The following is a 72,089-nucleotide window of genomic DNA, read 5'->3' as shown; positions in this document are numbered from 1 at the left end:
GGATGTAGGTGCACTCTTAAATGCTCAAAATTTCATTCTGAGTAAGCGACTTCCTCTCTGGTGCATCGATGGTACTGGAAGGCCGTGCAATGGACGTTAAGCCTAACGGTCCCCGTACACCACTCACGTATGAGGCCTCGGCTCCGCTTAACGTTGTGCAACTAAACTCTTCAGCCGTCGCAAAACGCAAACGATCGCAGGAGTCTGGCCTGACCCGGCAAAAACTTTGGCCATGGCGAACTTCTCAAGACCAAAAGACAAGAAGGGCGTGCGAGGATTTCTCGGACTGTGCGCATACTACCGTGCTTAGTCACAAACATCGCACGCATTGCAGAGCCACTCACGCGCTTGAAGAAAGATTGCCCCCCTTGTCGCGGAAAGCGAAAGAGAAAGGAGCCAAGCATCCGATCGCCCGATTCCTGGCGCAGAACACGAGCCACTGCCATGAGCGCGAGGAGCGAGCTATGCCCGTGCCCCTGTGCCCGTGCGAGCCGCCTGTTTATTATCATCCCGCCGCCGCCAAGATGCGAAGGTCCAGCATGAGGAAGCAGCTAGTAGGCAGTTCACAACCACGGTACATGCGTTCATGTAGTTTAGACGAGACGGGTGGTCCGGCGCAGCATACGACGTTCAGGAAGAGAAGACGGCGGTGACAGTGTAACAGTCAAACGAAATAACAGTACTTGTGGAGCTGGAAGACACATGAACATCTCGTCGCGCACCCCGAGTTCGCCCACATAGTTGAGGATTTCTAGGTACAGAAGCTGGGCACTACATTTATCAGGTTTCAGGACATCTAGAACGACCAAACCGTCATTTTGCTCAACTTTCTGCGGTAAGCTTCCTTCGCGGCTGTGGGCTCCTATTCGCCATCCTCATTGAACAAGTTGGTGTGGGTGATGCTGTAGTCGAGGTGGTCGGTAAGCAATGCATCCTGGTCCAAGCCAGCGTGAGCGCTATTGGCGGTGAGATCTTTGAGTGGCGCCCCCTGGCTCTGACGTCGGCTTAGGGATTCGCGCCGCTGTCGTCTGCTACACTCCGCTTGAGAGGGGCAACAGTGCCTGGGCTAGAAATCGCCCGCTTCGTTGCTGTGGTGCGTTAAAAAGCGTATTTCTAGCGACTCAGTTATTTTGCCAGCTTCTGACGCATCTGAATAATTTGAAGCTGTATCCCCCACAAGTTTGCAACACACGAAGAGATAGAGAACAACTTTCTTCAGAGTATCGGTCAGAAGATCGTGCGTAACTCGTCCTTTCTTTCTTATTCGCGAGGATCAGCGATCAGAGCTTCTCGATAAGTATTCAAAATGCGTAGGCTTCCCTGCAGTATTTTTGAGATGCTCCTATAAAGACTCAACAGTCCAAGCAGCGGCCTCTACACGCGCATCGCACAGCAGGAAATAAAGCGGCTTTCTTCTGTTTCTTTCGTTGTTGTCTTGTATCGGAATAATGTTTCTTGCTTTTTTTTTCTGCCCAACGCAATTTTTCTGCGCCGTCCCCAACTTCTTATTAGGAGGCTTCGGGGTGTTTGGGAGCCTCAAAAAGGTCGTGTGGATATTTCCTTCATCTTGTATGGCATACATTCCCTTCTTCACAAATTGGCTTTCATTACGGCTGCGTGCAAGAAGGTGCATATCCGCAGCGTGCTTTGTTTATTCACATGCAAATACAATGAGAAGGTTTGTGGTGCGCCACCGCGATCGCGCCCTAAACAACGTGATCCACAGAACTCGAAGGCGGCTTTTGTGCTCCGAATTTCTATCGTAATTATATCGTTATCATAACGAACTGACTCTCAACTCGAACAATGATGACATGATTACGGTGTTGAAGGCATGATATACTCGCTAACTAACGTAATAAATAGTATACCTGCATATATTACAAGACTCAAAACCGAAGAAGAATTCCAAGTAGCTCTTTATTGCTTTTCAACCCTTCCAGGCGCGAAGAACAAATCCTATTCTACTCGGGATGGCGTTCTATGATTTGAAGAAAATTACTTTTACTCTCTTGTCCTGGACTGAGGACCTGGCCCACTAACCAGATCGATTTAATTGTTAAACAAAGTTTTCCCCTCCGCCCCTTACTCCTCCCCCTCCTCTTGACTGCAGTTTTCTGTGCAAAATGTTCCGAACTATCCCTCCAGGTCTTAACAAACAATATGTGTTACTATAAATTTAACGAAGACGTGACCCGTTTTGCTCAATAAACCTCCATACTGGTTAGATGCCTGGTATAGAATCAGCACGCGCGTATATACACACTGGGTTATTTGGAACTCAACCTACAGTTTTTGCAGTCTATAGTGCATGTCGGCAAACTTTCATGCCTTGACAACGTAAAGTGATGTGACAAAACGTGTTCGAGCGTTCGGCAAGGTTGCAAAAACTGTTTTACCTTACATATGATTACCGGGAATCGTGATGCCTTCTGCCAAAGCCGACAGCCCTGAATGCCTAGAATTTGTTTTGGTCTTCCATTTTCGCTGTTGTCGGTTATTAGCAGCTGACTGTTCCTTTTGTTCGAATGCTTACATGAGAAGCTGACGCCTAGCTCCGACTCTTCGCGCTCCGCACAGGACCGGCTTCGCAAGGAATGGGGTGGCGCCGGCAATGTTTCTCCCGTAGCGGTATTCAAAACTATACTTTAATTGACACCATGAGCTAGTGTATGCGATTTTAAGCCTATTATTATGATAAAAAGTTACCCACACGCCAATTCTGGTGCCGACAGGCATCAGACGTTGACCGAGCGCAAAGAAACAGCAGGGAGAGCGATCAGACGACAAATGCGAGAGTCCCTAAGCTGACGTCACGGAGGCGCGCTTCGCAGCGCCGCCTGTGTTCGCGCTCACCGCCAATAGGGAGGCGAAGCTAAAGTTTGCCGGGCGAGGGAAGCGCTGCCCTCTCCCCTCCGGGGGAGTACGCGGGGCCGGCGGCCTATTCGGCACGTGCTTTTTTCGCTGCGCGCGTGCTGCATTTCTCGCGCTAGGAAGAGGGCTGGGTAAAATTTTCTTTCGACTTATGAAAGCATATACATTAGCACGTGTCCAGCAAGTCCGGTTTACACGTAGAGTAGTTACTGAGTTCATTTTTGTCGACGTTTGTCTTGTCGTCTGCTACAGACGCGCCGCCTGCTTCCCGCCGCTCGACCGGCAGACTTTAAGGGGGGAAACGCGTTGTTCGGCGGTCGTCGGTTGCTCTTTTCTTCTGCAAGGCGACAGCTGTTCAGCTGGTCACAGCGTACTTTTCTCTCGTTTGTTACTCCCTTCGCGTGCTCGCGCTTCTGACATCCGGACTTTCTGGACTGCATAAACACTGACGCTTGCAAGAAATGTAAGATAAACGTGATTGATTATGGTTAATAGGTTATTTCTTACTCTTGAAACAATCAGCTGCATCTTATAAAAACGCATCAGAAAGGCATACGCTAATAAGGGGTGCGCTGACAGCGCCGCATTTCCATTTTGCTTGTCCTTGAAGAAATTTTTGTTTGCAATGTTTGTCACCCGCTTGGAGTACAAGTATGGGTTAGCGTGACAGTTCGCGTAAACAACAGAACAGCTTGTGGCGTATAACTTTTAATTACTATAATATACAGAATTTGATGTATACCTCTTCTAATTACCAGTATTGCTAAATGTGGGAAAAAAGCGAACAACGCAGCAATCCCGTCCAGAACACAAGTCACAATGACAAGACGGACCAGAGCTACTAAACCCAGGTAAATCGCTAGAAACTATTTTTTTTTACCCATGCAAAATGTCAACCTATTGTGTTATATATGGACGATATCGAAAGGCACCAGCTAAACAACTCCGAAGTTCATTTATTATAGCGGAAAACAATCATTGGCAGCATGCATTAAAAAAGTGTAGAGGGGAGGACTCGTTAGAACACTAGATTGCATTTTCAAAGCCGGGTAATGTAAACTGAAAGCACACAGATACAAACAAAAATGTGTCAACTTATTTCACCTTTCGAACCGCAGTGATCCATGCTTACCGTCTATCCTTTTGGTGCGCTTTCGCGGGAAATATGCAGAATTTAACGAATGGATTCTCTTCTTTCGCCTTGTTACTGTCGTGGCAGCTGACCACGCAACAATATGGGGGGTTTGCTTCACTTTCAGTTAATCTTTTCCTTTCGGGCGAGTGAGGAATGTTCCCGCCGCCCTTTGTACGTGCTGGCTTAAGTGGCTCGCGCAGCAGGCGGTCGCTTTCTTCGCATTCGTGAGTAGGGGGCTGGATGCCTCAGGCGGTGCGGGAGACAGCGCGAGCTGCGCGTGCACTTGCCAGACGCAGAGGAGCGGACCGGGAGGCGTCTGCTTCACAAGAGCACTCTTTATCCTGTGAAACCGCCGGGGCGCTCGGCCGTTCGAGCGGCGCGTAGCAGACGACGCGTCTCTAGCAGACGACAAGACATGCACCGGCAAAAATGGACCCAGTAGCTACTCTACGTGTAAACCGAACTTGCTGGACACGTGCTAATGTGTATGCTTTCATAAGTCGAAAGAAAATTTTACCCAGCCCTCTTCCTAGCGCGAGAAATGCAGCACGCGCGCAGCGAAAAAAAGCACGTGCCGAATAGGCCACCGGCCCGGCGTACTCGCCCTCCGGGGAGAGTGCAGCGCCACCCGGCGATCGTTCCGGAGCCTAAGGCCGATGCCTTGATCGCCGCCCTGGTCGCCTCGTGTAGCGCCGTAACCACTGGGGTCACAGGGGAATTCCCCTTCCACTGGCAGCTCTCTCCGATTGCCGCGCTTCCCCAGGTGCCCCTGGCTACCCTCTCTTTTTTTGTTCTTTTTTTCTCATTTTCGTAACGCCTGACTGTATTTGTCCATGTTTCTCTTCTCACATTTTTTTCGCTGCCCACCAACCATGATCCCATTGTACAAACTATCCCTTCCCTAACCCTGCCGTCTCCCTGGCTATATTATCTCTGAAGCCAACTTATTCTGTACTATGAAGAAAGGGCGTCCTCTTCCTAAGACGTCAGTAAACTTTTATTTTTTGAATGTTTTTTCTCGTGTATCTCTGTCGCTACTTACCTTAAATATATGTATATACAATGGAACCCCGCTGATACGTCGCCGTGACTTACGACGACCCGCTTCTAACGACGTATAACTGCAGTCCCTGCAAACGTCCCCTAGAAACAATGTAATAAAAACCCCGGTAATATGACGCTGTGGTGAACGCGGTCCGCTTTATACTACGGACTCTGGCGCGGATAAACCGGCATTTTACCACATTTTACAACGCTTCGCCGCCTCGTCCCGACCTTTATTCTTAACCCCCCTTTGACGCTGCTTGATGTGCACAGGTCTGCAGGTGCGCCAGACCACTTTCTGAACAGATGCAAGCAAGCAGACGGGTACTTGCGAGCGCGAGTTAACCCGCGATGGCCCCACGCGGCAGGAGTATGCCAGCGCGCCAACCGGGAGAAGTCGAAGTTCAGGTGGTAGGCGGACTGTGAATTTAAAGCTCCCGTCGAGCCACCGCTGAACGCCACAACACACGGCGCAAACCCACGGCGATGACCGAGCAACCACTTTCCCCATCCGCTCGAGCCACGTTTCTTCCTTTCACGGCGCTCTCTGTCCCTATATCTCTGCTGTTTGCTTATCAGTGTATTTTAAAGCAGGGTTGTTACTCCGCGCCTTTCTTTGCTAGAATGCCCCAATTCGCGAGCGTTTGCACCAAGGATGGCAACGCGTATACGTTGGGTCCGACATTTTGGGTCACTCTCTGGGCGCCGCAGCAAGTTATTGTAGCACGACCGCGGTAGAAGTTTCACCGCAACATCGTCTACTCGCGAAGTTTGAATCATCTTATCTATTTTGGCGTTGCTGGGTTCTTCTGGAAAACGAAAACAGCTATGTGTTGAGTTTTCGATACAATAGCGACGGCACGGCACCGTTCAATGCATGTCTCCACCAGGTCCGCCAACGCAGGCTTTTTTTTCATCTCTCTCTTTTACTATCGTTCGTTTCGCTTGGCCTTGGCAGTTTCACACTTGGCTTTTCCGCTCGCAATTCGCTCGACCACGTTGGCCTTTTTTCGCGCAAGCCAGGCGTGTGGTAGGCGGGGCGGACGGCGTGGGACCACGCCGTGCTTGGCTGGCGGGCTAGCTGCACGCCATGGAGGGGAGGGGGGCACAACATTGGCGTTGTTTTTTTTTAAATTTGGCATTTTAGGGAAATATTCGCAAATCACGCGAGAAAGTGCTAAATATACCAGTTAAAATAGATTGTTAGCCTACCTGTCACGTGAGACCGTCTACTAGCCCAGCATTTACCCGCACCTCGGTCGTCAGGCACCCCGGTCATACGACGCTTTCTCGTGGTACGTTGAAAGTCGTGTTATTGGGGTTCTACTCTCTGTCTCTTTCTCTCTCTCTCTCTCTCTCTCTCTTTATATATAAATATTATACATATATATATGTACACGGCGTCGCGACACGACGCGACGCCGTGTACAAAGGGAGGCGTAGGCGGGGAAGGGGACGCCTCAAATGGGCTCCCCCATTGGCTTTTGTGAGACCCTCCAAAGTCGCGGAGGCTGCCTGCGCTTCAGATACAGTAATGGGCGCCGCTTGCATTCTTGACCATGCCGCTGAAGACGGTCGGTAGTTATTCCTTGTTACCGGTGACGCGCATGTAAACTCACTGCTCGTGGCGGCGTGTGCTTTGTAGTTTTTCCCTCTCGGAGACACCGGATGTTTTTGGGCCTTTCGCCACCCGTGAATTCGTCGCATTTCCTGTTATCCCCATACTCGCGTTCATGCAGTGTGTTCCTCCTTGCCTCTTTCTTGCCTCCTCCTTGCCACCTTGTTCCTCCCTCTTCCTTTCCTCCTTTTTTTTGTGAGGCTCTTTTTTCGCCTGCCTATGGCAGAATAAGCTCTGTACGGTGTGTGTGGTCGTTTGTGTGTTTGTTTCCCATGTGGCTTGTGTTTCGGGGCGCCGCCCCCACTCTGAGTCCGTACGATTTTACCCAAAGCTTTCATTCCTGAGGAAGACCTGTCCCAGGTCGAAACGTTGGAAATAAAGTCTCTGAAGAGCGTACTTCTACTTTGTGCGTATATATATATATATATATATATATATATATATATATATATATATATATATATATATATATATATATATATATTTATATATATATATATATATATATATATATATATATATATATATATATATATATATATATATATATATATATATATATATATATATATATATTGTCACGAGAAGACGATGAAGTGGGCAATGCAGCGTGGCTCGGTAATCCCACCAGCCTACGACGACGAAGAAGATCTGTCTATGCGCTCTGCCTGCGCGGGCTCTGGCTTGGCCGCCATGTACATAATCTGTATATAGATCGTTCGACTGTCTCATCGTTCATGTCATCTGTCCTGCCGCCGCGTTACAATATATATATATATCCGCTGCCCGAGAGCAGCCGCTCGGGACGCAACGCTGCAGCCCCGATCCAGCCTACCCTTACTATCTCCAGCCCCCAGCGTGACCCGCCATCTTTCGCTGGCCTCCGCGTTGACGACGTCGAAGAGTGGCTCGACTCCTACAACGGCGTGAGTGCTTTCAATCGAAGGGATGACTCTTACAAGCTACTGCAGGTGTCCTTCCATCAGACCAAGGTGGCTAAAACTTCGTTGTTTAATCACCGCGAAGATTTCATCGATTGGGACAAACTTACCACTGACTTCTGTCGAATTTTCGGCACATCCTCCACGTGCGCTGAAGCTGCCAAGAAAAAACTGAATGAGCGCGTGCAATATCCCATGGAGACCTATGCGTTCTACATCGAGGATGTCTTGGCTCTGCGTCGACGAGAGGACGGCAGCATGTCGGAAGAAGACCGGGTTCGGCATATTCTGAAGGAAATTGCCCCGTTTGCTTTTCAGTCACTTACCCTGCAGAACCATTCACGCGTGCAGGACGTCATAGCCACATGCAAACGACTCGAAGACCTGCAATCTATGAGGGTGCAGCTAGCCATGTGTCGCGACGGCTTCTCCAGGGACTTCGACTTGCGCGCCATGATCCGGCTGGTCATTCGCAAAGAGCTTGAAGGACACGTCTCGCACAATCTCCCAGACAATCGCCACCAGCCTCCGGGTACTACAGTGCACGCAGCGCCACAAGAAAGCTTGGTTCCCGGCCTGCGTGATCTCAGAAGGGATGTGCTGGCCGCTATTAAATTCGATCCTCCGTACAAGGCTGAGCACTCCTGCACAAGTCCTGCGGCTTCTGCTTCCACACCGCCACAGGTCATGCAAACGTCGACGCCGCTAACGCACGTTGGGCCATCCTGCGCGCACGTGGCTCCCATTTCTGCGGTCTCTTCAACTCAGCAGTCTTATTCCGTCTGGCGCCCTTCACGGCCAATTTGTTACAACTCTGGCATCCGGGGCCATATTTCACGTTTTTATCGACCGCGCCCGCAGGACGAGCGATACAGTTACACTATGAACGCATGCCGTGATAACAGCCCACGCCGTTATGGACAACCCTTGTTTCCACCAGCTACCCGTCGCTCCTCGCCCCCTCCTCATTCCTATGACCCGCCCCGCACACAACACTCTCCCCGACATCGGTCACCTTCGCCTTACCGCCGGTAGTCGTCGTCTCCTCTTCGCCCTGCCTCTCACGTTGCCGACCGGCTCTCGAAAAACTGAAAGCAGCAGTTTTCTGGGGGGCGACTGCGTCACAGGAAAAGTCTTCAAGTACCCCTAAGTCCCCACCAAATACATTGACTGTTTTTCTAGAAGGACTTTGGGCCAAAGCTTTAGTCAATACAGGTGCCAGTGTTTCTGTTATTTATGCAGATTTGTGCTTTAGGTTGCGCACAGTTACAACACCCTATGACGGTCCGACTCTCCGTAGAGCGAACGGTGTTATAATTCGACCATCCGGATTCTGCACAGCTCATGTCTTCATCAATTCCATACGTCATCACATACAGTTCGCGGTGTTCTCCTCATGTGCACATCAACTCATTTTGGGTTGGGATTTTCTGTCGTCGGCCTCAGCGGTCATCATCTGTCGCCAACCCACCATTCATATCGCCGATACCTCCATTGCCAGTGTTTCCAAAAAACCGAAGCAACGCCGCTTAGTAGCGAGGGCCGATTCTATTTGGTCCCGAGGAGAAAAAACAGTTTTGTCCGTCTCCTCGACCACAGTCACTGCAGGTGATGCGTTGATTGAACCAGCTGGGAATTTTATTTTGAAAGGCGTAGTCATACCTTCCTGCCTCGTCCGTTTTTCGTCTGGTTCAGCTCTCCTTGCTGCAGTGAATACGTCTGCCGAAACAATTTTGCTACCGCAAGGTGCCCCGGTCGCCTCAGTTTATGACGATGAGGCAGGGTCTGTGCTCCCACCGTCTACACTTTCGACAGATAAACACGCCTCCAAGTCGCCAACCACAGCCTCTGCTTTCGGCCCGGCAATAAGTTGTGATCTCACACCAGACCAGAAGCAAGCATTACAAGTATTGCTATCGAAACACCAGCGTTCCTTCGACGTTTTTTTGGTCTGTTCTGGGAAAGACATCTGCTGCGGAACATCGCATCGATACAGATGCATCGGCTATTGTTCGCCGCCGCCCATGCCGCGTTTCTCCATCCGAGCGGAGGGTTATACAAGATAGCGTCGACGATATGCTCAAGCGGAATATCATTCCTCCTTCATCTAGTCCCTGGTCTTCGCCTGTTGTGTTAGTGCAAAAAATTAAGGTTACGTGCGCTTTTGCGTCGACTATCAGGCGCTGAACAAAATAACTCTTAAAGACGTCTACCCCATGCCCGCATTGATGATGCCCTGGACACTTTGCAAGGTGCTGAGTACTTTACGAGCCTCGATTTTCGCTCTGGATACTGGCAGGTTCCCAGGCACGAAGCCGATAAAGCGAAAAAGCTTTGGCCATGCCCGATGGTCTTTACGAATTCAAAGTGATGCCATTCGGTCTGTGCAACGCTCCAGCCACATTTCAGAGAATGATTGACACTGTTCTTCGTGGCCTTAAATGCAGAACCTGCCTATGTTATCTCAGATGACGGTGTTGTTTTTTCTCTACTTCTGCTGACCACCTACCCCGCCTAGATGAAGTCCTTACGTGCCTTGCCAACGCCGGACTTCAACTGAACTCGAAAAAATGCCGATTCGCGAGACATCTATCAAGGTGCTCGGACACGTGGTGAGCAAAGACGGAATTCGCCCGGACCCCGACAAAAGTAATGCCGTACAACACTTTTTCCGGCCGACCCGTGTCAAAGACCTCCGCAGTTTCCTTGGCTTCGCTTCGTATTTCCGGCGTTTCATACGAAACTCTGCGTCACTTGCTTCGCCCCTCCACAAACGTCTCGCATCTGGCACCTCTTACACATGGTATGATGACTGCGAAGCAGCGTTCGAAAATCTAAAGCACGCTCTCACTTCTGCGCCGGTGCTCCACTATTTTGACCAAACGGCGGCGACTATCCTACACACATACGCCAGTGGGCATGGTCTCGGTGCCGTGCTGTTTCAGCGCACCGCATCTTTAGTGGAAAACGTTGCGGCCTACGCAAGCCGTGCCCTGCCACCAGCTGAACGAAATTTTACAATCACGGAACAAGAGTTTCTAGCAGTTGTCTGGGCAGTAAAAAAGTTTGCCCATACCTTTACAAACGTCAATTTACGGTGGCCATTGACCACCATGCTTTATGTTGCTCTCGTCGCTCAAGAACCTGAACGGACGGCTTAGCCGCTGGGCCTTGCGGCTGCATGAGTATGATTTCACTATGACCTACAAACCTGGCAAAAAGCATATGGCTGCGGCCGCCCTTTCGCGTTGCCCTGTCTCGTCACAAAGTGATTCATCAGCTCCTACGGCTCAAGTCACTCTGCCAATAGCGCCTTTTGGCGTCGTGATGCTCGACTGTCCCGAAGACTCGGTTGCACTTCAGCGGGCAGACCATTACTGTCGGAAACTCATGGATCAACCTAACTGTTTGCCAGAGCCGTCGAACCACAGCTTACGTCGTCAGCTGCAGAAGTTACGTCTCTTTAATGGTATCCTGCATCGTTATAATTACGACCCCACCGGTGACAAGTGGGTTCCCGTCGTTCCGCGTGCTCTTCAACAGCAGATACTGAGCGTTTTTCACGATGACGCTACGGCCGCACATTTAGGATTTTAAAAGACCTACCACCGGATCAAAAGTTGTTTCTTGTGGCCTGGGCTTTCTACCAGTGTTACCAATTGTGTCGCTTTCTCCGCGCCCTGCCAGCACCGTAAAGGCCAACCACAGCACCTGCAGTACTACTGCAACCACTACCTTGTCCGTCAGCACCATTCGATGTTGTGGGCATCGACTTATGCGGCCCGTTGCCTGTGACCCAAGCTCGTCATCGGTGGGTAGTAACTGCGGTTGACCGCTGTTACGAATCGGCCAGCGACGCCGTACTTTCCCGCATCACTCCTCGGCTGTGCGGCGAAGCCACTGCGTGCGCCTTTCAGCCGTCAGGCGCCACCATGTCGGTGACTCATCATTCAAGTTTCGACAAGCCGGGCCAGGCGCCTCGCTTTCAACGCGCTTCGAACTCCGGCGGTTGCCAGAGGCGCGCCGAGACTTGTTCAAGGACACAGAGGCCCCGCGATCTCAACGGAGTCCTCCTCTCTCCCCTCTCTCGGACTTAATGTGCGCCGAGGCTACCGACTGCTTACGAACTCGGGAAAGAGCGTTGTGTGTGTCTGTGAACTGCGCAGCGTGCGCAAAATGTAAAGGGAAGGCTGTTTTGACCGTTACAGCTTTTGGGTATAAATAGACGCCGCCCAAGCGCTGTAACAATCCTCCCTGTTCTGTGCTGTAACCCAATCACTGTTTGAGCAGCGAATTCATGCTGTCACTCTGCTCGAGTCCTGTATTGTAACCTCGCCCGTCGGGGCATTGTTCTTTGGCTTCAGCTCACCTCTCACTCTGAAGTAAACAGTTACGTTAGCCTACGGCTTCTGGACATCTTCCCGGCTGCAGGCGGCCTTCACGGTCGCAACAACTGGTTGGCAGCGGTCGGATGGCAACTTCGTAACACCTGGAGCCAGCGGTGCGAGATCCACCACCACGGACGTCAAGGCGGCTTCGGACTTCGCAGAATTCATGGCCGTCAATGGTGAGTGCGGGACCTGTCTTCACTGAGTTTTACCAGGCTTCTGGGGATAGCTGGTAGGACGTGTGTTTTTGTCGCGTGGGTGTTTCGCGCAAAACATTTTTGGAGCAGTGGGAAAGCAGTACTCTAGACCGGCCATGAAGTTGAAGGCGTTGAAAAAACTGCAGTTGTTGGAGCTTGCAAAACAGTTGCGCTTGGATGTTACGGACGCGCTGAGAAAGCCAGAGCTGATACAGGCTACACCCGCTGTTGGGGCTGACGATGAGGGGCTGTCGGAATGCATTGAGCGGATCAATGGCAGGGAGACCGCGAAACGTCAGGCTGCAGAGGCAGAGTCTGAGCGCCAGCGTGATGAACGCGAGGAAAGAAAGCGAGAACAGGAGCTTGAGCGGCAGATAGAGGAACGAGAGCACAAGCTTCTACTTGAGCGAGAAAGACAGGAACACGAGGAAAAGATGCGAGGGTACGACGTCGAGCTCTAGCGCATTGAACGGGAAAAAAAGGAGCTCTAGTGAGAGAGACTCCAACCGGAGAACAAGAACATAGAGCATGAGATTCAACTCAAGCGGGAAGAAGTGAAGCCTGAGTTAGAATTATTGCTCGAAAAAGACCTCGTTGTCGAGGAAAGCACCATGCCAGCGCTGCCAGTAGCAGACGCACGGGAGCGCGACTCGGAGGCGACCGTTGCGGCCCAGCAGCGCGACAAGATTGCTGAGAGAGATAACGAAGGAGCATTAGCTCAGACTGTCGGCAGAGGCGGCAGAGGGCAGTGCGTGTCCACTGAGTGCGATAATGTGTAGGCGTTTGTTTTGGAGATCCCGGCAGAGTGTTCGGACGGTTCAGATTCGCGGGAGGCCTTGGGAACGGCTACCGATCTGAACATGAACACTTCGCGAGATAGCGAGGTTTCGCTGGAATGCGTAAACCTTGAGGCTACCGAAAGGCAACACGAGTCCGCTGAAACGGAGGTTGTTTCTTCGGATGGTAGTGCAGAAACGAGCGACGTGGAGGCAAAGCCTGCTGCCGAGGCAGTGAACGGTTTGCACGGTTGAGTTGGGAGAAATGGCGATCTCCACTGAGCAAGCCGATTCCGTCCTGCCACCAGCTAAGGTAGCTGACCTCGAGCAACGGCCAGCCGAGCTCGTAGAAATTCAGGTGTCGCTGGCGGCTGAGCCGTCTTTTGAGACAGGGCAGCTTAGTTGTAGTGTAGTTCTGGCAGTGAGGAAGGAGAACGGGAACACGCTTCAGTCTTCGCGTGACGAGGGTGTTGCTGAAAACGCGAGGGATGGCGAGATAGGGTCTGTTGGAAGTGGCGAGGTGTGTAAAGATCTCGTCGTGCCCTTGTCACTCCCAGATGATACTCTCGATGATAGGCGAACATCGGCTGAGCTAGTTGAAATTTCGGTGTCTTCTGTGGCTAAGCCAAAGTCGAGAACCGACCTGCCAAGGGGAAAGAACAAAAACGCGTTCCGATGTTCACTTGCCGAACGCGTTTGCGAAAAGTCGAGCAACGAGAAGAGGGGAAAAACTTCCGCGCGTACTTGCAGCGCGTGTTTCAGGGCGGGCACGCCGACGGGCAAATCCGTGAGTTCGCATCACGCCAAGGGAACGTCGCTTCCAAGAAGGAGTGCGCGCCTCTCGTTTGAATGACGAAAAATCCCTCTCGCTCCTTCGCGCGCTCGACCTTTGTCGAAAACAACGGCCGGTGTCCTTTCACGCGGTCGCAACAGACGCTTTCAGAAAGCAGGCACACCTAAAGTGCGGTACAAAAAGAGGAAAGCTCAGGGCAATGGCGAGAGCTCAAATCGCAGCTCTCGGCGCGAGAAATGGCCTGTAGACGCCTGATCTTCTCAATTTCATTATTTTTCCTGAAGCAGGTTTCCCCGTTACGATTACGTTTCTTTTTGTATGGGACAGTTCCAATCAAGCGAAATGTCACCTCTCAGGTTTGTGCACTTGTCTAAAGTACTGCTGGGCTAAAATATAACTAGTGTAGTTAGTTATTCGCGTATTTTTTCGCGAATAAAAGCCTGGTAGATCTTCAGTGTGAATTTCTCTTCGCACTTGCCGGCGATGCGGTTATGTCTTCCTGTGTTGTGTGTTGCTTGCCTGACCAAGCCAGAGATGTTCTTAGGGAGCCACTACTCGTCCAGTGATCGGCCCTGTGAAGCTCCAGCACGCTGTCACACAGCCCAGGCCCCGAGTCGAGCGTCTGCCAAGCACTTCACTTTGAAAGCATCCCTCTGGACAACGGTTGAAGTCCCTTCTATCGGGATCTCGGACCCCCGGCGGAGACGCTGTTACGAATCGGCCAGCGCAGCCGTACTTTCCTGCACCACTCCTCGGCTGTGCTGCGAAGCCACTGCGTGCGCCTTTCAGCCGTCAGGCGCCACCATGTCGGTGACTCATCATTCAAGTTTCGACAAGCCGGGCCAGACGCCTCGCTTTCAACGCGCTTCGAACTCCGGCGGTTGTCAGCGGCGCGCCGAGACGTGTTCAATGAAACAGACGCCCCGCGATTTCAGCGCAGTCCTCCTCTCTCCCCTCTCTCGGACTCAACGTGCGCCGAGGTTACCGACTGCTTACGAACTCTGGAAAGAGCGTTGTGTGTGTCTGTGAACTGCGTAGCATGCGCAAAATGTAGAGGGAAGGCTGTTTTGACCGTTACAGCTTTTGGGTATAAATAGAAGCCGCCCAAGCGCTGTAACCCAATTCCTGTTTGAGCAGCGAATCCAGAGTGACAGAGTGACAACTCTGCTCGAGTCCTGTATTGTAACTTCGCCCGTCGGGGCATTGTTCTTTGGTTTCGGCTCACCTCTCGCTATGAAGTAAACAGTTACGTTAGCCTACGGCTTCTGGACTTCACGGCTGCAACAGCGGCTAGCCGCTCGCATCATACATGCTACCACTCGTATGTCGGAGGCCACGAAGCTCGGATCGGGTGCCCCCAGTCGGCTGCAACACCACCTTACCCGCTATGCTGAAACCGCCCCTCTCCGAACCGGTTGCGCTGTAGAGGCCGCCGAGTTTTTGTTACACTCCCTATTTTTGCGCCACATTCCACCGCGCGCTCTTCTAAGCGACTGTGGTAGGACGTTTCTGTCAGCAGTCCTTGCGGCAGTTCTTCGTGCCGCCAAAACCATCCATAAAACGACCTCGAGTTATCACCCGCAAAGAAACGGGTTGACTGAGCGCTTTCATCGGACACTTTCTGATATGTTTTCTGACTGCATCCGACCAGATCACAGCAATTGGGGCAATATTCTGCGTTTTGTGACATACGCGTAGAATTCTGCAGTTCAACGCACCACTGGTTTTTCGCCGTATTATCTTGTCTATGGGCACCCACCACCTTGTGTTCTCGATTCAACTTTCTTTTTTGCACCTCTTCACTCCACGGCAAATGTTCCCGCACAATTCGTTGCCCGCTTTGCTTACTGCCGCCAATTGGCCCGGGCGAACACTGAAGACAGTCAGCATGTCCGCAAGTCTCACTACGATGCGACTCACCGCAGTGTCTCTTTTCAGCCAGGGGACCAAGTTTTGCTGTGGACACCCGTACGCCAACCTGGTGTGTCAGAAAAGCTGCTTTCGCGATTCATCGGTCCGTACCGTGCTTCAGCAAACGTCCCCGGTCAATTATCGCGTGGCTCCGAACAACGCCGTCAACGATCGTCGCTGCCGCGGGACTGAAATTTTTCACGTTTCTCGGCTGAAGCCATACGTTCATCGTTCCGAGACGCCCTAGGCAGTGCCCAGGTGACCGCTTTTTCCGAAGGGGGAGGATAAGTGTGAGAAGCGGTACAGGCCATGTGTTAGCATGTGGACAATCACCCTCTTCTGGGTGTGCGCTCTATCATCATCGCACCATCTTGAACTCGGCGGCGACAGTGTCATCGACATCACCTTTCTTGCTGGGTTTCCCTAGCGCTGTGACCGCACGAATGAAGTGTCCTGCCTGGCGACTCCCAGAGCCTCTCAATATGTACATAAACCTCGGAAACACAACCCGAATAACACAAAAAATTATTAATACACACCGGACACTAAACGCCTTGCATTTGCACAAAAGGGCATAAGTAGCGAAGTTAACAAATTTGTCGTAAAGTGATCACATTATTAGAGCTAGAAATGAACCAATAAAACAAAACAATGCACCACACTAAACTGTTTATTGATTCGAAAATTACATATTCATAAAAAGCAAACAGAAGCACAAAAAAACCAGAAAAGCAACATTCTGACTGCAAATAATAGCCTCAAGATGAACAGAACTGGCGTAAGAATCCATACACATCAGACGTACAATTCGCTAAATTTGCCAAATTTTGTTGGGATTTCGCGTACATATTTCGTTGTTTTGTTTCTGTACTTGTCGGCAACCCCAACACTCGTTTTCATTTTTTTTTTCGAGGAAGTTGCTGGAAGGTTGTCTGCCGCGGCAGGGGCTAACACACGGCGATGGTGGCTGTTTACATGAGTAGTCACGAGCGCCGAGCACAAATTGCTCACGGAGTTGCCGGGTACGTGGGATAAACCATCTGCGCATACAATGCAGTACACATAGCAGGAGATAAGAAGCTTGTTTAAATGTTAGCACGACGAGCGCTATTCAAACTGTCGAAATAAGTGCACACGTCCCCCGAAAAAGGTACCCGCACAAATTCGCGATGTGAAATGCGGTTTTGCTGACGTTCCTGCGTGCGAGGGCAGCCACAAAAATGTAGAGACATTTGTTCCGACAGACGCGGTTGTCTAAGAACTGCCGGAACCAAGTGCTCAGGTAATGAGATGGCCTCTTGCAGCGCAGCCTGCGCTCTCCTTAACAGCATTCGCATAAAGACAAACATGATTTGTTATTCGGTGGTGTTCCAGCATTCTTTTTGCAACTGTTGAACCATCCGCAAACATAAACGTCGGCAGAATTGCTTATTTTGTGCCCGTGAAGGCGCCGTTCGGGGATACCTCGGCCGCTATCCGCGGCTGACCTCGCCGGCCCCGAACGAGCAAAATATGCTGCCGTAGCTGCCAGAAGGCGCTGCCTGTGCCGCTCAAGTAGCAGCGCACTAGCCCTATAGTAGTTAGCAGTTGAACTATATTCACCATTTTCTTTTATTGCTGAGAATTGGGGAAAACCTTCATTCTGAAATTAAAATGCTCGTTCTTAACATGAAATCATCCCTCTTGAATAGGCAAGTTTCGAGATCCTCTACGTCGTTCCAACGCCTAACCATGTTTTGTTCGCCTTCTTTCCTTTGAAGACGTTTAATTTTATTAGTATTGGCGTGTCTCAGGCACTTTAACTGATGAAATGTTTTACTTTTCAAGCTTAAAGAAATCGCACAGCTCAAGGCGGCACTCTTTGGCTACTTCATCTCATAAATAAGGTAGTACGGTCACGAGGACTAGCTCCAATTTGAAGACCCGCCACAGTATCCCCGGCAACTACAATTTTTTTCAACATGGGTGGCTGGGCTTGGAACAAGATGCACCCGACAAAGACCAAACAGCAAACTCAGTCATAGTTTTTAGAGAAGCGTAGCCTGGTCAAATAGAAATATGTGAAAAGAAGCCGCACTTGCACCGATTATAAATTTGCGATGGTTGCAGAAACGGTGCAGAAGGAAGCCAGGCTTCAATATTTCCAAACATTTCCAGAAATATCTACAAAGCAAAGGACATATAAAAGATAGGTTTTAAGATCATAAAAAAGAATATTATAGCGCCTGGAGTGGCATTTATTCTTAGTAATATTTTATTTTAAACGGATTCAGAGACTGGTGTACAAAAAGCATAAAGTGGTTGTGCAGATCTGTGGCAAAAGCCCTCTTCTGAATGCTGTCCTTTTAGATATTCAGGTTCTCAAATTTCAGCCAAACGCCATTAGGAACGGTGGCAGCGATGAATGCCGATTGCATCTTTATGGCTTCCTGAAATGAAAAAAAAAAGAGTGAAATTCGCATAACTGGCATCTTTGACTTTGCACGCAAGATAAACCGCAGGCATTGTCGAAAGTTCTTTTCCAGTATTTTGAAGTCCTCTCGAACACAGCGCTTTGTATTTGTTATATAAGGAGCGGTTTATTTTCCGAAAGACTTGAAGTGCTACCAAGGTCCCCATTGCGTCAGTGAACAGAGTATGTCTGCAAAGCTGGCGATGTTTGTTCGATTGATATATAACTGTAAGTGTTGTTTTATTCTGACACCTCGGGATTGTAATTATCCCTTCCGGGACCGGTATGAATGATAAGTATGAATTACGGGAAGCAAGAAGAAGATAAAGTAGAAGTGTTATTGGGGCACGTATTACCGTTTGCTGGCGAGTACACCCAAGTGACACATGGCGCCATCTAGAGGCACGTACAGACAGGTATCCGTGGATTACTGACTTTCTAATTAAACGAACTGCGCCTCCGGTTCTCGTATTAAGATTATATAGCCTCTTGATCGGCAGCTTTTATTCCTGAGTTCAAAACCCGCGAACTCTTTTTTTTTCTAGTTGTTTGGATAAATTAACGGATAATATTACTTAACACACGCGAAATTTATTTATTGATTTCTGAACCATAAATAGCATTCCGGGCAGTTTTCTCCCATTTAAGTCAAGTTCGGCTACAGGTTTCTACCATTTTTGTGGCTTCGCCTCTTGTATCTTGGTTTCGTATATTTTCGCCAAGTAATTATTCAGAACTACGTCCTTCGTGTGCTTGGCGGTTTCTGTTTACCTTTTTAATTGGAGTACTTAGGGACAGCTTTTCGTTCCGTCGCTAGGTACTGCATGTAAGTCAGAATGTGACAGCATGAGCCAGCTGGGGCAAACATAAATGTACGTGAATGTTTTATAATTTTGTTGTTCCCCTTATCTTTTCCTGTTCGCTTTCGATGTGGCTTTCTGCATGCTGTCTGAATGCTTTCCAGTTGTGTATGAACCGATGCCACCTAGGTGGTTTTGCTTTGGTGGAATGGACGTTTCACTTTGAAGTGTCCGGATTTGCACGTTTCGAGATTTGCTCGCGAGCGATTGGTCAGGTGACATCGGAACGAGCTGGCGTACCATTTAGCCAATCTCGCTGTCACAGCTCCCATTCAATTCGGAATTCCTAATCCGGGTCTATTTGCATCTTCAAGACTAAGACGATATTGGCATTTACACGCTACTCGTTCAGAGTCACTTTTATCATTTGAGGAGTACCATCATTTAAAGTTCAGATGGAATGTTTATTTCCTGGTTCTCAGGATTCCAAGGCTTAATTTCTATCTGTTAAGATCAAGACTTTGACCTACGGAACCATGTGTGCGGTGCCAGGTCATAGAAAGAATCGAACATTTTTTTCTCGACTGCGGCCGTTTATCAACAGCTAGGAAAGAGGACCCAATTGAGAGTTTGGGGTTGACTTTTTTTATTCCACCTATATTATCTAGTGGTGCATCAAAGTTGGGGTTTGCAAAAAAGGAAATATATATATATATATATATATATATAATTGATTCAAAATTTTCTTTCTGCTTTAGGTCGCTTGAAATGCTGAAGGGTGATAATTAATGGGTAATTCAGGTTTTATTCCTGTTTCCTTTTACAGCCTCTTTCTGGAGATAATTTGGTATTCTGAAGTCCTGACGTATTTCGACAACCGATTTAGCCCTGGCATATCCCCCTTGTGGGCACCTGCCAAAATCTTTGCGCACACCATCATCATCATCATCACCATCATCACCATGCTCATTGTTTTCGCCTGAATTTGTAATTATCAGCTGGTTCATCCCTTCCAGTGCCTTTAATCTACGCTGCAACGTCTCTGGCCCCTCCACGGACAGTCGGCAAGCAGCAGGATGACCCCTCGGGGACGTCCTCTGCTTCTGATCCCTCTCACCGGCCGCTAGCCCCAGTACCTCAATCGCAGTCCAATGGGCGGATACGGCACCACTTAGCTATGTCACACATGTCAGCGCAACTGGCGACGACCCTCGTTGCTACAGATGGGACCACGCACCCGACGCTAGAGGATTTTCCCCCAATGGAGGTAACGCCACCGTTCCCGCTACCTCCGGCTGAGCCCACCTGTTTATCGAAGCGTCCGTCTGACCAGGGGGTACCCCAAGTCACTACTGGCGACTCGCCTTCACCTCCGGCCAGCGGGTGTGTTCCTCGGACACAAACCGGCCACTCCAGTGGTCAGATGAGTGTATGCACCACCGACAGCCGCTACACCCCGTGCTGCGACCACCGCTCCGCAGGGCTTTACAGTGACAGCCAGCTCCTCTACGTACAAGGCCGCCATCAAACTTCGACAGCGCTTTAACATCCTGTCCCTTCCAACGAAGTTACTACAACATACTCTCGACAGCTGCCTGGAAAGGTCTGGATTAACTGGCTACGCCTACCACAGTCACACCAACACTATATAGGTGTGGGTGCCTTCTCCAGTGGCCATGTCCAGGGGCTATGCTCCCTACACCGTATTCCTCTGGAGGCTGAAAAGCAGCTTCCTGTACAAGTGTACTTGCTGTCGGAAAGTGACATCCTGCGATTTGTTGTTTCTGGGGTACACCCCGGAGAGGACCCAGGTGCTTCTTGCCCGCTACATGGGCTCTGGCCGCACGTGCCTTGTTACTCTGCGTGGCCCACTAGAGCCACAAGAATGACATTTGTACAACGGCTGCGTACTTCGGTACCGCCTGTTCAAGGCTGGAGTGGTGCACTGTTACCGCTGCTTCCGTCAGGGGCACGTGAGCACTTCGTTTCCCTCCTCTGCATAAAACCACTCGCTACTTCTGAATCGGAACCACCTGCTACCCCGTCGGCCGTACAGCCAAATGTCACGTTTCGATGCGGTCTGTGTCGTAGTGATGACCATGACATTACGGACAAGAAATGTCCTACGAAATGCAAAGCTGCACTTGCTAAACGATGAGCGTGGCGCCGCCAGTCTGACCCCAAGGCAATCCATACGTCCAATGGCATCGAGTGTTTCGCGGAGAGGGAGGATAACGAAGACGCTATGGAGGAAGTCGCTGCAGAGCCTGTAGAGTACACACAGCCCTCGTGCCGTGATGTGCTCCGTCGCTCCTTCCGTCGACAGAATAAGCACAAGCTTATTGGAAAGGCATCTCCGGTTATGGACGACCTTGTAGAGGTGGACCAACAGTTGGCTGTGCTGCAAGCTGAGGTCACCAAGCTGAGCCAGCGCCGTGCTCGGCTACTTCGTCGGTCGCAGCGTCAGACGCCAGAACAACCAAGCCATTTGAGTCAGCCCCGTCTCTCACCACCGAACATGCACCAGCAAAAGCCAGTCCCTTCTATCCTCACCCATTAAGAGCTCCTACAGTTTGTGGTGCAACAGCTGCAGAACTTAGCGTGTGTGTTTGCAGCCCAACTTCGCTAGACCTGTTTTTGCTATGCCTGACCCACAATATATAGTACAGTGGAACTACCGGTGGCTTACAGCGAGGATTGGTGATCTTCATGAAAGTCTTCGCCTAGGCAAACTGCGAGCTTGGGCGTTCCTTTTCCAAGAGAGGAACGGTTTACTCGCCTCCCCCATTTTAGAGCCTATGCTACGCCTTCCATACCTGATGGACGCTATGGATCCATCACGTCTCCACCAGGCAAAGCCGCAATTTATGTGCACACGGCGAATCCACCAACTCCGATTTTATTATAAGCATGGTGCACGGCTTGGCAAAAAATGATTGCGGTGAAGGTTCAACTGCCCAGGTGCGCAATAATTCTTGTATCGTGTTATGTGCGGCTCACAGCGGACGTGCAGCACGGCTACGGCAGGGCTGGCTAACATCTCTGCGCCATTCGAACGCTGCCTGGTCCGTACTTGTAACTGGCGACTTCAATGCGCCCTATTGCGATTTGGGATACCCTACCTCAAGTGAACATGAACGTACATTACTTGAACATTTCAACGATGCTCTATTCATACTTCTAAATGATGTATTATGTCCTGCGCGTCGATGCACTCATCCCCGGATGCCGCCCTACTCACCCGACTTAAGCTGGTGGCTTGGGAGTGCAGTGATATCTTGGTAGTGAGAGGCCGACTGCTGGGGCAGTGTTCATCACCCTATCAGCCTTGGCATTGCCCCGAACTCTACGCGTCGGCTTCGGCGGAGCTACACACTACTAAACTGGGATGAGTTTCGGTGTAACATCAATGCAACCATGACGGTCCCCAGCACAGACCCCACCACAGGGATTAAAGTTCTGACCAGTGTCAGTCGAAGGACGTGGGTAGAGGTGCCTTGGCCAAAACCTGACCTCCGGCGTTTGTAGCTCTGGGCCCAGCGCAAACAGGCTGAAGTGCCTGACTCTGAGATCCCTCGTTTGTGCCGGCTCTAATGCGTTTGCAACGTTTGACCGCTGCGGCCAGACGTCATGAGAAACCTCTTTCACGGCAACGATGGCTCAGCTGGCGTGAATCGCTAAGCCCTTCGTCCTCCACATCCACCACATCGTCTATTTGGCGCACTTTTCGGGCAATGGAATCAGGTGGCCGCACTCCAGATGCAGCACCCAGTTTGTGCCTTGCATCAGGCAAGAACCCGGACCAATTTGCCTTCGATTTGGTTCGCGCCTTGTACCCTGCATGTGACATCCTCCCAGCTAGCAACCCGCGCCCGTCACCTCTACCACGCCACCTTGGTGCCTTTCCTTCTGATGACGCGGTTTATGGAATAATATCGGCTTTCACCATGGCAGAGTTCCTGGCTGCGATACACTAGGCGAAACTTCGGTCATCTCCCGACCGAGATGGTGTTATGTACAAGGTTTATAAGAACCTGGACGATCCAGCCCTGAGCCGTCTCCTGTATATCATCATTGAGGTGTGGCTCTCCGGCCCAATAGAAGAGTCATGGCTCCGGGCAGATATCGTCCGTATACCAAAGCCAGGCAAACCACCCCAGCATCTTTCCAATTTCCTCGCAATCGCATTATTGTGCACCTTGTGGAAACTGTCAGAGCGAAATCTGGATACACGAATTCAGTGGTAGATGGACACTTGCCGGTGGTACCACCCGGCACAGGTTGGGATCAGAGCTCGTCTGGGGACAGAAGATGGACTTGAACACTTATCGTCAATGGTGCCACTTGGCAGTCGATCTCACAAAGTGCAGACGTTGCTTGCCATGTACATTCACAAGGCATATGGCAACGTCAGCCACATCGCTATCTTGGAAGTTCTCCAAAGCCTATTGGTCATGGAAGAGGACCACTCTTTCATCCGGACCTGCTTGACTAAAAGATCATTTTCAGGACGCATTGCTGGAGCTCATAATCATCATCATCATCACCAGCTTATCAACGCTTACTGCAGGGCAAAGGCCTGTCCCATTATTCTTCAATTACCGCGGTCCTGTGCCAACTGTGCTCAATTTATCCCCGCAAACTTCTTGATCTCATCTGCCCATCTAACTTTCTGCCACCCCTTTTAACGCCTGCCTTCTCGAGCGATCCAACGGTTAAGGACCAACGGTTATCTTGCCATCGCATTACATAACTTGCCACGGCCATTTCTTCTTCATAATTTCTACTAATATGTCCCTAACACGCGTTTCTTCCCCGACCCACTCCGCTCTTTTCTTGTTTCTTAATGTTGCACTTATCATTATCCGCTTCATTGCCCGCTGAGTCGTTCTCAATTTAAGTTGAACCCTCTTAGTCAGCCTCCAAGGTCCTGCCCCGTAGGTGAGTAGTGGTAAAATGCAGCTGTCATACACTTTCTTCTTCAGGGACAATGGTAGGCTGCTGTTATCTAAGAATGTCTGCTGTATGTACTCAACCGCATTCCGATTCTTCTAATTATCTCTGCTTTATGGTTTGGATCCGGTGTCACAACTTGGCCTAAGTAGATATATTCGATTACCACTTCAACTACCTCGCCCCCTATCCCAAACTGCTATACTGTCCCGAGGTTATTGATCTTTACTTTGGTTTTCTGCATATTACTTTTAAGGCCCACGGTTCTAATCTGTTCATCAAGTGCGGAAAACATGCCTTGCAATTTGTCCACCGAGTTACTTAGCAAGGCAACGTCATCAGAAAATCTGAGGTTACTGAGGTATTCTTCATTAACCCTTACTCCCACCTGTGCCCACTCCAACGTTCTGAATACTTCTTGTAAACATGCTTTGATTAACATTGGAGAGATTGTGTCTCCTTGTCTGACGCCATTCCTTATAGGTATTTTACTGCTCTCCTTATGGAGGATGATAGTAGCTGTGGATCCGTTGTAGATATCCTCTAGTACTCTTACATAATGTTCATCTACCCCCTGGTTCCGTTTGCCTGAATGACTGCTAGGGTTTCGACCGAGCCAAATGCTTTCTCATAATCAATCAAGGCTACATATAGGGGTTCAGTATACTCAGCGCACTTCTCTATTACTGGGCACGGCGGCACAGCCAGTACGCGGTGGTCTGAAAACCCGTTTGTCTTCCTTCTACAGTTCCTTGGATTGCTGGGCCCCCTTTTTGCCGAACCTTCCGATCTGCAAGTGGGAGGTGCGCATGTGCTGCACCCCGCGACCAGCCTCATCTTGCCTCGCCGGTCAACTCCACACCCGGACCACCTGCCTCTGCAGCTATCAGCCACGCGTGAATCACTGATGCCAGAAGTCATCTAGGCGGCGCCGTTGCGGATTCCGGCTATATATGAGCGTCCTGTTCACTCCTCGGCCACTGGGCACGGCGGCACAGCCAGTATGCGGTGGTCTGAAAACCCGTTTGTCTTCCTTCTACAGGTGAGCAAACGTTACAGAAAATGCTTTCACTCAAGCGACCCGTTCTTACTTGTGCTGCCGTGCCCATGGTCTTCTGGTGTGTCTTACGGTGTTTCCGGCTTGTTGCGACAATTGCTCCTTCTGGGCGGAGACATTGAGGCAAATCCTTGTCCTGATTTGGCTAAAATTGCTAAACAGCTAGAAAGTATAGCTGCTGGCACAAAGGAACTAAAAGAAAAGCGACTAACCGATATAGAGAAACCATTGGACGCCTTGGTGATTTTGGAGGACAAAGTTGCTGCTTGCCAAAATGAGTACCCTAATTCAGCAACTTGAAAAGCATGTCGATCAGCTCCAAAACCATAGTAGAAGATCAAACCTGATAGTGTACGGCTTACCGGAAAATGAAAACGAGACCAGTGACACACTTGAATATGTTGTCAACCAAGAAGTAATTCAAGACATACTGTAGCTTGAACCAATTAAGATTGAGCGCATCCATCGAACAGGTAGACCAGCACCAAACGAAGTTAGGCGAGTTATTTTTAAGCCAAGAGACGCAAACGACAAGATCTCAATTCTTAAGCAAGTATCTAAGCTGAAAGATTCAGATTTCTCCATTGGTGAAGGTTTCTCCCGCAGAGTGCGAGACCTCAAACGTAAACTCTGGGCAAGTTCGAAACCGAACCGCGACAAAAAAGAAAAAGTGTCGTTAGTGTTCGACAAACTATTCACCAATAGCAACGTTTACACTTGGGATACCGAAAAAGATGAACGCATACTCCTACAAAAAAACGACGAACGAAAGCCAAATCGTCTAGTGACGAGGCAACAAGCAGAGGCACTAAACCACGCACCATGAACAAAAATATTTCCACAAGGCCAATCAACCAAAAAACCAGGAGCACCCCTAACAGTAATGCGAACCCAACCAAAAAAAAAGCAACTGCGCCTGCTGAACCTGAATGCTCGTAGTCTAAAAAATAAAACTGACCAGCTTGAAATTATCCTGCTTCAAAATGACCCACTCAGTGTCGTAGTGACAGAAACGTGGCTCCGAAGCGACATAACAGATGATAGCGTGTTCCCCGCGTCGTATCACACAATAGGTAAAGACAGGGCTTCCAGAGGCGGGGGTGTGGTCGTTCTTTTAAAGAACAACATACAGGCCGTTTGGTTGCCTGATATCGATGAACTTGAATGCTTGTGCATAAAGGTTTGGTGTTGGGGGTACTCTTTCGTTCTTTGCGCGCTTTACAGGCCTCCTGATTCCTCGTTGGAATATCTAATTAAACTTCGAGAGCACATGTCAAAACATCTGAACAGCAAACTTTTTCTGTATGGGGATTTTAACCTGCCAGGGATTGACTGGAAACGATTGATGGCTGGTTCAGAGTTTTTGAAACACACAAACATAGTGTTTGATATCATGCTTACACATAACCTAATACAAGTTGTAAACGAACCAACTCCTGTGCAGGCCCCTGTAGTTCTCTTTTGGATCTTGTATTAATTACCCGTGATTTTGACAAATATTCTGTTACAATAGAACCAGGAATATCTAACCACCACTTAGTACGCGTTACTGTACCTCTTCTAAAGTTAAGCTCCCAAGATAAGCCCACGACGCGGTGTTTCAAGGATTACTCATGAGCTAACGACAAATCTGTGCTTGAACATCTGGAATTATGTCTTGCTAATTTCGAGGGTGATGACGTTTGCAACCTATGGGACCGGTTTAAGGACATGTGTCATTACTGTCTTGACAACTTCATACCGAGCAAACGCAAAAAATTTGCAAGCGTACACCCTGAACAACAAGTAAAATATTTCATTTGAAATGCAAACTCAAAAGATTAAAGAAGAAGAATGCACAGCCTGACGTCGTCAGAGAGATTAAAAATGCTTTGCAACACATAGTGCGCTGCTCAAAGGACTGCTACTTTCAAACACCCCTGCCAAACGTCATGAAAAATGATCCTCAAGAATTTCGGCATTACATTACTGACAAAAAGCAGCCTGTAAGTGAGATGAAAGTCGATGGTGACCACATTTTGACCCTGGAATCATTGCTCACCATTTTAATCATTATTGTCGCAATGTGGTTTCTCCTGCGCAAACGTGTCCACTGTTAATATCGGATCCCGGCATGTATGACGCTGATTTTGTATCTTACTGTGGTGTACTATCTATGCTGTTAAATTTGAAAACCAAGTTTTTTTGTGGTGCACACCAAATTCCAAACGGTGTTTTGCGCTGATATGCTGAACTACTTGCTAAGTTTGTGGTTGTAATATTTCGAACTTCTGTGTCCACTGGGAAGCTACCGAGTGAGTGGAAGATGGCTCTGATTGTTCCTGTTTTTAAAAAAGGTGACGGGTCCAGCTTTCAAAATCATCGTCCGATATCTTTAACGTCTTCATTCTGCAAGATCATTGAACATAATATTTCCAAACAGATTTTTTATTTTCTAGACGAAAATGCCGTACTAACAAATTTTCAACATGGTTTTAGAAAATCTTATTCCACGGTAACCCAATTGGTGACAATACTTCATTCGTTTGCAGCGTGTCTTGACAACAATGGCCAAATTGATGCTATATTTTTAGATTTCAAGAAAGCTTTCGACAAGGTACCACATGACAAATTAATAGCAAATCTTAAAAACATTCACATTCCCGATATTTTTGTTTCTTGCATTGCAGCCGACCTATCTAACCACCAACAGCTTGTAAAAATTAACGAAGAAAAATCGCAGTGTCTTCCTGTCACCTCTGGGGTTCCACAAGGTAGTGTTTTGGGGTCATTGCTTTTTCTGTTGTATATTAACGATTTAGCAACTGTTGTTGACCCTACTGTTCAAATTCAATTGTTCGCTGACGACTGTGTTTTGTTTCGGGAAGTCACAAGTACTAATTATCTGAACGAACTCGAGAAAAACATTGAAAACGTGCGTAAGTGGTGCCTAGAATGGGGAGTGGAATTAAACTTGGAAAGAAGTGTATATCTTTGTGTAACAAGAAAGAAAAACCCCAGTGAACACGTGTATCAATTAGGATCGTCTTCACTCACACAGGTTGACAGCTATAAGTACCTCGGCGTTACACTAACAAACAACTTATCATGGAACTTCCACATAGATGATATATGCTCGTCTGCCTTTCGGAAATTATGCTTCCTAAGATATTCCCCTCCGAACGTTAACTTATTTTTCTTTCGTTAGGCCGAAGCTGGAGTATGCGAGCATTGTGTGGGACCCCCATACTAAACAAAATATTAAGAAACTTGAAATGATTCAGCGTAAGGCTATTCGGATTGTTTATTCTAGGTTTTTGCAAACGGACTCCCCCACAGACCTAGTGCTAGCTAATAACATTCCTTCCCTCCAGGATCGTAGAAAGAAGTCCCGCCTTGATTTTCTGTCTCTTTTATATAATCGCAAACTTGCCCTTGATCGAACCCCTTTTCTTTCTCCATGAAACACAAGACCGACAAGACATCACCAACCAAATGCACTAACTTCGTACTTCGCGAAAACGGACACCTTCAAATTTTATTTTTTTCCACGGACCATTTCAGACTGGAACAAGATACCCAAATGAAGTACTTCCGATACGGTAACTGTGCATTGTTTTTTGTGTGTTTTATTGTATTGCTCTTTGCATTTTACCATGCCCTCCTGCTTGGACCGAAGTGTGGTCCGCAGTATGTAATAAATAAATAAATAAATGAATGTATCGTGTGAATATGGTTCATTGTTGAATAACATTTACGGAACCTTGCTTGTTGTTTAGGTTGACTGAAATCTAAGGTTACAGAAATTCTGTCAGCGATTACCTTGGTAAGTACCTTGTAGACAATTGACAGTATGCTGATCGGCCTGTAATTTTTCAAGTCCTTGATGTCACCTTTCTTATGGATTATGATAATATTCGCATCCTCCCAAGATTCTGGTACACTTGCGGTCATTAGGCATTGCGTATACAGGTTTGCAAGTTTTTCAAGTACAATTTCGCCACCATCCTTCAAGAGGTCTGCTGTTCTCTGATCCTCACCAGGTGCTTTGGCCTCTTTCATTTTTTTCAAAGCCTTCCTTACTTCTTCGGTCGTTACTGGTGGGATGTCTATCTCCTCTGAACTACTTTCTCGTTCGGCATTATCCTGGATGTCCTGGCTACTGTACAGATCCTTATAGAACTCATCGGCTACTGCGACTGTTTTATCCCTATTTGTGATGACATTGCCTTGCTTATTCTTAAGTGCATACATCTGATTTTTCCCCACGCCAAGACATCTCTTCACTGCTTTCAGGCTACCTCCGTTCTTTACAGCGTATCCGATACGCTCCATATTATACTTCGGTATGTCAGCTGTCTTACGCTTGATTAACTTCGAAAGCTCCGCTAGTTGTATTCTGTCAGCTGGGGTGGAGATTGTTATGACTTGGCGTTTCGTAATAAGATCTTTTGTCTCCTTGGAAAGTTTGCCAGTATCCTGTCTAGCCATCGTTGCCCCAACGTCTACTGCACACTCTGTGATAATGCTTTTAACGCTTCGCTGGCTTCCTGTGTCGTAGGCTCGGCTTCCTGGGTGAGAGCTGAATATCGGTTCTGCAGCGCGATCCTGAATTCTTCTACTTTATGTCTTACTGTTAGCTCATTATTCGCCTTCTTTCGTACTAGTTTCTTGCGGTCCCTCCTCAAATCTAGCCTCATTCGAGATCTTACCATACGGTGGTCACTACACATTACCCTTCCGAGCACTTCCACATCCTTCATGACGCCGGTGTTATCGCTTAATATGAGGTCTATTTCATTTTTATGGTCCCCATCCCACTCCCAGTTTTCTTCTCTCCACTAGACCACGGTAACATAGGACGTGTGCATTTTTCAGCACCGTAAGGGCTTCATCTGTCCTCCTAACCTCACTAAGCCCTAGGACATCCCATTTGATGTGCTGTAATTCCCCGAACAACACCTCTAGACTCGCTTCACTGTATAACGCTCTCGTGTTAAGCGTTGCCAGGTTAAGATTTCAATGGCGGCCGGTCCGGGTTCAGGGATTCTTAGCACCCTCTCCTGCGTCACAGGTCTGACCGCCACCGTGGTCAGTTGCTTTGCAGCCACTGGACACTGAGGGCCGTGGGTTAATTGGCGTATTCATGGTAGGTTGTGGCCGTTACTGCACCAGGGTGGCCAGTCCAGCTCTGGTGAGGGAGTGCGTTACCGGCAATGGTCGCCGGGGTAAGGCCGCACACCAAGCCCCATTCGGCAGTTCCAATATTGCGCGGATTTTTTTAATCCGGTTGGAATTGTACGGCACGGGGTTCGAGCCACGGTCCTTTTGCACGCGAGGCGGATGATCTGCCTCTACGCCACCGCTGCACCCCTAGTTATGGAGCTAGTTATGGCCATTTGACGCGCGTCCATGGAGTGCCTCAGGGGTCGGTGATTTCACCCTTCCTAATAGATGCGACGCTGAGAGCATCTCTTCTCGGTGGCCCTGTCCTTCCTGCGTGCGTCCGTCGTCAGCGGCGTCCGCACTCTCCTCCGCTCACCCCCTCTCCTCTCCGATAGCAAACACTCTCTCGCGAGAGGCATTGGATTCGATTGGATTGGCTTGGCTTGGCTTGGATTGGATTGGATTTGGATTGGATTAAAGTGGATTTTGTTGGATTGTGTTGCGTCATAGCCGCGGCAGACGCACTGGCGGCGGCGTGTGTCCAGGTGAGAGCGAACACTCTCTCTCAACATCTCCGGCCCAGCGCGCTCTCACTCCGCCTGTGGGCGGTGCTGCGCATGTGCAGTACTCTCTCTCTCTCCGCGGTCTCCTGTCCTTCGGGTGCGCTGCGCATATAACCGGTGTGCCGCTCTCCGGCGGCCTATCGGTCGACGGTTGCTCTCCGCTTGCGCTTGAACCCCCCTCAGCTTCGCATCACGCCAGGGTTCCCGCTAAGGGAGGTGGGCGCAATTTTAAGTGCAATGCACTTCTTAAGCGACCCTGAACCTGCGTCCACCGGCGATGTCCGCATCACATACCCACGTGGGGGATTGGCCAGGAATCTCCTCGTCTTCCTTGGCAACGGGGGGAGATGGGCGCGCGCTGCCTGGCCGCTGACATGGCACATACCCACGTGGGGGATTGGCCAGGAACCGCTTAAAGGAGTACTGACACGAAATTTCAAAGCTGAGATCCGCTGTAGCAATCAAGTACAACGACAACACAAATAGGTGTCTGTGAATAAATGCATCTTTCTTTCTTTGTAGTTGTGTGTGTGTGTGTGATCTCTCTTTCGCGAACATTACCGAACCGCGCAAATTCAACTCGTGCATTCGCACTTTCACATTCTTCCCCTCGGGGAAATGCGGGGAATTTTTTTTAATGTTGTTATGCTGCCGCTTTCCTGACATCTTGGCTCCATACCAGACCTACACCTTCTGGTGTATGCGGACGATATTACAGTATGGACGGACCACCCAGACCTGTTTCGGCAAGCCGCGAGCCTGTAACAAGCTTCATCTGAGAAACAGAAATGGTGTGAATACGCTGGTCTCTCGCTCTCATTCGAAAAGACAGCCATTCTGTCCGTGGCGAGGGCTTGGGGCCTTCGTAGACTGGAGATGTCACCGATTGCGCTACAACTCTCCGGCCAGCCTGTGCACACTGCCACCTCTCTTCGCGTGGCGTCATTGAAGATTTCATCGTCAGGAGCAGCTGCCTTGTGGCTTCGACCTGCCCGCCAACAAGCAGGGGAAATGCTACACCTTATCCGACGCATTGCTCAAACCTCTGGAGGCTCCTGCTTCAAAATGGCCCGATTCTTGGTACGGTCAATACTTCAGCCGCGACTTGTCTATCAGGCTTAATTCCAGCATATGACCCAAGCGTAGTGGACCCGACTTGAAGCAGTTAATAGAGCTGTGATGTGGAGGGTCACATGCCTCCCTCAAATGACCCCTCTACCATGTCTTCAGGCAGAAGCTCAACTTAACACACTGGATGAACTTGTACATCAACCCCGCTCTGCCCGCCAGCACAACAGCGATTCATGTGCCGTTCTCTACCCGCCTTACCAGTCCACCCTGTAACTAGACCGCCCTGGCTATACCACCACCAGCACAAAACACCACCAGCACTTTGTACCATTGTGCCACCCTTTTCAGTTTGTGCGTAACCCTGGGTATATATGGGGTACAACAACAGGCTTCGCCTTAGGTTGTTCTGGCAGCTTCGCACCCACTTGGCTTTTGGCCTCCCGCAGGAAGTCTTCGGGAACACCCACCAAAACATTGCTCGGGTAACCGACCGACAGAAGTCGCTTCAGTTGAGTCAAAGCTCTCTGGAACAGCATGTACACTGGAATTCTTCAGTGCGGACTCTAGAACCAGAGACATTATCGTTCGTATGTCTCATCTGTCTGTCTCAAGAGACATTCATAACCTACGGGTCACGTACCCCTCCCCTCTCCGACTGTCGTGGATCCGGCGTAATACTATCATCGCTCATATTGCGGCACACAGTTCCTGTCACCTTACGTCGATTCCACGGCCGCTGCCCTTGATGACAACTGACCGACATGAACGATTTCACCAACTAAAAGAATATCTGCGTCGCGCCACACGCGCTCTTGCCCACTGTGTGCAACAGGCCTTCCCAGTGGGCTCGCGCGCCGGGAGGAGGTCCTGCTGCGTAAACTTCGAGTTGGGGTGGCCCTCTCTCCTGTGGGAACCCGGACCGGGCCACCCCGATATCATGCCCTTTTACCAAAAACTGCGCCTTCTGTACGCCTCCTGCGGAAGGCACCCACACCAATCACCTGCTATGACGTGCAGTGCGATCCCGACACCTTCGCGGCACAGGCCTGTATCCTGGGAGACCCTCCGATCTTCAGCGATGGCTATGGGGGCCCCACCACCGCTGTCTTCTGGACTTCCTCCGAGGAACCGGTGCTAACTTGTACGTGTAGCACCTAAGGCCAAACGGCATACTACCGCTATTAAAAAAAAGACGATGCTTCCAAATAAAAGCAGTTGCGACTGAGTGCTTTTCGCCCACCATCTCTTGTCGTTGTCTCAACCGGGCTCCACATTTATCACAAAATAGTTGCCTTATTCACACCGAAAGTGAATTGCTCTAATTTAAGCTCTTCGGGGCGAAGCCCTTTCGGGGCTCTGGCTGTCGGCGTCTCCTGCTGTCGTCTGCGTGTCATGTAGTGCCGGTTCATAAACACCGGGGCACTCGTTTTCCAACGCCTCGCGCTAGAACGTCTCATTTCCGTGGGAAAAAACGAGCACTAAAGCACACACGCGGACACTCTTTTTCCAACGCCTCGGGCTAGAACGCATCGTGCTTCAAGCAAAGTTGCAATTAGCATGCCTCTACCACGCAACGATCTCCGTGGGCGAAAACGCCAAGGCGCCAAGAATACACTAATATACTACATGTTTTTACCCTCCGCAGGTTCCATGCTAGTGCATATGGCCCGTCATTTTTTAGCTTTTACATTCGAGCACTGCTACATAACTTGTAAAAATAGCAAGCTTAACATGTAGAAATTTTTGCCACGTAAAATTGTCGGAGCCTTCTCTAGCACTTATATTTTCTTTGATATCGCCATTTTAAATTCCGTCTTACTTATTCACGATTATTTGAGGGTGGGAATAAATTCGCGTTTTTGCTTTAGCCAGCAGGGCTGTTTAACCGTGAGATTGGTCTGTTGGCGTTTGTAAAAAAATACCAGAGCGCGCTTAACCTTCTCCCAGCATTCGTGGTATAATCTCTGGCGTTCTCTTCTCCTCGCCAGTTCAGGTGCGTGTGTGCTTCAAGTGGGAAGCACAGAAAAGCTCGCTCTACAGATGCCCAGTTCGCGTAGTCGGTCGCTGTCGATTCTGGGGCGTGCTAGCGTGGCACACTTTCGGAGAGATGTGAATGGCTGTGGACACGAGGATCAGGGCCTGCCAGACCTAGAGAACGTTAAGCTGAAAGTTCGAAAATCGATGCCAGATGCAAGAGCCGGGTCTCCAACGAAGGGAGAGGGGCCACCAGCTCTGCTGTTTCACCAGGTGCGTACCACTAGTGCAAGCTGCACCCAAATTTTTATCGTATTTACGTTCACTGCTACACAACCTTGAAGGTGGCTGAAGTGTCTATGGCTATAATATAAAAATGCACAGAGCCAAATAATCAAGGACGTTTGCGTACTACTGTACACGTTCCCCTTTGAGCACAATGACATTACGAGTATACAATAAACGCGCTGCGTTAAACGTCCCACTTGTTTCTAGAACTTTATTCGGCGTGGTGTATCCAGTGTCGACTTTAGACCGTGTAGACAACAGCAGCTCTGAAACTTTAGAGCACCCATGAAACACGCACATTTGTTTCACAAATCAACACTGCTATTTTCGCATTCACTACATGAAAATGAGTGTCTATCTGTCCTAGAATGTTCTATATCAAGACTATATTGTAATGAAAAATTGTTTTTTTTTATTTTTGCAATTGTCATCTTTTTTGGCGGTGAAAAATGAGTCCAACAACTGATTGCAATGCTCACCTTGTGATGCTCTACATCTACGGAAACTCTGAAGGTAGAGATAAACTTGCACATCATGAGCCGGGCCTGCAGAAGAGCGAAGTTGCGTCCAATGCACTGTCTAGGACCCTGGCCGAAGGGCTGGAAGCTGGCCTTGTCTATCATGGTTATGTTGTCTGGGCTGAATCTGTGCGCACAGTGAAGGAAGAAATGAAGGCGACAAATGCAATGACATCGCCGTGGATTGGTACTAAAATGAGCAATGTTGAAAAGGTGCCGCCTATGCCTGGCTGGTGTAGCATTGTTATAAACCCAGGGTGATAAAAAAATGGACGCGATTAATGAGACAGTAGTGGGTGTTACGAAAAATGTGTATGCGGGGAAACATGCAGCACCGGCAATTGTAGCGTTTGAATTCCCGAACGCGAACGAATAAAATATGCAGGCAAACGTTAATAGCTAACCCGGTTTAACCGGGTGTCTCTTCTATTATTATCTGTTAGTAATACAGGCCAGCACCTACAAGGGTCACGCAACAACGTTTTTGTTTTTATGTTAAGCCGTTGGCGTTCTTTATCAAGTGACTCAGTGGGGCTGCCGACGAAGCCAAAAACAAAGGCCCGCTCCTGTTGTAGGCACCATAGGCAAAACGTATACCTTTGAGGTATGTATAAGACCCTGAGAGGTGGAAACAGAAATATTTCTGGGAAGTTGCATAAATTTTCCGCACGTCTTTTCCAGGTGGCGGTTGAGATACACAAACCCATTTTCGTAATCGCCCATACGTTCTAACCAAAACGAAGACGGTCACACCCCATGGGCGAGTACTATCGCGCTTTCGGAGAAATAATACCGGGTTTGGATGCCGGCTGATGCTGGCGAAGCGACAATTCAAAGACCGTGTAGTAGGGGTCATCTATGCAACCACTAAAAATAAATACATTTCGCTATAGTATGAGGCCAAAGAAGTGAGGAATTACATAGTTCGGAACCACGCAGTCTTTAGTTACCATAATAGCTGTCAGCATTGTACAATGGTTGCTACAAGCTGTTACAGTTTTTTCATTCAAACTACCTATTTTTATGCTCTTCACTGCTTACATCACCTGATTAGTCCTAATAAGTTTCGCCGTCGATAGTTATGTATTACTTCATATATATAAACACTATTGGCTTAAAACCTAGTCCACACAAGTTATTGAGCCCTAAAATCTTTTGTGCTATAATCATGCTACTTTACCACTCAGAAGGGCGGCCCAAGAGCCTTGTAAATGTCCTAGCGAAAGTTTAAAACGGCTGAAATATAATGCAGCTGTCTCTATATGTTAAGCGTTAGGACTAGCGAGAAACGCGAAAATGCAAGCACCGTACACTTCGGCACGGGAAACACTCCATGTCCGAGAGCAAGGAAGTATAACTCCCAACTTTTTATGTTAAGCTAAGACCATTTCTACGCATTTTGCAGAGACGACGCTATTCCAGATTTTTATACTACACACAAACGGCAATGTATGTTTTGTTGAAGAGACGAAGACAGAAAACCTTTAATGACTGCTGAAGAGGTCAGCAACCACCAATGGTAGGGCTTCCTACTCCAGATGGGGGTTAATAGGGTGAAATAAAAGGGGACAAATTAAAGAGAGAAAAAGAAAAGGAAGGGTGGAAGACGTACACATATATAAAATGTATATGTTCAAAGGGTTCTCAGGACCTCATTCAGATCTATTTCCGCAAGAAAAGTGAGCAGGTATTTTGTCGCCAGCCATGCCTCGCCTGCTCGATCCAGGATCTGAGGAAATGGTTCTAGTTCTAGAGCACTCCCACGTCGCAGTGGCACAAATATCTTTTATGCTGTCGCCAGTTGAGTGGCGTACCGCGGGCAGCCGTATAAAATGAGCCTAATGTCCACAGGAGTAGAGCGCAGTGGGCACAATGGCAAGTCCACCCAGCCCAGCATAGAGAAGAAGCACCGGCTACAGGCAACGCTAAGTCGCAGCCAGTGTGGGGCGCCTTCACTGCGCTTGGAAAATCCTGCAGGTAATCCCCCTTTGGGTTCTACCACATGGAGAGGCGCGTTCTTTCCCAAAGGATACTTCCAACCCGACCACTGGAGGTTCCATCCTAGGTCGAATGCCGCTGCTTTGCTATCCCCATTGTAGAATAGGATTCCAACGGCGAGGTCATGGGCTTCTATGGCGGCCGCATGAAATTATATGTTGCCCATTATACCAGAATGTTTAAGGCATCTGGACAGCTAAGCTAAGAGGGGACCTCCGAGAAGGATGCCTCGACCGTGCTGAGGCTATCTGTTTCTTTCATTTCTCTCTTCTTGGTAGATGTTGCTTTCCTTTAGAAAATAACTGACATCACCCCGTATATCTTACTGAACAATGTCGACACAATATCCCCAACAAACTCACCAGGCAGTAAGTGAAATATGTCATATGTCTATCTAGTACCGCGTCCACAGATAGGCTCCTCAGTAGTGGACGACGAAACATAGCAGAAGAACAAATCGAAAGGCCATCTATCGTGCTAAGAGAACCCACTCAGCCGAACTTACTAAAATTGATCTCAAAATAGGGTGGGCAACCCTGGACGCGATTCCGAAAATGCAGATACAAGACGCATGGCGCTAGTTCATAATTACTCATCCACCCCACAAACATAGTGGGGTGGATGAGTAATTGGCCCTCAGATTGGCCCTAGGAGTAGCCAGATTGGCCCTCCTCCACTTCACGTGGAGAGGAGAGAAGCGAGAGCCCGAACCCTCATCACGAACTTTGGAAGAGGCCCGAAGTTAACTTCACCAAAGCCTCCCAGCGCGAAGGAAGGCAGCCATACGTACCGTTGGTGACACCAACCACGCACCCCTTCCTTCCGGCGGAACTCCCAAGCCCATGGACATGACAGAAGTGAAGGAAATGACCACTGTCCTAGCCCTTACACCGACGCCCGCTCACATTCGTAACCTGCTCGCTGCAAGCACATCGGGACTACCAATCGGGTCGGGTGTCTCAATCTACCCTTACATTGCTACAAATAAACACCAAATTTAAAAGCGAAATTAATAAAAAGCCCCGCTCACGCCTCCATGGAGGGTAGCGGGTTTTCCCACCAACAAGCTGCCCACTCAAAGGACAGGCTGAGGAGGAAGATGTGCAGTACTGCCCGCTCTTTACTTCCAGGGAAATCACGCTGCACCTTTGACGACAAAGATAGACATTCCCTCCACCTCATCCGAAACTGTCTAGAGAGCAAGAGACCCATGGATCGCTGCACCCAATCTGGAACCTTGCCTCACCCAACAAAACCACACCTCAGGTCCCAGAGAGGTGGGCTGCCTGTTAAAGATCCCCAGGTGGTGAAAATTAATCTGGAGCCTCCCACTAAGGCGCGCCTCATCGCCTGTTCATCTTAGGCGCGTTAAACTTCATAACCAACCAAGTGCGCTGCCCAATGTAGGTCTTGAAAATAACCCGGGGTACTTTACTGTATAACTTGGAAGGAGGACTTAGTCACAGAAAATCCATCCCCTCCTCTATTCACCTGCCCATTTGTAGAGGGAAAATAAAGATCTTGACGTCCAGCTTGTCACGAGCGACACAGCTTACGCTGGTCTCCAGGGTGCAGGCGGCCAGGACGTGTTCTTGGCTCCAGTAAACAAGAACCCACTTCTAGCAGGCCACACGACCCACTTTACAGCATCCATAAATGAACTCTCTCTCTCTCTCTCTCTCTCTCTCTCTCTCTCTCTCTCTCTCTCTCTCTCTCTTTCCAAGAACCAACAGCAATATCTTGGAATGTTTGAATCATTTACAACAGTGTTTAATAAACACAATTGTATTGATGACTATATAGTTTAAAGGTGTAACTAATGTACGACTTTTATCAATATTTTACAAGTACTACAGACACTTTTGCAGTAGTTGTCTCTAGAATAGCCATCAGTAATTCTTCAATCACTAACAGTAGTTCTTTGCAGAACGTTGATGCATCAAGCACCAGCACTCCAGACCTCCGACGTCATCGCTTGATGCCTGCGTGTTGCAATAGAAACTTAAAGCAGGAAAAATTTACGCGGCCGTAGCACCCATTCCTTTTTCTTTCTGCAGCTACGGATTAAATTAGAATAATAAATTTTAAATCAAATGTATTGAGAGAAATTGCGGAATTCAAGTTAAAAACTACATCAACTTTATGGACATTTTGAACGTCAGGGTATATGCTACATCTAGCGGATAAGTAGTTTGTACTCGGAATGTTTATTTCTGAGGCTATACATGGCTGCCTAAAATTCAAATAAAAGCAGGCAAAATAATTTCTACAATCGTCGAAGTACGTTTTGAAAAGTTCGAAATTCGTTATGTTCTACTTTAGAAAAATTCTCTTCTAATAAACCCCTATTCTTTCTATACCTTTTTAGCCATTGTAAGTCCATATTTATGTATTTTTGTGATTCAGAATTGTCAGAGTATAAGATTCCTTGATGCGTATTTACTATGTCAGACGTATCAGCAGGTAATTTGTATCGTTAATTATTATTTATTGATGAATTTTTATCGTTTTTTCCCTACAGTCAACCATTGAGGTTGCCGTATTAATAAAAGGCACAGTGATTTGTTCGTTCCATCCCTTCTTCTTTTTTTTGCATTGTTTAATATTTATAATACTGTAAAACTTTAGCACTCATTCTTTTTCCGTACGGATGGTTTGGCAGCAATACAGACGGATTTTATTGCAGCGTAGTCGTGGTAAATATGCAACAGTGCATGTATAACTGATTAACAAAAGTAATTTTGGTAACCAGGCAAGCCAGTATAGATGTCGTGTACTTAATTATAAATTTTGGTAAAAACGATTGTGGAAAGTTTACATACCGCTCTGGGTCAAAGCGGTGCGGCTCGTGCCAAACTTCTGGATCAAGGTGCAAGTAGCTGACAGGAACCATGACGCTCATGCCTTGTGGAATTTTGAGGCCGTTAACCTCGTAGTCCCGTGCAGCTCGGCGAGTCACGAAGCTGCAAATAGATTCACCGAGAGAGAGAAACATTAGAAGCCAATATCTAGACACCCGGGTTTTATGTTGTTAAACAAGCGGAACTGAACTGTAAAAAATATCTTTGCACATATTGTCGCCTATCATAATAAGAATAAAGGTACTTGTAGAAATTCAAATTTCTTGAGGTGGTCATTTGCTATCCCTAAACTAGAAAAAAGCACAAACGTCTAGCAAATGATCTCCACGGTGACGTGCCAGTTGGGCTTTCATAAATCAATAGCCGCGGAGCTAACACTCAATGCATGATTTCTTGTGTGTCCGTTCCTCAACCATTGCATTGGACCGAAAACCCTGTGGACGACGAAAGAAATTGTGCATTAGTGACAAAATATAGACCTCCTTTCACTGTCAGGCAATGTATCCATGCGGGCATGCGGTAGACAGAGCAATCAAACGCTCCGCTGGATACGTAGGCTCAGATGGCTCAGATAACTGGGCGCTGCCATGCGCCGCAAACAAACAAGCCAAAAAAGCCGATGCCTAGTTTTGGTCTCAATATGACCCGATTCTAAAATTGTTCCAGGCGGATAGTGTCAGGGAGGTAAAGATGAACCCAGAGCTAAAACACCACAGTTTACAACAAAAAAATGTGTGTGTTTGAATGTGTCTGATTTGTGAAAAACAAAGACAACCTAAGTACCGTTTCGAGTGGGGCCAGTTGGTCCATTCTGAACATACAAAACAGCGCAAATGACGAGGACTAAGAAACAAGGCACAGACAAGCGCTGACAAACAACTGAGCGTAATGAATTGCAGCTTGCTTATAAATACGCTTGTCACAAAAAATACAATACAACAAAAAACAGAAGATTTACACAACCATGAGAAGACGTAATCATATCTTGTCGTATCTACACTCCCGCGTTTCCCCATTCAGGTAATTTATCTCTTTTAGTGTTAAACCCCCCGACGGCTTACTGACGCATTTTTCGTTGTTTATCGCAATTTCGAACGCTTCGTGTATCTCCCTTGTGTCTGTATCTCTGTCCCTCTTCAAAATTGCGCAGTCATCCAGACGGGGCACGCAGCCGCATGATGTGCAGTGAAGTGCGAGGTTGCTTCCCGTGCGTGTCTTCAGCGAGTTCGCATGTTCACGCAGCCGATCATTCACGCATTTTCCAGTTTGCCCGATGTACGAACGGCCACAACCAAGTGGAATGTCGTAAACAACTTCTTTGGTGCAGTCCGTGAAGCGTGTAGCGTGATTCCTGGTGCACGTTCTTTGTTCTTCATTATGCGACTCAGCATTCAGTTTGCCGCACAAGTTACTCAACTTTTTTTGCTGAGAACACAACCTTCACGCCCACCCGGTTTTCTACTTTCTTGAGCCGATGGGATACGCCATGAATATACGGTATAACCGCGACTTTCTTCTTGACGTCCTTCGTCGCGTTAACTCGGCTAGGAGCCTTTCCTCTACCGCCGTCAGCAATTCACTCGGAAAAGCTGCCGCCCCCAAACGCCTCACCTTGGTATAAAACTTGTTGGAGCTTGGTGGGGGCACGAGCGAAGCAGGGCGCTCCTTAGTGCAGTCGTGGCGATACCCCCCTTCACCAGTTTCGAATGCGCCTACGAAAACAGGAGCAGACTTTTTTGGGAGCGCGGTTAGTATCTCCAGCATACGTGGTGCTTTGCAAGCAGGAGACTCACATACAAAGACCTGAGGCGCCCTTCTTCAGGAAGTTCCGTCGTGAGGGTGGACGCACCCAAAACCGAAGCAAATATCCGAAATATCCGCTCCACTTGCGTCGCTCTGTCGTCACCCTGTTTGTACACGACCAAAAAATCATCCACGAAGCGGAACACTCTGACGACGTCAGATTCCCTTGGGGCCTCCTCCAGTCTTCTATCAAAGCGGGCCAACATGAGGTTGCTGAGTGCTGGTGCCAGGCATGACCCGATGCACACCCCTTACTTTTGAATGAACACTTCACCCTGCTAACAAAATTTTGTTAGCAGGTGATTTGCAGACATTGTCTCTCAGGTAAATATTTGAGACGAGCTCTTTCAGTGTCGTACGGTAGACTCCCAGATGTCAGAAAATGGCGAAGTTATAAACGTGTTGAAAAGGATCACCGATGACGTTTCAGCCTCTTTATTATAAAGAGCTGCAGGTGTTCGACTGCATCGTTAAAGAGTGCTCTGCCTCAAGAAGGCAACGTGTCGCATCGCACCACAGTGTGCCCGATTATTGTACGCACACAGAACTTCTTGATCTGAAGCTATTTCGCTTCCCCTATGCCTTGCTGGGACAACCTGACGTCAGTCCTCTGCCAGCTGCCAGCATATTCGGTCTTACGACGGGAGGTGGAGGCCATGGGTGAAGCAGCGGACAGTGGCATGCCTATGCTGCTTCTCATGGAGGCCGTCGTCGGCCTAGAAATTGTGAGCAAGGCGTTTTCATCCGCCTGCCTTGCATATCCCAAGACGTTTATCCCGGTTCTTTCTTCCCTGAGCCGCGGATTGACTTGACACTTCCATGTGCTCAGACAAACAACCTCGGTGGAAGTCGCTTTGCCAATGGTAGGACCATGTTCTTACATTGGTGTCGATTTTCCCGTTACTGAGGGCCCCGGCGGACTTCGTTGAACCTAAAGCTTTCTCATACAATGTTTCCGAGTTTGCGCCAGTCCTGGCCGATTTATGAATTTCAATCTGTCGAGTAGTCTGACGCCTCCCTCAATACGTCCGCTTTAATTCGCCCGTCACGAGAACAGAGCAGACAATCCCGCTAGCCGCAGCCTCGCCATTCGGTGTCACCGGCACAAAATGGGCGTTCCAAATGGGAAAAATGAGAAATTTAGCTGGTGGAAGCGACAGTGAAGATTCTACAAATGCCCAAAACGACCCTTTTGAATAAACCGTGACCCTTTTAAATAAACCTGTGAACACAGACGGCTTAATCGCAACTGACCGCCTCTCAGTGACACTTGCGCAGATTACTATTGTTACGGGTGCATTTTCTCCTCGTCGTCGAAATGTATTTACTCGGCCCTTTTTTCTGCTAAACGTTCTGCTATGCATGTACGCCCTCAGTTAATGGCGTGAGCGCCATCCGTGTCACCATCGCTGGCCTATAGACTGATTTTTCTCGCTGCGTTTGTCGAGTGCCCATGTGACCCTATCCTCGGTTTTGATTTCCCGCCCCATAGTCTGCCCTGATCGACTGCTCGGGAGGGCTTCTTCATGTGGAACTAAATTGACCAGGAGCCAGGATTCTTTAACGCTCACTATTATCTAACACCTATGCGAGCTAATACCTAATTGCCATAGTCTTTCTGCTTCCTGTTGCCGGAGTCGTACGTGGTATGCCTTCTAGTTGATGCGTCTTCGCACCACAGTGTGGCGCCTGCCTACACTGTCATGCTGTTTTCTGATGAACACGCTCATTTACACTACAACATTCCTTCCTCGCCGCAACGTCTTCTGCAAGGTTTGCCGCTTGATATAGTTTGTTTTTTGACAACTACCACGTTTCAGCCCTCACCATCGATTGTCATCCAGACTTTTGCAATTACCATTCAGCAATTCAGACCTCCGACGACAGTTTCGCCGCAGTGATATTCCCCAAACAACCGCGTGCACAAGTCAGTGAGCTTCTGCATCTCGGGTCGTTTTAAGAGCGAAGCTCCTTAGCGAATCGTAATTTTTTTTGTCCGCGGTTAAAAATACTACGGTATTGCCGAGCGCGCGCACACTTGAGAGCGGGCCTCCCGGTAACCAGCCGTCAGTTCACAAAACCAAGAAAATGCCGAGCGCTCGTGTGTGCGTGCCTCGCGGCGACCTCCCAGCGTCATCGGCGCACGTTTGCAAGCCAAGAATACTTACATGGGAGATTGGCCAACATTGGCGAGAAAAACTTCAGGGTTCGCCGTTATCGTGGCAACACTTGCTCGGAACGAGACAGACCGGTCATAGCGTACGACCCCCCAAGGTGATGTCCAATGGTGATCACTTTCAAAAATGAAGGAAGCTCACACTTATAACAACAATGATGGAGTGAAGGTCACGGTAGCAGCAGCAAAGAAGCAAATCGGCAGCAATCGTGGACTTTAACCCTCGTGATGGACGAGAAGGCTGCACACAGCTTTGCTCCCTTCAAGTCTTAGGCGCTAGTGTGAGCTTCCTTCATTTTTTTTAATAATTGAGATTTCGAGAAGCGTTCACACAGCAACGGAAACACCAAAAAATTTCGGCGATTCCCTCTTTGCGCGCTTTAGGTGCTACCGTGCGTCTCGCGTCGAGCGCATAGTCGTCCAGGAGGAAGTACGTACAATGCTCTACAAAGATGTAATAAAACCTTCTCCAGGCAATAGGAATCGCCCGTCTTTTAGTAAGAGGAAAGGATAGCAAATTTCAGTTTTTACCCACTGACTGCTTTTACACAACGTTATCACGAAAAGGTCCACCCAGTGCCCTGTTACGTTATTGCGATTACTTGCCTTTACTGTGCAAAAAATGACACCACCTTCCCGCGAGGCAACCCTGAGTTGATGCGAAGCATCTCGCCGGTTCCGAAACGTTCACGAGATTGGGTATCGAAATAACGAAAAATAACGGAACTCCGGACGGCGCAGCGTGACTCAACCGAAGCAGCAACTGAGGGAGTGGTGCGCGGACCGGGTTTATTATATAGAGCAGATGGAGTGGAGAGGAGGAGATGAGAGAGGAGATGCGCATGCGCGCTTACCGCGCAGCGGTGGTGATGAGTAGCGCGCGCGCTATCGCACTGCTGGCGTGGAGAGGGGGAGAGGAGGAGCAGCGCGCGGGATATCGCACAGCTGGCGTGGAGAGAGGAAGAGCAGGAGAAGCGCGCTAGCTATTGCACAGCTGGTGAGGAGAGGGGGAGAGCTGTGGGCGGACGGACGACGGACGACGGAGCCGAGAGCAAGAGATGTTTTGCATCTAAAATACATCTTGCCCATTGCCCTCCACTCAAGATACTAAGGGGTTGCTGTTGGTCAACTCGACCCCGGGAATATGGCATTTGTAACCCCGATTCTTTCAATACACACGCCACTTTCCAGAGCCCCCTAGCCTCTATTACATGCTAAGGCTTGACGTTGGGCTATTTGGGTACACATTATTCGCACTAAAAACAGCGCAGAGACGAGGACGGAAGAAGCGACAAACTAGAGCACTATTACATGGTTTGAAGCGGTGGCTGTCTTTGTATTCTCGACGAGGTGTTGTATTCTCGCCCTTGCTGACAATCACGTGGCCAGACTTGCTGACGGACTCGGTGTATTAAAACAAGCGCAAATTTAGTTACCCAAAAAGACATGTCTCTTCATAAAACACCAAACAACAATTCTTTGCCTTCTAAACGATTTCAATGGTGTCGCCCCGTACAGCAATTGCGTAAGTCCTGCTACCGCAAGCGTGCTGAGATTTGTCGTCCTGTGCATTTCCTTTCGTCGGTTCATCTGGGACTTTGCGACTTTCGCCCGTCCCGTCAGCGAGCTTCATCCGCAAAGAACTTTCTCTTGGAGCATCCTCTACTTTTGCTACCCTGAGAACGGCATCTCCAAACTCAGGACATTTTAGGATACTTCAACCCCACGGCCACAAATGATGTTCCTACCGACACGGGTGGCCACCAGGTAGGTGCCCCTTAGTTGCCCAGTTGCTCATCGAGGTAGTTATGACAGTGCTATTACATACGCGAGTCGTGTGCGGTCCGCCTGCGAGCGCAATCACTCCATCACAGCTAGCGAGTGCCTTGCGTTAGTGTGAACAGCTCCAAAATGCCGCGCCCAACACTACGCCCGCAAGTTGTCCATTGTAGCAGATTCCAATGCCCAAGTCTGGCCCTCCTTGTTGAAGGACCCGCAAGAACGACTTAGCCGGTGTGAATATCTGTTACTTGAATAACACACCATCTCAGCCACGTACCTTTGGTCAGCAAGACCAAGATAACCACTGCTTAACTCGACACCTTGTCGAACTACCTGGTGCCGGCACGTTTGACTCCGACGCCAGTGTCCCGTACAAGCTCATTTGCTCCACATATGGGGCAAGGACCGAGATTACCCTTCCTTGTGTGTGAGCTGTTGGTGAAAACAACTCGGCAACTTATAAACACTCGCTGCACGCCCTCTTCCTTCAGCATGCTGCAGTCTACCCCTTTTGTGTTGCTGCATTAATACTTGTCCTAATCGGCCACATGTGGGTGCACGTAGTACACAATTCTATGACGCGTCCACAGCTAGCCACATGTTCATGACCCAGAACTGTGACTGCGCACGCCGTATTTTCGGCTTGCGGGACATGACCAGAAACGGGCGTAGTACTTCACATCGTTTGGGTACTCCAGTGCATTTGACTACGTCCAGGTGCGCAAGACCGTATCTGCACTGCCAGCCGTTTCATTTAAACCGGTAAATGATGTAACCAAACCCTATTATCGGGTCGGCATCGACACACTCAGACTTTTTCGAATCTACATCACAAAACAAGACTGCGGTGTTTTCTGCAGTCTCTAAACGTGTTTGCCCTTTGATCACTTTTCGCGAAGCGGTTCAACCCGCGTCACCGATTTTCTTCTGCGTTGTGCTGTTTTACAGTACGGCCATCGTCGGCAACGTGTTACTGACCGAGGCCAGTTCTTGTATGTTTCGAGCTGCCAGGGAAAAATTTGAATCTCTTGCCCCATCCGGCCAAGCTTACTACACTGCTACTATGTAGTATTGGTGATCCCATGGTAGCTTTAGTCTTACGTATGCTAACCCTCAGAAGCAGGCAATGTGCCAGCACTGTCAACAGTAAATAAGATCGACCCATTTCACACCGCGATATTATAATTTGTGCAGTACTTTCGATCAAGACATCCTGCGTAAGTGCTGCTCCATATGTAGCATGGAGAAAAGTGGTGTTTTTGTGGATTCTTCCCTTTGCATTTCAAATGTTACCCGGGCGTAGCCGGCAAATGCAAGGGCCCCGCCTACATGGTTATTAACGCTTCCACCGAGCAACACCAGATTCGCAAGGATTATATTCGATGCTGAGCTCGTGGAAATACGCGATGAAAAAATCAGCTTGAAACGAGGGCGCTAAAAAAGAATCGTGTGCGTGTGTGTCAATGAATTTTGGTTATGGGGGTCAGTCGCATTACATGTTTCAGTTTCTTAAAGCAGTTCCCACTTGCTGGTAGCGCGTCGTCCTGTGAAGTTTACATTCTGCGTCGCCGTTTTTTTGTGCCTTTTTTATGATGTGTCAAGCATAACTCGCACAACTTTACATCGTGCTGAACGTTGAAATACATACCCTACAATGCCCGGATAAACTCTCATTGATTCATTCAACACCATGTCGAGGTACGTCATTTTCATCGTACTTTTATAGGTAAAATCGCCCTGTAAAAATAGAAAAACAAATAAAAAATGGGTGCAGGTATAAAAACATCAATACACATTATGCATACCAATTATTGTTTTAAAAAGTACGGCCACAGCACGTGATTTATTCTGGACAACTGCTGTGAGACACTACTTTTGGTGCAAAAAAGACACTGGGAGAACGATGTAAAGTGCCCACACGTCGATCATGCGAATACCGCGAAAATAGAAGTCAAGAAATTAAATATCGGTCGCAAATTAAATAACAGGGCCGAAAAATACCTGCGCCGCGGCACCTACAACCAAGTAGGTTTAAATCGTAGAACCTCGCTACATGCAAAAAAATTCGGAATTGAGGGCAAACAACGATTACGTAAGCTGCACAAAAATACATGCGGATTTTTAAGTGATAACTGGTGTGTGAAATGAAACATTCATACAGACAATCACTACATGCGTTGATTCGTATGGAAGTTAATGTATTATAAATTTATTATCCTTCACTTCCGGCCAATATGACTCAACAAAAATGCCATAAATGTCAGAGACATATACGTTCAGGCTATCTGGTTCGTCACTCAAGCTGCCGGATCGACTAGCTGCCTGAAATGGCCAGCCGTATCGATTGTGCCCCTTGGAATTCAAGTATTTAAAACCCCACTTCTCGTTGTTTCTTGTTTCCTTTAAATTCTGTGTTGTTTGGATCTATAGATGGCGTCTTCCAGTACTAAAATATTTGTCCACGCTGAGACACATTGTTTCCCTTTCCGAACGAACGAGTAATAAATCAGCCTTCAATAATAGTCAACCGATTGTTTTACAAATTCGTTCTCAGGAACGCCTGGTTTGCATCTTCAATAGGTCACTATACCAGGATGGAAACGTCATTTGAGTTCTCTTACCTCCTTTTTGAGAACGCCGAGCACTTCAGACCGCAGTTTTTCTTGTATCTCAGGGTGAAGACCAAGCAAGTACAACGTTAAGCCTAAAATATTAGGAGCTGCTTCGACACTAGAAAAACAAAAGAACGCCGCTTGGCCTGAGCATAAAATTTATGCTTCTTTCAGTGGCAACAGGGAGGCATGAATAGGCGAGAATTGCCAACACAATTACTGCAAATCAAACTACACACTCACCAGGCCAGCAGTGAAAAAAACTCTGCAAAGTAGCTACGTCAATTTTCTGAATCTCACAAGTTATAAAATAACACAAGTAGTTGCACCATTTCCCAAAATCCTGAAGTACGACCTTTTTAGATGTCAATTTTCTGTGCCAAATAGCGAATCCTCGGAAAGACGAAAATGTTCACTGTGCGCACATTTTTTTACATTCGGTCACACCCTACTTGAAACTTGAAGAAATCCGTTCTTTAGTGTGTTAATGGCATACTGGTATCATCATTTGCGGGATGTTTGAAGTTTTGTGTTGCCAGTCGCGAGGGACGATGCAGGTGCCTGGAATAATAAGGTTCAATGGACCAAACTGGTGCTCCGGAATGCATCTGAACAAAAACTCAAGGACCTTTCTTAGATAAGGAGAATTAAAACGCGAAGCATGCTCCCATGAAACTACCGTAAAAATCTAAAACCCAATCTGCTTCGCCTGTATCGAATGGCGCAATTGGATGGGCGTAAGGTTCATAACGTGAGAGACGAAGCTTCGATTCAGACCACGGGAAGCGTTTTTTTTTCTTGAGGCACGGGATCTTTCCTTGCGGAAACCCATAGTGTAAAGCGGGCTTTCCGACAATGCTTTTTGCCTAAATGGCGGCAGAATTAAGGGATAGAAAGCTTCGCATTACGCATGAAACACAAAAGACGCACTCAACAAGTCACAGGCAGAGACGATTGTGGGCGCATCGAATGCCGCGGCGTGGAAAGGCTTGAGGCGAACCCCGTGGACCAGCTTGTTCAACATGTTTTGCTCAATGTCGAGTTTCCACTGTCGGTAACCACCTTACAGACAGGTTTACCAAGAAGTTGTTTGAAGTCTGTATGGTGTGAAATAACGTTACAGAAGCTTCTCGGTCGCGCTGTCTGATTGGTGTACAAACCTACACAAAATAACCTCGGTGAAAAGTCAAGAAAGGTATTCAAGAAGTCACTCCTTAATAGGGTCCAGGTAACCAGGCAGCTCTTGTAAATCTCTAGCCAAATTCTAGCTATATCCTTTAAATCAAAGAACACGCGCCTGAGTGTTAGTTATCGTTCCACGGTTTAAAATTTCGCACAAGCTCCGACAGGTCAAACCACTCCTCGGTATCTTCCCCGGAGGATCCCTGGAACAATGTCAGCTTCCGCTCCTGCTGCGGAATTACTGGTGTACTGCTTTCTTTGACCATGGTGTTTGTTGCGGCGGTTTTTTTATTCGTTCTGCAGGGAAAAAATTGGGTGCTAGACCTTGGTATTGGTGACTGGTTCGGCTTGGATTGGCTTCGCAGCTTTAAGGTGCGTATGGGGGTCTTGAAGAAGGGGAAGGCCATACATCTGATGACGGGTGGAATAAGCAAATGGGGGGGGGGGTTAAACTGCGGACTCGAGCAGCGCAGGACAGGAGCATATGAAGGTCAATGGGAAAGGCCTTCGTCCTGCAGTGGACCTGAGTAGGATGATGATGATGATAATGGTGGTGATGATGATGGTGACAATGATGAGGGGCAATAAAGCTCACGTAGCCTACACCTCGAACACACGTCAGAAAGGCATGCGTGACGCAGGTTTTTGAAGAATTAGTTATTGTAGCGAACATGTTCCCCTAAAGGTCGAAATTAAAAACAATTACCAACAAAAATACATTAATACGCAATTGTGACATAGTAGTGTAACTGATGAAAGTCCATGCGTACGAACTACTGCGTTTATGTGTACACTGTGATCCTTCTGTGAATTTTAGACCTATGCTTTGTATAATACATAGGAAATGAAGTAATCTCTTTGCTTTGTGCTATTTCTCTATTACGATTGTACTATTATGCTGAAATTTGTGAACAGACGTGTTATTATTTACGCTGTAAATCGGGTGGCTGAGGCCTCTGTCAGGCCACGTTAACCTTTAGTCTAGGCCTCCCCTCGGTTTTACCAAGAAATAAAAATCAAATACTGAAATACTCAACTTTTACTCCGCAGTGAGCCTACTGAACGCATAAAGCCCAAAGTTATAGTCAAGAAATTCACGTACAGTTACGATCGTCGTTAAATAACGTTCGCCCTACGATCATTTCTCTCTGGCCACTATTATTGCCGGAGCTATCGTATAATATCTAGAATATGGCGAGAAAAGAACAGCTAGGGTTTGTGGACGGAGTGACCCGCTCCCATTATCAAACAAGATTGTCTGTCGCGGCACAAGACAAAATGAGCAAACTCGCCCTGAGTTCGAACCAGGTAGGATGGCCGGGCGCGGTAAGGCGCTGGAAACGATACATTGGCAAGACCTGTTCGCTGCAATGTTGCTTATGTGTAACCCATCACTAGACACGAGTTGATATTTTGTAAACTGAAAAATGTTCAGTCTAGTTTTCTCTTCTTCCGTTTGTATTACGACAAATCAGCTATTTTTCAATATGAATTCAGTTATGACTTAATTGTGTAAATAATTACCTGAACTGGTTGCTGAAGTGAAAATACGCAATGTACAGGTGCTTACAAGTAATGGAATTGTACTACAAGTGCAATGAAAGTTGCGGTCAACTAAGATGCGACATGTACCGGAGTAGCAGCAAAGGTGCACAGAGTCTCTGTTATGCAAGAGGCGATGCTTAAAAGTTGGCGCTGTGCAAACACATTTGTAAAGTGTAAAGATATAAAAAAGACCAACCTTCTGCTCTGAGCATAGGTGCGCGATAAAGTTGCCGAACACTGCGAAACAATGAACCAATCCCCTGTGAAATACCTGTTAAAAGCCGCATCTTGAGTTTCAATTGCCGAAACTCAGGATTATCTCCTCCCCCAAGCCCACGTTCACGGGAGCACTGCCGGTGTGGTTCTTTAAGATCTGCCTGATGCTTGGCGGATTGAACCAAGCGTGGCCTACCCATGCCGCAGTTGGTCTGCAACTCCCAAGAAAAGGCGCGCGTGGGGCTAACCATCCTTTTCCTTCTCTGGAGGAGGTGAGGGCGTGTGATTGGTTGGGAGTATTGCTTGATTCGTTGCGGCTCTTGTTGAAGTGTGGGCTTCAGGTCGCCAGTAACAGGGGAGGAAGGTCGGAGGGAGGTGTGGGGAAAAATTTCGGCCTACGACGCCAACAGCTTCAACGATGGTGACAAGAGTCAAACAAGTCAAGCTTCGCCTAAAAAGCCATAATCAGGGATTAAAAGCCATAATCCAACTACAGGATATCTGGTGATATATAAGATGTATTCACTGGCGTGGCGCGCATGACGGCAACCATGTGTGTCGTCTTAGCAAAGGGGATGCGTTGCCACCACCATGCCGGCACACGCATCAGGCCGTCCAACCGAGATCAAAAGCATTACCTTATGGCTAAACACGGCTTTCTTCCTTTCACTCTAAGCGACGTACCACAAGTGTTCCTCTCTGTGGCGGAATGCACCCTCAGCTCTCACGTGGTTCCGCGGCACGTATTCGATTACGGAGCCAGCGGATGTCGCGTAGCGTTCTTTTCACCATCGGCGGCTCTCGGAAGGACTACGTTTCGGCAGCCCGTTGTCTGTGCGGGCGACCACCCTAGATTTGGATGTCACCCGCCTTTCGACCTGCTGGTATGGGCCGTCGAGTGTCAGCTCCCACTTTCAAGTACACGTCTGTCGGCCACACCCCTTTCCAGCGAACACCGAAATGATTGAAACCGCCCCAGACTTCGCTCCTAGACACAGCAAGCTCGCTCGCGTCCACGCATCACCGTTCACTTCGAGGCTACTGTCGCCCGGATGCAGCATGGCGCCAGCCAGCAGTGCTCGAGGCGTGTTGTGTGCGACGGGATCAATCGCATTGGAAACTACTCTTTTATGCTCGTTCCGCACGTTTGTAATCTTTAGTTTTCTCTATTTTATTCTGGCATCACTTCAAAATGTCGGTGCAATTTTTCATAGCTGTTCACACCACGGCCAAGACCGCGGGTACGAAGTGCTCGAGGACACGTAGAGCGCCACCACATAATTTGAGTGGTATGAATATTATATCCGTTGGCGTGACTGCCGAAAATCGGGCTGAAACGCGGTGGACGTTGCAAGCTTGTGTTCTTTTCTGAGAGATGCGGAAGCAAAGCGCATGCGCAGCCCCAGTGGTCATGGTATTGGAGGTTTTCAGTGTTGCCAAGCGAGGCATACGCCTGGTACTACTTTTTAGTGAAAACCATCTATAAGCTAAAACCAATTCCAAACATGTCTACCTTAAAAGAGACGAATTCTGAATACCTCTTCCTTTCACGTGAAGGTCACAAGGTTTTTACCTCTCCAAGCTTTATCCCCAAAATCCGTGATACGTTTCATGGTCAGAATTTTATAAAAATAGCCTACATTTCTTTCTCGCGCTTCCGTTGTAGTTTTTGTCACCTTAGGGAGCGCGTCACTAAGTGCTGAGCGGAACCCGTAGCCCTATTTTGAATTTTACTAGACGGCCTCCATCTCGCACTGCTCCCTTATTCCTTTACTGATTACGTGTTCCCCGAAATAAAAAAAGCAAAAAATTTAAGGGAACGAAACCCGCTCCAGCCAAGCTATGGCAGGTTAACACCCAATAAAAAATAAATAAAAAGGATCGAAAGCCCAAAGGTATTTTTCCCCAAAAACAAATTTGTAGATGAGAAAAAAACAGTGACACTTAGCACAAAACCAAACTATCCACACCTACCCAAATCGCAGACAGTAAGCTAATGGCGAAAAGGTGAAGCACCAATGACAAAAGAAAATAAGAATCAGTACAAATAAGACAGACGCGCGAAGGCAGCCCCGCACACTGCAATAAGAAAAGGTGACCAGCGCCGATAACATGTTGCTCCGCACAGTCTATCTAGGACTGTGCGGACCATCGCAAATTTAGCACCATCCCCAATAAGTAGGTCCGGTCCGCCGAATGCGCTTCTACATCGGTGACGGCGCTAGTTCCCTTTTCCGCCACAGCGTCGGCCCTGGCGCTGATCATCGCTGAAAGATGCCTTCAGTAATGTATGAATATATATGGCAAGCCTGTAACAGAACCGTAGGTACTAGGAAATGGGAGGAGCCGGCAACTTACTCAACAGGGAGCCTAATGGCACAGAGTAAACGAAAATTGCGAAGAACATATGTTGTTAAGGGCACGATAGCGCGAAGAGAAACTCTCTTGGGAGTCGCCTATCTGTGGTCAGGGGACGATAGTGAGTTTAGGGAAAAGAAGAAAAAACTGGTAGGTTGCATTAAGCGGGACCTCGATCAGGTAAGACAATCGGGATAGGTGATTCTAGTGGGAGACATGAATTCCCACATTGAGGACCTGAACGGATACGCAGACCGCGATGGCAAAGTCGTACTAGATATGTGTGAAGAATATAATCTCGTTGTAGTAAACAGGCAGAATAAATGTGAGGGAAAAATTACTTGGGATCGAGAGGAAAAGCAGTCCAGTATGGACTACAACCTCCTTTCAGGAGTGTATGAATGGTTGACTGTAATGGAAATAAACGAACTAGGAGCCCACAGCTTAGGAAGTGACGATAAACGGATAGCATTGACTTTTTGGAAAAATGGAAGGTCAAACACCAAAACGGTGGTTCAAGACTTGAAATTAAACGATAACCAAATGGTTCATATTGCCAAAAGCCTCTATACGGAAATCGAGAGATAACCTATGAAAGATTTGGAATACAGCGAACTGATTGTATTCATTCAAGGAATGATAAGAAACGCGAAAGAACGCAACTACTTCAAGGAAAAAGAAATCCTAGAAGTTTGTGGAACAAGGAACACAAACATAGCAAGCATTGAGAGAGCACAGGGAGGCTTAGCGAGGGGGAATGCAAGCAGAGGAAATAATTTTGAAGTGGAATTGGTACCGCCTACAGAAGCTAGAAGTACAAAAAAAATGTACAGCAAAAACGTAAACGAGAATGTGTACGATGGGTCTCGAATATACGGGCAAAGGATAAAGGCGCTTAGAAAGTATTGGAGCCATTTAAAGGAACTAAGAAAAAACACCGAAGAACTGCAACGTCATGTCATAAACGGTGAAGTTTAGGTACTAAAAGGGGAACACGCGGTATTTCACATACGCCTAATGATACAAGAGAAGTACTGAAAAACGGAGAGAGGACTACAGCATTGAAGGCGTGCGGCAAGCAAAGTGCGTACAGATAGAGAGCTAAAGGTGGAGAATATAAGACCGAACAAAGGCGACGAAAATGTTCCAGCAAATAAGGCAACAGGGACGGACAAATTACTATACTGCTGGTCAACCTACTGGTCCCAAAAAGCGAGGCACAACTGCCTCGAGCAGATGAAAAAGTGATAAAAATAAGCAAGTATCGCAGAATTGGCGTAAGAGAAGGATGGATATGATATATAAAGGTAAAGGAGAGGGGGCTGATGCCAATTCGTACAGGCTTATAACAGTTACCTGTGAGGCATAAGTGCTGGCAATACAAGCTACAAAAGCGGAACTACAGGCGTGGATAGAGGGGAACGGCACACTGGGAGAACTACAAAATTGATTAGGACGAGACAGGCGCTTAGAGGACACGTACATTGTCCTAATCCAATGCATAGAGGTGTCAATACCTCAGCAGCGACCACTATAGATAGCATTTAGGGATATAAAGTTAGACTACGACAATGTAGATAGAAAACTTTCATGGAGCATACCTGAACGGGAGGGATTAGGCCAGTACTTTATACAGCTGTGTCAGGGAGTTTACAATGAGAGCGACGTGCAAATTACCCGGGAGGACCTCATGTGCACGGAACCGGTAGTCACAAATAGAGGTTTCCTGTTTACGCGGTGCATGGCAAGACTCGAAAGAAAGCTTGAAGGCAGTAAAATAGGTATCACTCTAGGTATCAAAGGACAGGAAGTGGAACAACATATTCCGGGACTGATATATGCAGATGACTCAGTACTACTATCAGGTAGCGAACAGTGTCTCCAACAGCTCACCGATACATGCAGGGAAGAAGCCAATGAAGTGGAGTTAGTTTTGCACAGCAACGTCGGGAGTTCTGGTTTTTAATGACGACGCCCGTAACGAATCGATATTCGTCCAACATGCAACAATACCATATGTCACGAAATAGAAATATGTGGGCATATAGATAAACGAATGTGAGGTGTACCTAAAAACCCATGAAGAGCATTTAAGAATGAAAGGCAAACGAAACGCCTCTATCATGAAGCACAGAGCACTGTGGGATATAACAGATATAAGTAGCGATTGGAACCTGAAAGGGTGTAATGGTACCAGCACTCACCTTTTCAAACGCAGTAGTGTGTGCAAATCGTAAACTCAATCAGGGCTGCAAGTAAATCAGAGGGCGGTAGGTTGATTGGCATTAGGAGCACACAGTAAAACAGCGAATGATGTACTGCAGGGAGACATTTGATGGGCCTCCCGTGAAGTGAAAGAAGAACAGAGCGAACTATTTTTTGAAGAATGACTTAGAAATATTGATTACTAGAGATGGGTGGCCAAAGTGTTGGGGTATCTTTGCATGAAAAGCATGGACTCACAGCTGAGGAAAAGAACCGGAAGGCTGAGGACAAAGTGTATGGAACCTGGAAGGGCAGGAAAAACGACCAAGGCAATAAACAATGAAGTGAAAGAATCAGAGACAACGACCTGAAAAGAGGATGGGCACAACGACGTCCTCTTATATCTACAGGATCGGGGTGCAGGAGATGACTGGGGAACAATTCTTCGATAATAGCCAAGGGAGTGCATTGCTTTTTGAATCCCGGGCGAGTTGCGGTTGCTAACGGACAAAAAACGCTTATCCGCGAGCCGATATAGGAAGAACTGTAAGCAGGCTACGGCAGGGAGCCAGAAATCGTGGACATATTGTAACAGAGTACAATGGTATCCGTCCAGTCCGCAGTGAGGGAGCAGCCCAGCTTCCGAAGTCCCGTGGCTTTAAGGTTAGCGGATAAGTGAATTGGACAGCAGTATAGGTTATTAAAAGAAGTTTAGAATGCTGGTGGGAAAAGAGCAGAGAATAATCTGGGAAGACATGCGAACAAAGAATTCAGACTAGCCCAAAATTTTCACAAAGGACTTTTTTTGGCGAGGTGATTGTACAGTGACGTTTCGACTAAGGTCGCTGTGCAACGCCATCCTGTTACAAAGGGAAAGCCGCTAAGCATCATCAGAACCACGGCCGAATCACTGCACACTCGTTGCAGGGAAACAGAAGCTTACGTCGCGGACCGGGGCCTGCCTAGCCGCCATGAAGGCACGGAGGGGAAGAGGGGGACCTGATCTGGGGTCCGTGCTCACAACGTCGCCTTAGCAACAGACGCTTGCCCATGGATATGACAGCTCGCTCGCATGGTGGCCTGCATGCATTCCACGCAAATGAAAACCGCCTATACTTTGCGGTCAAAACCTGTGCAATATCTTCCCTGACAGAACAAGGTTTAGAGGATTTGTGATTTACGGTATTGGAGGTTGGGTAAATTTATTTTTGGGAGGGGCCGGGAGTATGCTGGAAATTTTTGCGCCGGACATTAGAGCAATAATCAGAATAAAAAAAAGACGATGCAGGGTTAGACAGAAAGGAAAAAAAGGAAGACGAGGATGATCGGAAACGACGTACATTCATACTGTTGTAATGTAGAGTTATACTTTATTTTGCTGCGGCTCAGGCTCCTTTCTTCCACATGGCGTTGCACGGCGGCCTCAGTCGTAATTCCACTGCCCAATTACCTCACCACCCAAATAAATAAAAAGAAAAAAAGGAAACCTTCATGAAATTTTTGTGCCGGTCTGCCTTCTTTGTTCGCATGTCTCCCCAAATTGGTCTCTGCTCTTTTCCCACCAACATTCTAACCTTCTTTTAGTAACCTCTACAGCTATCCAAATCACTTTTTCCGTTAACCTTGAAGTCAAGCGCTTCCGGAAGCTGGATGGCTCCATCACTGAGGACTGGACGGATACGTTTTTACTCCGTTACAATATGTCGCATGGTTTCTGGCTCCTTTCCGCAGCCTGCGCACATATCTTCATGTAACAGCTCGCGGATAAGCGGTTTTGTCCGCAAGAAACCCGCCCTGGCTTCGAAAAGCAATGCACTCCCTTTGTTATTATCACGGTGTAAGATATATTATTCTTTTCCCTCGTGATCTCCCACCCCTCGATTCTGTAGATATCTAAGGACTTCATTTCCTCCATCCTCTTTTTCCAGGTGGTTGTCTCTGATTCTTTCACTTCATTTTTTATTGCTTTGGTTATTTCGCTTGCGGCTCCAGGCTTTATATGTTCTTACTGAGTCTTCCGATTCGTTTCCTCCACTGTGTGTCCACGCTTTTCATGTAAAGTTACCCTAACACTCTGGCCGCCCATTTCTGCTGATGAATATTTCTAAAGGGTTCTTCAAAACATATTTTGCTCTTTGTTTCTCTCACTTCAAATGAGTGTCTTCCTCTACTGCCTCATTTATTGTTTTACTGTGTGCTCCTAATGCCCATCGACCTACCGCCCTCTGATTTACTTCTAGCCCTGATCGAATCTATGATATGACACACTCTACTGCGTTTGAAAAGGCGAGTGCCGTTACCATTACTCCCTTCCAGATTCCTCTTATTACTTCATATCTGTTATATCCCCACAGTGCCCTGTGCTTCATGATAGAGGCGTTTCTTTTTTATTTCATTCTTAAATGCTCCTCACCAGTGTTGAGATAGGCCTAGCCTTCGTTTATCCATCTCCAAGGTATTTGTATTTTTTTATCTACGGTATTGCTGCTCATTGAAGTAATCGGTATTCGTTACGGGCGCCGTCATCAAACAGCAGAACTCCGGACTTTGCTGTGATAAACTCTAGCCCAAGTTAAGTGGCTTCTTACCCGTTCGTGCCTGTGAGCAGTTTCAGACGCTGTTCGCTACTTGCTAATAGTGCTATGTCATCTGCACATATCAGTACCGGGATATGTTGTTCCACTTCATGTGATGTGCTACTATAACACAGTTTGAAACCTATTGTTCAATCTACAGATTAAAGCCACTTCCTGTCCGTTGCGCCTATAACACCGAATAAAACCTATTTTCATATCTACAAATTGAAAGCCGTCACTGATGTGTGGCGCCACCACCAAATGTAGCGGCCGCTTTTGGAACCTCCGCTGAGATGTTTGCGCCCGCTTGCTTCGCGCGATTCGGCAGGCCGGACATACTTTGCATCAAGTGACCGTGGAGTGGCTAACGCGTTGTGTTTTGAAGCCCAAGGACGCCGGTTTGATATTTGGGCAACAGTGGCTGCTTTTCAAGCGGAAGCAGAATTGGAAAACGGCCGTGTGTGGAGATAATAGAGAGTTTTAGCAGTCCGTCCTTTCCGTCGCTTACGTTGTTGCCGTGTTGACCGGGACTCGTCTGCGCCTGCGCATGCGGAAGGGTGAGGAGGCGCGGCCATGGCGAAGGCAGGCCCACGGACCTGATCCCCCTACCATGACAAATGCCGAACTGCCCAGACGGGTCTCGGTCAGAAGGCTAGCTACGTACGCGAGGGAACGGACGGACTGCTAAAACTCTCTATTATCGCCCGTAAAAGGGTCGGACTGATTAAAATTTATCCGGAGCCATTCACTACCGCGCACCTCACAGGCGAGGTATGGCTTCGACTCATTACACCCCCAAAATTTACATAATTTTAATCGCCTGTATTTTGTATCATACAAACAAAGAGAAAGTAATTTATATAGCCCGCGCATTTAAAAGCGAGACGCATAAACTTAAGGACCTAAGACTCTTTCTGAAGCTCAGTCGCGGGCGGCAGTTAGGTGGAATTACACAACCGTACAAGAATTTGCCCATTTCCGGTGGTTGCTCCACAGAATTCTCGGTACCACAAGTTAATATGTTTAATAATTTGGTCTTGACTCGTGAATAGCCATAAAGTTACATAACTTTCATTTTGCACAAGCCCTTGGTGCTAGTTGAAGAGAGTTGAACAGCCCGTTCACAATAATTCCAAACTAACCAGCCTTGCAAACAGCAAGATAATTTAAATATGCATTTCAGGTAAAGCAAGTAGTGTTCGCGGTTTGTTTAAGCTTATTTTATTAGTACTTCACTGCAATTCTCCATCATCAATGGCCCCGTCTACCCCTAAGCATGCTTTGTAATTATTCTGTTATTTGAAAGCAAAAGGTATGCATTGAATAAAGTATAAGAGATAAAAGTACACTGTACGTACTTACCCAGCAACCAGATGAAGGGCTGCATTGGCATCCACGTCTCCCTTTGTAAGCGACATCCTTGATTTCTCTTTCGAATCTGTTGTGAATATAGGCAGAATGATTAGAGTTACAATTTATTTTTTTTAGTGCTTAAGCCGTGATCGTAAACTAAAAATAGTCTTCGGTGAACTTAGGTAAGCCTACCTGATTTAAAGGTGACGATGATAATGGTTTGAGTTTAATGGCGCAAGGCCCACAAGGGCAAAGAGCGCCAAACACAAAGTTATTTCATGAGTAGGGAACAAGCTTTAAAGGTGTACCTGGCGATACCTATTTAATTTTTTTTGCGGCAACATCTTGTTTGCATCGCCTTCCTTCTATTCTCTTGGTTTGTCTTTAGTGTCAAGTACTTCAATGGTGTTCTTTAATACATCGTGAATGCGGCCCACAGTTCTTGGTCTTATGGCGCGAATTACGTTCGCTCGAACATTGGCACACGCCAGAGCTTCCCTAGAATTAACGTTCGGCGCAGCTGGTGTGACCTGTTGTAATCACGTCTTATCAGCCTCATGTGCCAGGTGGAATGTATTACTCTACAACTTCTGCGTTTAAGACTCACAGTTCTGTGAATTTTGTGAAGCGGGCTCACTCCTCTCAAAGCTCCGGATACTTGGACAATCGTCCGACGATGTATATGCTACGGAGAACCGAACAACAACAAAGAAACAAAAGCAGCAACTTTTAAGTGCGAATGCACTTTATAAGCGACCCTGAATTCCGTTGACCGCCGTCCGTCCACATAGCAACAGCTGCGGGTGCGCGCGCTCCTCGTCTTCCTTGGCAACGGGGGGAGATGGCACATACCCACGTGGGAGATTGGCCCGGAATCTCCTCGTCTTCCACGGCAACGGGGGGAGATGGGCGCGCGCTGCCTGGCCGCTGACATGGCACATACCCACGTGGGGGATTGGCCAGGAAGCGGGCGTGAGAAGGGCTAATGCACCCGCTTAAAGGAGTACTGACACGAAATTTCAAAGCTGAGATCCGCTCTAGCAATCAAGTACAACTACAACACAAATAGGTGTCTGTGCATGGCACATATCCACGTGGGGGATTGGCCAGGAATCGGGCGTGAGAAGGGCTAATGCACCCGCTTAAAGGAGTACTGACACGAAATTTCAAAGCTGAGATCCGCTCTAGCAATCAAGTACAACGACAACACAAATAGGTGTCTGTGAATAAATGCATCTTTGTTTCTTTGTAGTTGTGTGTGTGAGATCTCTCTTTCGCGAACATTACCGAACCGCGCAAATTCAACTCCTGCATTCGCACTTTCACATTCTTCCCCTCGGGGAAATGCAGGGAAATTTTTTGTTCTGCCGCCGGCAAAGTGCCGCAGCGTGTTTCACTGAGGTGACGAATGCGAAGTGAAGTGCTTATACAGAGATGCGCTGAGCTTTCCGACCCGGTTTCAACACAGGATTTTTATGTTGCATTGTAAATATGTGCCATAGGCCTTAAGTGCATGTTATCACAATTTTAAATAGAACTGCTGGAAGAAGACTGCAAAGTACCTTGGTGTATTAGCCAGCGGAATGGGTGGCAATTTTGCATTCATATGTTGCCAGGGGGTGTGTCATTGTAAACGATCATGTACTCGATTTCACTAAAAGAAACTTTGGAAGTTTTTCTTCACTACCTTAACTCCTCAGCACTCTACACACATATAGGAATATATGACACTGCTCTCTGTTAGGTACCAAGAAAACGATAAAAAAACTGGCCCCTACCGTCTTTAAAGAATTCTGCAACCCAAATTAGGAAGCAATATACTAAGTGTACGGTGAGCAGAGTAGAGTTGCCGGTAATAAGAGAGAGCAGTTGGACTTTATGAAATCTTTACCGCTTGCGAAAAAAATGGCTTCAATCCACGTCGTCGAAAGAGCCGTGAAGACAAAATGCAAGTCTGGTTCATTCAAAAGATTGCCCTGTTAGAATCACGCTGACACCACTTTCAACGTAAACTACGCTGAAATAAGCTGCCTAATTAGAAAAAAAAAATGGAATGGTCATGCGACCTCCTAGCTCATTTCCCTGCAACAGAACCTTTGATGTAATAGCAGCCAGCTCTGCAGAGGCCGGCGGAGGCCGGCCTCCCGGAGGCTGGCCTGCCGTCAGAGGCCGGAAAAATCAAACGCAATTTAGGCGCGGCTTATAAGATTGCCGAACGAGCTATTTGCGGTTAAATTTAGGGCACATTCTTTTTATATTAGTAAGAATGGTGGGACAAACTGTTGAGGTTACGAAAGCCCAGGTACACATAGAAGTACCGATGCGTACTGCTGTTAGTACTGAGCGCACTATGCTTCATTTAGAGGCACAGCACTGCGGGGCTTTTGGGTTGTATCAGACGACCCTGACCGATTGACGCAAGCAACGGTATGTTTAATAGGCCCATTTCTCTAGCGAGCACCATTATTATTTTCTCCATGAACAAAACAAGCCAGGTTTAAATACGTTCACAAACAAAGCAAAGACAGAAAACGGCTCTACGCGGTGTGTTGCACCATCTAGGTTGACTAACAGTAACCAAGTGTCCACTCCCACGGCCAGACTCGACTCGGGAGGAGGGGGTCGAGTCCGGAAGTGCCGCTCCACAACAAGTTTAGCTGAAAGACCAGCGCGTATGATGCCATGGCAAACGTCGTTAAAAGACATGTTTTGGAGCGAGAATCAAAATTTTAACCTAAACTAATAATTTCGCAGTGAATAAAGCATCGTCTGCTTCCGGAGAAGCGCTGGGGGCACTATAAACACGAAATCTTTCGAATAAAACAAACCTGTATTTTGTCTTCATGGCTGCTATAAGAAAGTTAAATGACACCCGCAACAATGGCCCCTGTGACGTAACTTGAATTCAAAGACGTGGCTGTACATTGAGATAAACCGGTGATTCTGCCAGCCGTCACCTGGAATTCGCGGGGGTGGTGTCTCGAACGAAGCAGCAGCGTCGGCCAAGGCCGGGCTAGAGCGGTGGACGCCGCCGCCATAGCCAGGCCGTGCTTCGGAAGAAAGAAAACGGATAAGAGCGTATTTCGAAGGCTGAGACAGCGGAACCTAGCTATCCTGATGTGCTAGCTCGGGGCTACACCACCGCGCGACAGAAGCGCAAACACCGAAGCAATGCGGCATGTGAGCTTAGTGATTCCCATTATTACCGGTTTAAACTAGTAAGTTTTGTAAGTTTTATAATTACGAAAACCTGAGGGAAAGTTTATATTCGCTATTGATAAGGACCATTTGCTCCTTTCGCCTTTTTAATACCTTTTAAAACACAACCGAACTGGTATTCGCCAATTTAGAAAACGGAGTCTCATTCGGGGCAAGCAGTGCGCAAAAGGTAGCGTTTCTCTAGCGGCCAATGATATGTTGAAGCTTCGGCCACGAACTAGTGAAAAACTGACTATCAGGGATGGAATTTGTAACGTAACGATCAATATGTAGATCTGTTGAAATAAGGAAACCTTTTGGGCTTTTTAAAAGGGTGCGACATGAACCTTTGGTAGTAGTCACCCAACTAAACGAATGCAAATATAAAAGTCACCTCGGAATAGAAACCTGACCCATTACGGCACGCACGTGGTACAGAACAGTGTATTTTAACAACCCTTATCACGGCTCTTTAACAGACTAAGTTGTCAAGAGAATCGTCGCTCAGCGCCTTCTGTCTTCACAATGAGTTTAAAAGAGCCTCTATGTACGGACCACAGACTGAGACTAAAAGTAATGGCTTGTTTGCGGTTCTTCCGGTCGTGTAATACTTTTTGGTCAAGATTGGTGTTAATCGCTCGCAGATCGTTGTCGTACGCTTTCCGTAATTTGAGTTCACGCTGAGGACTCATAAGCAATTTATTGCTTTAACGCGCCCAAATTATACCCGTACTTCATGACCGTCCGTATGGGAAGGCCGCGTAGTTCTTAATCTGTCTGGGGATCTTTAACTGCGATGAAATCTTGATGTATGGTGCTTCAGCTGCTAATTAAAAACGTTTTGTCGGGCTGAATATCCCTACACCTTAGCCACTGTGCCACCACCGCTGATAAAGGCTAATTAAGCCTGGTGTTCTACAGTATATCAATGCCTCCATTTTATTGAACTGGTTTGTGTGGTAAGCGCCACCGGGTGATTCGTTGGGGCTTCAAGCAGTCCATGGCCGCATCTATCTAGCTGGGGTTTCTAGCAACCACAAAGACACTTCAGTTGTGCGTATCGAACCAAAGATACATTGATAAAAAACGCAGAAACGACAGACGCTTAAACCGCAGCAGGAAAAAGAAACTGCTACTCCAGTCATGTATGGTAACCTAATTTTCACTGACAACCTTTATTACATAATAATTGTAATCTAAAAGTCTTTCGAAAACAACTGCATGTGCAGCTTAGCACTGAACTGATAGATACGTCGTTGGCGCAGTTGTATTACTTTTTAATTGGTGGACACGATATCTACAAAGAGATAAAGGCTCGTCACCATTTAGCTAAACCAAACGTGCATCAAGATATCCAAAAGGTTGGTGTGATCGCTATTTTGTTTTGGAAAAACACTTTGTACCGCTTTAAAACGTTTAATCAAAAAAATATAAAATAGTGCAAAGCATATGCAATTGGGCATACCTGAAGCATCGTTCGTGAAAAGCTCTCCTCTAGTTTCTTTGCTGAGGAGAATCTGCAAGACATCGGTAGTCGTGGGCTGCAAAAATTGCAAGGATTGTTAAAATAAGAGCGCTCGTAGTAACCACGTATGCACGGCTGATCGGGGCTAATCCCCGATTACCAGTACACACTATTTTTGAAGTCCCAGAGTAGCTATATTGTGCGGAAACACGATATAGGTCCCACACGAGACGGGTTTATAGTTTATATACCTATACGGCACTGTTTCTACGCTTTATAACGACGAACACGTTAGCGCCCTGCAGAAGTCCGTTTTCTTATAAATGAGGTATGCATATATTTGCGACGCAGAAATATTATACGAGCTACGAGCATAGCCGTACGTGCAGCCACAACAAGCTTTGAACAGTGCGGGTCCTCAACATGGAGGTAACGTTAAAGAATTTTTAAGGCAGTGCACCCGAATACTGCATGTCCAATTTAACAACAATTAGTATTGGTATTGTGAAATGTCGCCGAAATGTTCTAATTATTGTTGGGCGCCCAGATGTTTTGACATATTCTCACTGGTTTCACTAACACCAAGATATTACCGCATTTCGTTCACATACAGCCATCGTAGTAGCAATTTCATGGGACTCTTTAGCAACAAAGAATATTTCTTCAATGCTCTGCTTTGTACGGGAGGTATTCGATGGGTATGTGACAATCAATTGCAAAACAAAATATAACCAGTAGAATTGGGCAACCACAGCACACGAGCTTGTACTTAGTGTGTGAGGTAAAGCGAACAAGGTTGTGGTCTGGTTAGATCGTAGGAACTTTTGAAAATTAGCTGCTCCTAACAAAAACACGAGTTTTGTTACGAACGTGCCTCAGTAGAATCACCGATAAAAGTACTTCATATTTTTGTTTTTAAACTGATCAGCCGTAATGAAAGAACCGACAGAGATTACATAACTATTGCTAAATATTCTGTGTACAGGCACACCGCGCTTACAATACACTGCTAGAACAAAATTGTGGTGGAGCAGAACCTTCGGATCAGAAAGTGACACTAATGTCAAATTTCAATTTCTTTATTTTGCGGTGGATACAGCGGAAACCCCAAAGTTTGCACGAAGCATTGATGGTACCCTTTGTCTTTGTCGGTGCAGTCTCGGGGCGGTTTGGTATGATGACCCGCTTGGCTACAAACAGTTGACATGACGAACTACTTCCATGCCTTGGCACCTTCTACTCTATAATGGCTACTAGGCTGTACCGCACGACATTGGTGGACACCTATGCAAATAATTGATGCCAAGGCGAAGTTGTGCGACCTATGTAAATAATTGATGCCAAGGCGAAGTTGTGCAGGTGAATCTTTGAAGCTCCACTGGCAATTTTAAAACTTGGAAAAAAAGATTATTCTGGCAATACTTCGCACATTGTTTCTATAACGCAGTCAAACAGGCCTCAACTCCGCAAGCCGTCTGGTTTTAATAAATATGACTTCCTGAAGAGGAACCAAGTGAAATTCTATAAACACTTGCAGTGAACAGAAAAATACGATAATATAACAGACCGTTGGACTAGGCTTCGAGGGCGTACAATATTAAATATCCTCTGCACAGGCTGCCGGCTACATGTTCAAATTACTGCAGTCGTACAATGAACTTCCAGACCGTTCCAATGCTGAACACATGCGTTGAATGTGTTCAGTCTTTTGAGGCTTTGTAGTGTTACACCTTGCTCCCATAAAGAAATAATATGAGTGAGTAGGTGGGGCAGCGCCTCGGGAGACAGATTACAGAGCTGCTTCCAGGTCACGTTGTCGTGTCCGGGGGCAGATTTTTGTCGCCCCAACTTTATAGCCGTAAGACGTTCCGCCATAGTAAACGGAGAATCTAATTCGGAATCAGGATTGCCGAAGTGGATAATGGGCAACGGTTGTGGAGTTAGCGTAGAACCCCCAGAGGCCGACACAGTTTCCATTGGCCCGTGATCCCGCGCTCGTGACTAAGATCGCTTCACATTGTCAACCGGGAATCCTGATTTATTTGCCGCTGATAGTCTGAAATCAGGCGATATTACCGGCAGATACGTTTTAAATCTCTGCGTCTTTTTCCTCTATCTCGGTAAGTGCGAGTAAGCTCGTGCACTCTCCGCCAGAGGTTTGGCAGATGATTGTCCATGTGCAGAGTGTCGTCACGGCATTGGGTGGTCTCTTGCGCTTGCGCAGATGAAGAAGCAATGAAGTTGCGAAATTCGTACAGCGATGCCGGTGGGTTGGAGGTTAGTATAATGTGTCGAAATTTGTTCCAGTCGGCCCTGGTCTCTGCTTTGGCTGGTCTCAAGGTCCTGCCCCTTAAAGGAGTACTGACACGAAATTTTTATGTTACGTTTTTTTCGCTGCTATGCGTGCCTACCAGCCCACTAATCATAGAATGACAGATTAGACGGTCGAGCGCAGCGTAAACATTCATTTACGGCGTCGTTTATTCGTGTCAGTTTCGGTTTCGACTGAAAAACGCCGAGCGGCCGCCATGATAACATGTATAACATGACGTCACCATTCTTGCCGTATCGCTGCCTCTCTGGAAGCGCGCGCAAGCGAGCGTACGCGCGCGCCCAGACCGGCCTAGGTTTTCGCCGTCCCCACAGGCCCGGGCAGCATGACGTCAGTCCCAAAACCATGACGTGTACACACGCCCGAGCAGCGCGCGCCAACCACAGCCAGCGCGTCGGCTTCGTCACGGGAGCCCCGACGTCGGCAGTTTGGGGCACGTAGCAGATGATGTCACGTCGGCCCGCTCTGGGCTTTCTCGTGCGGGCGAAGATTAAAATGGATTTTAAATATGTTTCGCTGAACGGTTGCTGTTGAAACTTGCTGGGAGATATCTCCTGATAAAAAGGAAGCGTTTTACATAGTTATCTCAGCTTTGAAATTTCGTGTCAGTACTCCTTTAACCTTATGAGGATGGCTAGATGGTCGCTGCGCCACGTAGTCGCATATGGAGTCCACGCTTGAACAAGTCCGGCAGTCGCCCAAGTGAGGTCGGGCGAAGTGTCGCGTTGAGCAGCGTGAAGGCCGATGTGAGTGATTGCGTCTGCGTCGTTAATAAGATGAAGACCTCCTGCTTCTTCAGCATATTCCACGGCTTTACCCCTAGGGTGAGTTCTGTTGTATCCCCATAAGGTGTTGGAGGTGTTGAATTTCCCGATGGGTATGCGTCAGTAATCATCAGCATCAACATGTAGCTTTTCCTGTGCGAGTAGTGATCATCCCCGCTGAGGGCAGCCATGGCCCAGGTCTTGATTGCGTCGTTCTTCTGTAATATTTTCTGGTGCCGTTAAACCCGGTAGGATGACCGCACGCGACGACGAAGACCACCTACGTCCCCTCCGGCTTGAGGTTCCTAGAACCCCGCGATTTCGAATGTTGTTCTGCTCATCAGCCCCGCCCTCAGGCGGAGTTCAGCATGGCTGGCCCAGATTTTGTACTGACGATCGACCGTATGCGTGCGATGAATAAGTTGCACCAAAAGCGACGTATCCTTCGCACGCAAGTACGAGACTGCTCAAGGCAGAAAACGATCTTCTTGAAGCCGTCTCAACGACTCCTCACGACATTCAAGAGGGCATTGACCTTCTCCAAAGTAAGGGCAGCGCACTTTATGAGGTCGAGAAGGAAATCATCAATCTTCTTGACCCTAAGGATGTCGAAAGTGCCTACTTCGACGCATTGACGTACCGAGGACATATATGCCGCGACCTCAACAAGCTGCGCTCCGCCTTGAAGTCTACGAAGGCTGCCGGCCTCAGACATAAGACCGACAGCTATGTCGCCTATCCAGATGACTGTCCTCAATGCGGATCACGCACATCGACCTCCGCAGTCGCCGTGACGAGGCTACAAGTTTCTGCTTTTGACAGTGAGCCACGTGGGTCCACGCGGATTGAGGACGATGTGGAGACTACGGCCGGCAGTCACCCAAACTTTTCCGATATTGCCAAAGTGTGCACTGCGAACCGTTCGGAGCTCTGCTTGCCAGTGGAGCAGACAGACGTCTTGAGGTTCGCATCCCAGACGAGGACCGAACGAAATTAAGGCAGATGCGACCGCTTTGCGCCCACAGTGACGTCCGGTACCTCGACTCAGACTGGCGTAACGCCAGGTTATCCTCTCCAGAACCACTGCTCTACGATGGTGGTGCCATAACCCGTTCGATACAGCGCAACGTGCGACGCAGAGAAAGACTGCCCACCTCAAACAGAAAAAGATAGGACGATCAAGAGCAATTTCTCCGTAAACAGTTCCGGTTTTTTCATGAAAAAACAAGCCATCGTTGCAATGCACGATTGAAGGTTCCAACATGCCAAAGATGACCCTCAGGTTGAAGAGATGCAGGTGGGAGCCAGCACCGAGTTAGCTTCGAGTGTCCCGGAGAAAACTAAGCGTGACGAACGCGAGGCCACGCGGGCCGCAGACAAGGAAGACTTAGTGGATCCCGTTCAAGTAGACGACGAAACACTTGAATTTAAGGACGTGAACAAAGGGATAGAGCCACCACGGTTTGATTTTCAGTTCGAGTACGTCTTTCAACCCGACTTCATTAAGAGTGAATCGTTACCGGACCTTCGTAAAGGCCGACTAGCACGAATCTCAGAACTGAGGGAGGGTTCATCCAAACACAGGTATGAGTGCTTCCGTATTCCTGGAGATAGAAAATCTGCACCAGTTGTGTTTAGTTCTCTAAACTGTGAGGAGACCCAGAGGTCTGGTCGAGAACAACGAGAACCATACAGTGAGCCGAAAACGAGCGCGAAAACGACTTCGCCAAGAGAAGAAACTACCGAAAGATTCATCCGAAGAAGTTACAAGACTTTTCTAAGAACACGGCTCGGCTGTCTTCGCACGAGCCACCGCACTAACAAGACACTGGCAGTTGCGCGAGAACGCCTTTCGGGAAATGGCTGCAATACTATGAAATATCTAACCATCCAAAAGTCTGGGTACCGAGTTTTGTGTACATCCCCTTTGCTTTGGCGACGCCAGGCTGTGCTCAAGGCTGCACATGGCGCATGCACCACTGGAGACAAAAGAGGACAGCATTTCCCGACAGCTCTTTCAGGATTGACCTTATGGACCGGAAGCCAACCTTTAGGTCATGCTGAAGCTTTTACGCACTCTAGAATAGTCTTTTCTTGTTTAATTAAAAGTCACCTCCTCCACTTTTTTGCACGCTTTCCGTTCATGTTGGCTCTTGAGAGGCCCAGGCTCCGCAAAAGAGCAGCGTAGATCAATACTAGTCTACGACTGCCGCCCACTGTTTATCTAGTGTCCGCCAGAGTCCAAGTAGTTGTCGGAGCACAAAAATCTGCTCCTTTTGTTGCCAATTTCCACAAAAGGCGATAGTTTGGGTAGACATTTGCCAAGTAAATTCCTCCCTTCACTTTCCCGCTCACATCTCATGCTGTACCTATTCCTTCGCGCTCCTTCCAAGGTGCACACGCCAAAGGTTTGCTCAAGTAAATTTAAATTTACCGCGTTCCACTGCTCCAGGCCGGGTGTCTCGATGCCAGAGGTGCCGTACGGCATAGACGTCCGTCAATCGAGGTGCCCTTCTTCAATGTTTATAGAACCACGTTGCTCTACCCCACGTGCGTTCCAAGCCGAACGTGGAACCTATCTAGTGGATCCTTTCGTAACTGTTGCCGCTTGATTTATTAAAATGCCACCAGAAGCTATAGTGGCGCTGGTGAAAGCAGGCGACGGAGTGAGTTTTTTTCGGCAGTGGATGTGGTATTTTATTTCAGAAAAAATCAAGCATCTGTGAATTGTTTTTAAACGAGCACTGCAAATATCGCTTCTTTATTGTTTTTCTGTCTTTAATTCGTGTAACGTCTTGTTCTTCTTCAACAATGTTGACAAGTATGTACAGTAGAACCGGAGTTAGACGTTTAGATTTCGTTGTAAGTATATATTGCGCTGATCTCGTTTCAGAATGGCCAGCTGGCTGAATCGAGTCACAGACAGACAGACAGACAGACCATAATTTCTGGGTTAAGGTAGCCCAAGAAAGACTATCGTCTTTAAAAACGCACATCTCTGTCCACCAATCGCCAGGCAGTCTTCCCCATCCTCTCGGTAGAGCCACTGGCGTTTAACTTCCATCTGGAAAACGCCTGCACCTCTCTTCTCCGGTTTAAAGAAATGTAAGCTTCCTCTTCATCTACACCTTACTATAACCTTCTCTATTCTCATCCTCCTCAAAAGAATTGGAGGTCCACTGCGTCCCTCTTACCTGTTCGCCTGCTTTCTCTCAATGCAGTCTCTTCTCTTCCTCCTCCTTCATCTCCACAGACACTTCCTCTCCCCTGCTACTCCCACTAGACACGCACGACGATGAATTAGCCATATTTAAGCTTTTTTGTTATCACCCTTATCCCTGCACCCAATGTATTTTAGTCAATTTTTTCTCGACAACAAAAATAGGATGCTTGATAGATAGGTGAATAGTTTACTGCACATCATGGCGGTACAAGAGTTTCCTTGCCTTCCTAAGAACGCAGTGCTTGTGCGAAGGCAGGCGAAACAGCAACACCCGACAAGACGGGCAGTAAAGGTTATTTTGTTGATAGGGAACACAGTACAAGTAGAAACATAAAAAAATATCGTGATGACAAGAAGCCATTGACATATAAAAAAAGAAAAGGAAAACAACGTAACAAAAACCAAGGACAAGCGGTACCATGACGTTAAATCCGTACCGGACTGGTACGTTTAAAAAAAAGAAGAAAGAAAAGACAAACCAAAGGACAGATAATGTGTAATATCGGAGGCGCTCTACAAAAAATCTTTTTTTGCACACAAGTCAATAACAATCAAACTTCATGGTGATCTATGCGATATGCGTCCCAGCCCTACATGGTGAAAGAAGACACATTTTTTATAGTCTTCCTATCATTTCTTAACCTGGATATGATAGTGTGTTCCGAAGGTAGGGTATTGAATAAATTGTATATAATAATCACGTCTTATCTCTGCATAATTGGTAAAAACACGCGGCATGTAGTATCGCTGAGTTTGTTGCAGGAACGTGTCATTTTTCACGGGTGATTTATATTCGGTGTGATAATATCGACTAGTCAGACGAATATAGCCCTGTAAAAGGTGAAAAGTTAACATCTGTTATTTGATTTGATTTTTTGATTTGATTTGATTTTTTATTTCTGATTACCTCGGCAGTTTCAAAGCCATGCAGTCGTGTCCCACGCACCATGTTGTTGACTAGTCTGCGGTGAAGAATCTTGTTTATTTTCATTTGCCTGGTGGTAGTAGAGCCCACAGATATTATTATTCCACATCGAATGACACTTTCAGCGAAAGACTGGTATACTCGGTATCTGGTTTGCATGTTCCAACCGTCGTATAGCGTATAAATACACGCTCACACAGCTCTTAGTTTTTTTACATATTTGCGTAATTTGTTTGCCCCAATTCAATTGCTCATCACTGAAAAATACACAGGGGCTTTGCATGCTGCAGATACATTAAACGCGAGAAATACAACTTTTTGACGTCTCTTGTGCGTAGAAAAACATCGACGTTTGAACAGAGTACGTTGTAAGGGCTTCTGATACACATTGCAGACTGCTTGATTGTATTTAACTCGAAGAGCTGTTTACAAAACCAGCCATTATGCCAGCTGCTTACCGATGCATGCAGCCGCCTCTTGTTTATCACAGGCTCGATCAGTCTTGTCACAACCTTGAGATAAGGAATCACGAGCCATGATGCCAGCCAAGTTAGCGCGGTCCAAAAACAATCCAGTTCGGGAAAGCAATCTGCAAAGGGAGCGGAGTATGGCGCAGGGAAATTCATATAGGATGGCAACAAAAGTTAAACAACACGGGACCACTTTGATGACTAAATACTAGGTATAGACCAGCCACAGCCATGTAAATGCGGCCATGCCTGTAAGAAACTGTTTCCAGACAAAGGAGAAGACAACATATTATCGAAGAAACGATAGTCACAAAAAGTGGCGGATATATTCCCCCGACGTGCAGCTGCTTCGTGTTTGCACGCTAGAGGAACGGCATATACGGATAAATGGTAAGCTGGAGGGCGCCCGGCAGGAAGGTTCGGTGCCAGAAGCGTTGGCACGGCGCGCAGTTTATTAGTGCAAAAGCGTGACCAGCCCATGTTTCACAAAGGAACTCATCGCATCGCAATGGCCTTGAGCCACTGGCGCGCAAGTGTCGAATGTGTG

At 47.6% G+C, this 72,089-nt stretch overlaps 1 protein-coding gene and 1 long non-coding RNA gene across 2 annotated transcripts; both read right to left on the bottom strand.

Annotated features, from left to right (window-relative positions):
* Positions 1-16,528: 16,528 nt before the first annotated feature.
* On the bottom strand, positions 16,529-46,851 carry LOC144157641 (cytochrome P450 3A19-like). Its single transcript, XM_077688462.1, has 4 exons — positions 46,767-46,851; positions 39,319-39,459; positions 34,460-34,625; positions 16,529-18,106 (listed from the first exon to the last, which is right to left on the bottom strand). Exons 1-4 carry the CDS (start codon positions 46,829-46,831, stop codon positions 18,023-18,025), a joined length of 456 nt encoding a protein of 151 aa, XP_077544588.1. The 5' UTR covers positions 46,832-46,851; the 3' UTR covers positions 16,529-18,022.
* A 12,323-nt stretch (positions 46,852-59,174) lies between these two features.
* Positions 59,175-71,655, bottom strand: LOC144157639 (uncharacterized). The gene is made up of 3 exons (XR_013319808.1): positions 71,531-71,655; positions 63,829-63,904; positions 59,175-59,250 (listed from the first exon to the last, which is right to left on the bottom strand). It is a non-coding gene; the product is annotated as an uncharacterized LOC144157639 (long non-coding RNA).
* Between the last annotated feature and the right edge of the window lie 434 nt (positions 71,656-72,089).

Source organism: Haemaphysalis longicornis, unplaced genomic scaffold, assembly GCF_048455015.1.
Source record: "Haemaphysalis longicornis isolate Haplotype H1 unplaced genomic scaffold, Haemaphysalis longicornis Haplotype H1 scaffold_10, whole genome shotgun sequence".
NCBI classification, from domain to species: Eukaryota; Metazoa; Arthropoda; class Arachnida; order Ixodida; family Ixodidae; genus Haemaphysalis; species Haemaphysalis longicornis.
Note: the sequence above shows the minus strand (reverse complement) of the source record. Positions and strands in the feature narration are given on the sequence as shown.

What these genes read in the sequence shown, in the direction of transcription:
- LOC144157641 (XM_077688462.1), bottom strand. Translation starts at nt 46,831, where the DNA reads ATGAAAATGACGTACCTCGACATGGTGTTGAATGAATCAATGAGAGTT. An exon ending in CACCGCTTTGACCCAGAGCG is followed by an intron (nt 34,626 to 39,318) that starts GTATGTAAACTT and finishes CTGTGCGCACAG; the next exon opens with ATTCAGCCCAGACAACATAA. An exon ending in TAGATGTAGAGCATCACAAG is followed by an intron (nt 18,107 to 34,459) that starts GTGAGCATTGCA and finishes TTTTCATTTCAG; the next exon opens with GAAGCCATAAAGATGCAATC.